The following is a 72,089-nucleotide window of genomic DNA, read 5'->3' as shown; positions in this document are numbered from 1 at the left end:
CCTGACTAGACAATGGTTGACTGTCATCAAGGCTTTCCTCCTCCTCCTCCGCTGCAGACGCCTGATCCTTAATATGCGTCAAACTTTGCATGAGCAGACGCATAAGTGGAATACTCATGCTTATGATGGTGTCGTCTGCGCTTACCAGCCATGTGCATTCCTCAAAACACTGAAGGACTTTACAGAGGTCTTTCAGCTTTGACCACTGCACACCCGACAATTCCATGTCTTCCCTCAAACTGCCTGCCCGTGTATCCTCCCACAAATGCATTACAGCCTGCCTCTGCTTGCACAGCCTCTCAACCATGTGCAGGGTGGAGTTCCACCTTGTTGCAACGTCTATGATTAGGCGGTGCTAGGGGAGGTGGAGCAATCGCTGCAGCTTCTGCACACGAGTGGAGTGGACGTTTGAGCGACGGATGTGCGAGCACAGTCTTCGCACCTTATGCAGCAGGGATGTTAACTCTGGATAATTATTAAGGAAGCACTGCACCACCAGGTTCAAAGTGTGAGCCAGGCAAGGTATGTGTGAGTTTTGCACGGGCTATGGCTGCCACAAAATTATGGCCATTATCACTGACTACCTTGCCTGCCTCAAGATGTAGACTGCCCAGCCATGACTCAGGTTGTCGCTGCAAGTAGTCGGCCAGTACCTCCACGGTGTGTCTGTTGTCGACCAAAGACATCATCTTTAACACAGCCTGCTGACGCTTACTACTAGCTGTTCGATAGTGGGACACCTCGTGTGCAACACTGCCAGCTGCGGATGGAGTGCTCGTGCGACTGCGCTCTGTGGACGAGCTTTCGCTGATGGAGGAGGAGGGTCGAAAGCCTACAGCCAACTGTTTCCTATACCGTGGGCTAGGCAGCACTGTTCCATCACCGCTGTCCCCTGTGGAGCCTGCATCCACCACATTAACTCAGTGCGCAGTGATGGACACGTAACGGCCCTGGCCATGCCTACTGGTCCATGCATCTGTTGTGAGGTGCACCTTTCCTCTCACTGACTGTTTTAGTGCATGTACAATGCGGTCTTTCACATGCCGGTGGAGGGCAGGGATGGCTTTTCGAGAAAAGAAGTGCCGACTGGATAGGTCATAGCGTGGGACAGCGTAGGCCATGAGCTCATAGAAAGCTTCGCTTTCAACCAAACGGTAGGGCATCATCTCTAATGAGATTAGTTTGGCAATGTAGGCATTCAGACACAGTGTACGCGGATGAGAGGATGAGTACTTTCTTGTCCTACTCAGAGTGTCTGGTATGGTGAGCTGGACTGGAGAGCTGCATATGGGGGAAGTAGCGGTGGACCGGACGAAGTGAGAGGGGGCTGGTGATGGTATTGGTGGTGATGGCCTAGATTCAGTGTTGTGTTGCAAAACCATTGTGATTCCCTGAGTGCTTTGGCCTTGCGACGACACCTCCACATTTAGTGCTGGTGGTGTGCTTAACGGTGGCGGTGGTCTTACAGTGGGGGAAGCGATGGAGCATTGCTGGCTACCTTCGGAGCAAGAGAACATGTGCTACCTGAGGTTTTGCAGTCCGTCCACGCTTGCAAGTGCATGTTGATTAAATGTCTAAGCATGCAACTGGTATTCAAATTTCTGAGTTGTTTACCTCGGCTAAAGGTCCTTCCGCACTTCTTACAGGTAACCTTTGCCTCATCAGTAGGATTTTGGACAAAGAAGTGCCACACTGCACTCTTCCTACTATGGTATACATTTTCTGGCCTTGCACACTGTGCTAAGTTGACCGTCTGGCCAAGCTGTCCTGCAACTCTTTTAGTTTTTGATCCACGTTTTTGGACAGCTACGGGCCTGCCAGATAACCGCTGCTGCAATGTCAATGTCTGCTGTGGATCCTTCTCCTTATCTGAACTATTGCCAGCGCCACCCTCCTCCCCCAATGGATGGCAATCCGGGTCAAGAACTGGGTCATCCATCACGTCCTCTTCAAAGTCATCTGCACCTTCCTCTTTACCTTCCTCTGTGTCACCGTGTAAGGTGGCATGGTATGCGGGAAGGGGCACCTGAGTTTCATCAGGGTCAGATTCTGGTTCAATAGACTGCGAGGGCAATGTAGTGCTCTGGGTCAATGTACCAGCAGAATCATCTAGCAGTGGCTGTGCATCAGTGCACTCCATGTCAGATTCATCTTGGACTGGGGAATTCAGGATTTGACTGGATAACCCAGGCATGGTATGTGAAAACAGCTCCATAGAGTAATCTGAAGTGTGGGCTGCCGCATCCTTAACTTTTGGTGGAGGTGAAGGACATAAGAAAAGGTGTTTTTCCTGACCAGTACCCTGCACAGATGACTCCGTGCTTGCAGGTTTCGAACGTTCAGAAGAGAGGAGGCAATAGAGCTGGTGGCTGTTTTGGCAATGTACGCCAAAACCTATTCCTGATGCTATGGCTTTAAAAGCGGTTTTCCTACTCCAAGAAAAGGCAACCTTACAGGCCTTCTTGGGCCAGTCGATGACGCAGGCTCAACACCTCCTGCCTTAGCTGCTTTTGTGCTTTTGCCAGAACCAGCCGATGCACCACCACCATCAGTACCAGCTGCGCCCCCCTGCCCACGTCCGCGGCCTCTTCCACCATACTTCCTCATGTTTGGGAAAATGTACCAAAAATACCAGCAGAGAGATGGTACTGTATGAGGAGCGTCCACCTGTGTAAGGTGTATTAAAAAAATTAAATCTACGTATATATTTTGTTAGTCACAGACGCTCTCACAGTATGTATTTGACCGTAATCCAACAAGCAGATATATGGAACTGTATCAGAAGTGTACAGCTGTATATGTTTTTTGTGTAACTAAAAATCTCCGTATATGTATTTACGGAGTGTCACACACACACGCTGACTCTGTATAGATGTGACTGTAATGCGAATTGCAGATATACAATACTGTTTGAGAATCGGACAGCTCTATACAGTGTGTGTATGGAAAATTGTCAATCTCTGTCTGTTTGTATACGGACTGACACACGCTGTCTCTGTCTAGTTTTGACCATAATCAAACAGCAGATATATGAAACTGTTTGAAAAGCGGACAGCTGTCTAAGGTGTAGGTCTGGAAAAATGAAAAATCTCCTCGGCTTGTTTTTCCAGAGTAACACACAGATAGTGGGTCGCCCTCCCAGGGCTGTGGGGTACTCGGTACCGGGCCGGTCCTTCAGAGGGGAATGTCACAGCAGCGGTGACCCGGTCCGTGGCCCTGGGCGCCCATGTAAAAGGGGTTGAGTTGGGAATAAAGTTTATAAGTGATTCATGACGCCACCTGTGGTATTCGGCAAGGGAGGTGTTAAGCCGACGCAGCAAACAGATCCTCTGGGAAAGATGGTGTAGTGCAGCAATGATGTTGTAGCCCTCCACAGGCAGGGCTGTAGTCCCAGGGCAGTGTAGAATAAGGGTTAGGAAGAAGGTGCAGTGTTTGGCACAGAGATGTAGCAGTGCTGAGGATGTTGCAGGAAGGAGGCAAGGACACAATAGGGTGCAGTTTCTTTACCTTTACTTGGCAAACGCAGTCCAGGGTCCTGATTACAGATGGCACAGGAGCAGGCTAGCCTGGAAGCAACTCAGGAATCTCTCTATCAGATGGGTTGTGTAGTCTTCCTAGCGCTGGCTTGAGGTACATGCAATACAGTGTTACACTGAAGTTCCTCCTTCTTATCTTCACTTAGAACTACCTCGTATGGCAGACAGCTGTAGCCCTCTATCTCTCTTGGCTCACCAGTCACTGTTGTGCCTCCAAGTCTTAGGTGGGAATAGAGCATTTACAGCTTCCTATTCCTCTGGTTTCTGTTGCAGGACCTTCAGTATCCATACAACCGTGGAGACCAGGCTCCAGATCATGCGCTATCACAAGGAGGGAGCTCTCCGTCCTCAGCTCAACCTCCAGCTTCTCTCCTCACGTCTACACACGTTGCCCTCATGACACTAACTGCTCACTCCCCTTCCTGGCCCTCAGAGAGCACTCCTCCCCCAATTCTGGTTCAGAGCTCCCTCTGCTGGCCTGGAGTGAGAACTGTGTTGCATGACATGGTTAACTGTTAGAGAGACCCTTCATTGCTTCCAAGCCTGGCATCACCCTCCCTGGAGGAAGGCAATGCTACTGTGGCGGCCATACTCCTGTGGGCGCCACAATAGCTTCAATTTGTCCGTGATACAAGGCGGTACACGGTAGTGTGTGAGGAGCGTACACCGCTATACAGTGTGTGTATGGAAAATTGTCAATCTCCATCTATTTTTACACGGACTGACACACGCTGTCTAGTTTTGACCATAATCAAACAGCAGATATACAAAACTGTTTGAAAAGCGGACAGCTCTATAAGGTGTAGGTCTGGAAAAATGGAAAAACTCCTCAGCTTGTTTTTCCAATCCCACCCAGATAGCTTCTATTTGTCCGTGATACCAGCCGGTACACGGTAGTGTGTGAGGAGCGTACACTGCTATACGGTGTCTGTATGTAAAATTATCAATCTCTGTCTATTTTTATACGGACTGACACACGTTGTCTCTGTCTAGTTTTGACCATAATCAAACAGCAGATATACGAAACTGTTTGAAAAGCAGACAGCTCTATAAGATGTAGGTCTGGAAAAATGGAAAAACTCCTCGGCTTGTTTTTCCAGAGTCACACCCAGATAGCTTTTAGTTGTCCGTGATACCAGCCGGTACACGGTAGTGTGTGAGGAGCGTACACCGCTATACGGTGTGTGAAAAAATGAACGTTCAGTAACTCACCAGAACAAAATAATAAAAGTTGGAGTGTTTTGTAAAAAGCAGTTTGAACAGCAGTGTGCACACAGCAATGCAGCTAGCAGGTAGCCTTAAAAGGCAGCCTAATCACCACCAGCGCTGCTGCACAGAACAAAAATCCTCCCCTTTCACTGCACACTAACTGTACAGTGAAAAGCGCTAGCAGCAGAGGCAATTTTTTTCTTTTTCCCTGCCTAACGTTCTCCCTATTTAGAATCGTCATCATCAGCAGCAGCACCTCTCCCTATTGTAAGATCGGCAGAAGTAAGATGGAGGTCGGCGGTCACGGCCTTTTATACCCACTGTGATGCCACACAAAGCCAGTCAATCACTTCAATACCCTTCTCTAAGATGGTGGTGGCCGCTGCGCATGTCATCGCGTTGCCCACAGTGTGAGTCCTCCATCATTGGCTGAGAAAAGGCTCTGGAAGCATTACTTGAAGCGCGGCTTTGGCGCTCTGATCGGCAACCTCATGGCCGACCTCACACTATTGTCGGGTTTCGATCGGCGAAACCCGACTTTAGCTAAAGTCGGCTATTTTTTAATTTGACCGACCCGTTGCGCTCAACTCTAATTATTACTTTTCTCAGATTCAAGTTATTTCTGTCACCATTGTTGGTTTTTCTGTCATTAAATGAGGCATACGAACAATTTTGACCACGTGTGTAAATGTGACATCCGTGTGCACCATCCGTATCGCAACAGAATGCAGAATAGAAATTAAAGATGTTTAGGTGTTAAAGATGTGTAAAGAGATAGATAGATAGATAGATAGATAGATAGATAGATAGATAGATAGATAGATAGATGATAGATAAATATAGGGTAGATAGATGTCCGTGAGATATATAATGAGTGCCACACATGTGTGGTTTACTGTAAATGTATTAACCTAATAAATAATTGGAAAACATGATATTGGGTCCCCCCTATTTTTGATAACCAGAAAAGGTAAATCAGACAGCTGGGTGCTGATATTATCAGGCTGCGAAGGTCCATGGTTATTCAACCCTTCTCAGTCTAAAAATACCAGAAGTGGCGCATTACATTACATTACACTGTCCCTCGTTCACCAATTTATTAGAAAAAAAAGTTCTCATGCAGGTCAACATAGTCCAGCGCTTCCCGCGACAATCCAGGAATCCAGTTCAAGCTGCGCAGGGCGGCGCTCATAGTAATGTGCCTGCAACAACCATAGAGGTCTCTACGAGACCTCTGGTTATCAAAGTAACGCATCGCTGATCCCTGATCACGTGACGGGGTTGGCGATGTGCTCACTTCCGGCCCAGCGGCCCGAAGTGGTAGCTAAATGCCCGCTGTCAGCATTTGACAGTGGGATTTAACTAGTTAATAGGTGCAAGCGGATCGCGATTCCGCTCGCGCCTATTGCGGACACATGTCAACTGTTTATAACAGTTGACATGTCGTGGCTTTGAGGTGGGCTCACCTCAAAGCAGGGGACTCTGACCGCTGACGTACTATCGAAGGGGTTAAATTGCTGAAGTTTGTATGTAGCTAACATACACAGTGTATGGAGTAAGATCAATTCTTGTACATGAACAAAAGATGTCACTAAGTGGTTTAAACGCACACTATTTGGAGATGTCGTTCCTGCCTCTCTGCCACCAAAATAGATGGCACACTGAGTACAATGACAGCACATCAATGGAAACATGCACATGGTGAACATTAAAAAATATGTTCAAAAGCATGTCAGGTAGTTTAAAAAATGTACGTTTCACTATATTTATAAAAACTAAAAAGCATTTTTTAACTTTTGCTCGTATGTATTTAGTAGGATGCGAGCAAATCATTATAAACAGCCACAGGCTGCACATTCACAAAAGTGTTGTAAAACACATCAGCTAGATAATGACACTTTTTCAAGGCTATGTGCGCACGTTGCGTATTTGCTTGCAGAAATTTCTGCAAGTTTTCTGCATTTCTTGATGGAAAAACGCAGGAAAAAATATGTGCTTTTTTATGCGTTTTTGTAAATCCATAGAGCTAAACAAAGATATATTTAAAAAAAAGAGTTTTGATGTTATTTCTTTCTTTAACCTCTTCTTTTTCATTCTCACTATATATACATGTATTACCAAGCCAGAGGTTTAGCAATGAACAAGTGTCAGCCAGATACCCTCATTAATAAAATGGTACATAAAGAGTTAAATAAAGACACACAGACACACACACAAAGTCACCAGCCTATGTAGGAGCATTAACATAATTAACCTACATATGCTGTAACAAAACAGCAACTTTCAGAAACCTGCGTGAAATGCAATATCTGTTTATTTTAAAAAAGAAAAATTAAAAAAATTGCGTGGGCTCCCGCATAATTTTCTTAACCAGCAGAGGGAAAGCCGACGGCTGAGGATAATATTCTGGGAAGGAGCCAATAACCATAAATGTTCCCAGGCTATTAATATCAGCTCACAGATGTTTGCTTAGCCTTTACTGGCTAGTTTTCAGGGGAACCCCTGAAAAAAATTGACATGGGGTCCCTCTATATAAATCGAACCAGCCAAGGCTAGGCAGACAGGTGTGGGCTGATATCAATAGCCTGGGAAGGGGCCATGGATATTGGCACCCCCAGGCTAAAAACATCAGCTCTCAGCCACCCCAGAAATGGAACATCTTATAGATGCGCCAATTCTGGCGCTTAGCCTTGCTTTTCCCACTTACCCTGTAGCGGTGGCAAGTGGGGTTCATAATTGTGGGGTTGATGTCACCTTTATATTGTCAGGTGACATCAAGCCCATAGGATAGTACTGGAGAGGCGTCTATAAGACACCTATCAATTAGTAACCCCATAGTGATATTGTATAAAACACAGACAACCTAGAATAAAATCCTTTATTTGAAATAATCACACATACTCCTTTATTGAATCTAAATTTACCATACTTACTGAAGGCCTAATCTCTGACACCCTTGTCTCCTGCAATCAAAAAATAATAAACCAACATATAATACTATCCTGTGCGACATAGTCCATTTAATAACGAGTGTCCTACGGCGATCTCACATGTAGAACAGTCACATCGGGACACCACTGCGTGAGAACCGGAGTTGATCAGCTGATGAACTCTGGTGAACTCTCACGGCAGCTCCATGATACACTGACAGGAGGTAATCGCTCCCGCAGTGTATCGCCGGCGGCCAGGTAGAGCGACTGTTCTACACGCGAGATCACTGTGGGACACTCAGCTGCTTCTTTATAGCAGAAGAAGACTTGAACTCCAGTGACTCCTGTTGGAAGTAGCAATCCTAAAGATTAATATCGACCCCTTAACGAACCTTGCCACATGACTTAGCATAAATGTTTATCCTAACTCATATGACAAGGCTCCTTAAAGGGTCGATATTAATCTTTAGGATTGCTACTTACAACAGGTGTCACTAGAGTTCAAGCCTTCTTCCACTGTGAAGGGGTAATTTGCATACGTCATGGACAAACTATTCTGGTAACGGCTTAAATCTGAGAACAAAAGGTTCAGTTTTCGGAAATTGGATAAATGGCATACTTCTCTCCCCTGAAATTATGTCGCAGGAAACTTGGGAGCTCCTAAATACTGTACATTAAACTGTTGGAGGATCCTGCCAATATCAGTGGGTTCAGCCTATGTTAGCCCAATGTGTTTGGGAGCCTTCAGTCATCAATAAACTAACAACTATCCCACAAGATCTTCACTCCATGTTCCAAGAGGTCACTGATGTCAGGATTTTGTCTGCTGTGCTGCCAAAAAGTGGCGAGAAGTCCAGGATCAGGGAAAGGCTACGATGTGGGGCAATCAGTAGACCTGTCAGCAATTCTGTGCGTCTCCTGAGTATTCCATTAGAATTGGCAATTAATTTTTAAAATTATGGAAATTTGCATTTCAGAAAACAGTGAAAGAAAATGGCAGTGGTAACTTACATGAGAAACTATTTTTACGACAAATAACATCTGCAGGTTAAGAACAGGATGTGTAGTCATATTGTTAGTTGCTTGATTTAGCTCAGAAACAAATAGTAAAACAGTTACTGGTATTACTCGGACAAGACGAGATCCCAAGGATGTAAGCAGGAGTTCACCAACTTGAATATGAGGAAGCTACTTGGATAAGAAACACTGAGAGCATACTACTTACTACTTCATATTAAATGTTTCCATGCAGTTTTCTAAAATCAGAAAATACTAAAAACCAAACGTACATTTCCAAATAAGCAGAAATAAAAAAAAAAAAATAACTTCACGTACTGTAAAAGGGAATCTGTCACGACATTTGACTTATCTAATTTATTAATATGGGCATACAGGTTATAGACTGCTGATAAAAGTCCTACCTGTGTGTCTCATATCAGATGCCTTGTTGAGAAATCATCTTTTATCACTTTATATAAATGACCTCTTCCAGGCTGTGGGGAGGATGGTACCTTGAAGTAGTGTCGAACTGGGACTGAAATTCAGCCCTGGCATTTGAGAGCACACAGGCCCATTTGCTATGGAGTGAATGTGATGTTTACTGATCGATTTTGCATTTATCGATTGCTCAAGATACAGTTGTGTGCAAAAGTTTTTGCCCTCATCCTCATTTCCTATTCTTTTGCATATTTGTCACACTTAAAAGTTTCAGATCACCAAACAAACTTAAATGTTAGACAAAGACAACACAAGTAAACATAAAATGCAGTTTTTAAATGAAGGTCTTTACTATTAGAGGGAAAAAGAAATCCAAACCTACAGGGCCCAGTAACTAGGTAGTTAAAGGGCATATAATCTGTAGCCCTCACCTGAGCAGAATTGTCCCATGCTGTCACCATACTGCTGAAATGGAGGTCCCGTCACCACTGCAGTTAATCCCTGGCAGAGCACGAATCTAAATAGAACAAATAGTACATCTCTGGAGTGAAGGAGAGGCCCACAGCTGGCACAAGCCCAACTGGCATTTGCCAGAATTGTCAGATGGCCAGTCTGGCCATGCCTGGAAGATAGCTTTGCCTCTAGATATTACTGCACATGAATGTGATGTGTAATGGCCGCTCTCTGATTTCCTGATCACACTGCAGAGCTGTGTTTGATTATACCTGACACACAATCAGGTTCCTCTCAGCTTCAACTTCCAGCTCACAGGGTTGTAATATTGTTACAATACAGCAGAATTCAGCTAGAAGCAAAAAAGACAAATTTAATTTCTCCTGTTTTGTGTTAGATACTTGTCTCATACTGGTAAATCCCCTTTTATTTAAAGTAAGCTCTGGAGGCAGAGTTATCTTCCTGGCAGAGTCCGCCCCATAAACAGAAAACGAAGAAAAAAGGACGATCAGATGTCGCCAATAGTCAGTGTACAAAATTTTATACACATATAGGAGAGCAGGGACTGCAATTTGTACAGGATATATGGGGGTACTCATGATTGATAATGTTTCTGTACATATAATGATGATGTAAATAGCAGTGAAAGTGACATAATAGATTACCAGGTACACATACCAAATAAATGCACGAAGTCCTGGATGGATGTGTATCCAACCCGACACCCATTTCAGGCCAGCCTTTGTCAGGGGGCAAGAACATATCAGTGATTGTGAAGTTTAAAGAAAGAACTCTATCCAATCAAGATGCAGCACGGACCGGAAGTGACATATGCGCAACCATGGCAACTGCCATCAGAAACACATGACTGAGTAAGTGATCAGTAGGCACATAGAGGCACAGAAGGCCAACGGAAATACCGGGAACAGGGTTTGCGTGCGTTCTAGTCCGTGGCAACTAAAGGCATGCATCTGAAAGGACGTGCATACATCTGAGACTGTCACAGTATGAGCTAATCAACAGGGATGGGGGAATAGTAGGAATATATGAGCATGTAAATCACATTATATACTTGATTAACCAAAGATGATCAACATATTCTGTCATTTAGAACCGATGGCCATAATAACTATACATACAGAGGGAAATATATAATTCAATGTGCGCAATTACATCATATAATCAATTATAAAGAGTATACTAAGATTCCATCTGCAAGAAAGGGCATACATGTAAGTGGGAGATGCACCTATTAAGTATAAGCCTTGAAAACAAACAAAGAAATGTAAGCAATAAAAAATAAAGAAGTATAAAAATAAAAAAATAAAAATATATACATTAAATGCAAATTATATACAAAACACAATATCAGGTGGTTAATGCATAATGAGAACCAGTGTGTAACACACCATAAATAGTGATGAGCGAGTATGCTCCTTACTCGAGATTTACCAAGCATGCTCGGGTGATTTCCGAGTATTTGGATGTACTCGAAGATTTAGTTTGTGTTGCCGTAGCTGCATGATTTGCAGCTGCTAGACAGCCTGAATACATGTGGGAATTCCCTAACAAACTGGCAATCCCCACATGTATTGAGGCTGTCAAGTAGCTGCAAATCACGACGCTGCGGTGACAGAAACTAAATCTCCAAGCACGCCAAAATACTCAGAGGACACCCGAACATGCTCGCGAAAACCCGAGCAACAAGTATACTCGCTCATCACTATTATGTGGTCCATATACATATGTGGTCATATATACAGTATGGTCCATAAACACACACATGTATATCCATGTATACATATAGAGACAGCACTCATAGTGCACGCTCACGATAGACATATAACATGGCCGAGCGTATTATATAAATATCAGCAGATAGTGCTCCAGTCCGCTTATTATTATTACGTCTACATAGAAAAAAGCTAAATACGTGTTATTGGCCATAAGCCTATGAAATTCGTTATAACTGTACACATGATGCATGACCGCTGCATAGGTTCACATCATAATAAAATACAGTAAATATAATTGATCATAGGGTCTGAATACAAGGAAAGGATGTATAGGGCTTGCGATGTTGTAGTTCACAATATATAGGTGCTTCTCACAAAATTAGAATATCATCATCAACATCATATTTCCATTCTTTATTCAGCAGATTGGTAAATTAAAACTTAACATTTATTCTAATTATTTAAAAACTCATTAAAGTGCCAAAAAAGTGCTCGTGCAATAATTGTGCAAATAAAATAGCAGCCTGTGCTATACCACCTCTTTATCTTGAAGGACCAATGATTCTCATATATTAAATAAAGCCGTTGTATAAAATGACTTAATAATGACACACTTGTAAACTGTAGATACCGTATAACGGCTCAGTATCCAAAGAAATATGCATTCATAAATATTTCCACAATAGTGTGATTATGTATCCACTACAGGCATACTGGCCCCACATACATCCACTTAAGGATCATGTTATAATGCATGTCCTTCATACTTTTTAAATGGCGGAGTAATCTGATGTCTTAGTGGACAATCTAAGAACATTATAATAATAGTCTCAATATTTCAATAATCACCCCACCTATGGAGTCTTTGGGTCCAGAAAGCTGGATTATATACCAAAGTCTACATGTAAATGACTCATGGTGAGCTCTTATTGCATAGTTATACTCATCTGAGGTATCGTGATACTGGACAACGATGCCTGTAGCTACCGCTCTCATATAGGGGACCCAAACTCAGCCTCTGTCATGGCGCCTCTGCCTTACTGAGTGGCCTCTATCCAAAATGATGTCTCCCAACGCGTTTTATCATGCCATGATTCATCAGGGGAGATATGACATCTTTCATGTGGTATGAGACATAGCGCGCAAATTATCAATTCAGCTTGCCTTATATGTTTTCAAACACCCAGCGGCAGTCCGCTTATTTCCGGACGCCGAGTATTCAACTTCCGGCTTCTGGAGCGCATCAGTTCACCTGTGAACCGCACGCATCATTTCCTTTGTTCCTCACCAAACCGGCAACGTTATTTCCGGTTTATGGAACGCAGCGTTGTTACCATGAAACGCTCACGTGATATAGCTCTGCCCATGGCAACTCCATGCTACACACAGCTGCCACATAGACAGCGGTCATACCGTGATGCCATGGAATAATTAAAGGTGACAAAACGATGTTGGTCCCCGTATACTGGTGCATGTTAGTTGCTGTACACCTTTCAGGGAACCCATTCAAATATTTCAAAAGAGCAAGCCATGTGTTGCTAAAGAAAGCCCTTTATGAGGACATTTTCAGAGATTCTAGAATCCAAATTAGCTATACACATTTTCATGGAACTAAAGCTACCATTATTAACAGACGTATCTCAAGGAGAATCAAATATTGAAATGTCAAGGGAGATATGATTATTCTCATGTATGCTGATTGCAGGACACGACAGACCTTCTTTATATTTTTTGGGAAAGATAGAAAGAGTGCTCTCTAAATCTATCCCTATTTATCCCTAACTGGATATTCCCTACCTAACGTGGAGGTTGGCACCCTAGGACCTGCGCAGTGGCGCCCTCACTCGACGGCGGCTATCCCTAGTTTATTTGACCCTATTAGAACCCTCCCTATAAGAAGGAAGAAAAGGTTAGATGTTTGTTGAGTCCCTTAGGGTTCACTGTCTGCAGGCAGAAAATCCAGAAGGTTTCTCTTTGGAGGATGTGTTTGTCCCAATCCCCTCCTCTTTGATTTTTAGAATTTTTTTCAATTCCCATGAACCTGACAGCCTTCAAATCACCATTGTGGGCATTGTTCAAGTGGTTTGCCACTGGGGTATCCCTTTTATTGATGGTATCTCTATGATATTCTCCTACTCTATTTCTCAGCTCTCTTCTAGTCTTGCCCTCATACTCCAGGCCACACTCACATGTCATCTTATAAACAACTTCTACTGATCTACAATTAATGAATTGATTGATGGAATAGGTCTTTTCTGTGACATTACTTGTGAATTCTTTGCCTTGTAGGATTGCTATACAGTATTTGCAATTACCACATTTGTAGCATCCTTTGGGTTGGTTACCCAACCATGTGGTATTGGTTGAAGCAATAGGGGTATAATGGCTGCGTACCAACCTGTCTTTGATGGAACGACCTTTTCTGGATGTTATTTGTGGTGTCATAGATAAGACCTCTGTGAGGTCCTGGTCCATGTGAAGTATTGGCCAGTGTCGTTTAATGATCTCTCTTAGATCATTAGCCCCGTTCAAGTATTTTGTTATGAATCTGATGGTACTTTCATCTGTTGCTTTTTTAGCTGGAGTGATAAGGTCTTTTCTATCCTTGGATAATGATGTTTTATACGCATCTTTTAGGATCACATCAGGATACCCCCCGTTCTAAATAGCGAGTCCTCAGATCATCTGCTTGCGTTTTGAAGATGCTTTGGTTAGAGCAATTTCTCCTTACTCAGAGGTATTGCCCTTTGGGAATGCCTTTTTTGAGGGAGACCGGATGATTAGATTCCCACCTCAAAAGAGAATTAGAGGATGTGGGTTTCCTATATATCCTTGTCATCAAATGGCCATTCTCCCCTCGGTCTATCAGAACATCCAAAAAAGGTAATTTGCATGAATTGGCCTCAAAAGTGAAACATAGGCCAATATCATTCCCATTTAGGCCCTTGAAGAAGTTACCAAAGCTTTCCTCATTACTAGAGTTGAGCGACTTTGGTCGGATCGGGTTTCGTGAAACCCGAATGAAACAAAATAAGTTTCAGATGAAACTCGTCCGACTAGAGCAAAACAAAGTCGGAGTTTCGTCCGACTTTTATTTCCCATTGACTTGCATTGGGGTTGGGTTTCGGACGAAACTCCGACTTTGTTTTGCTCTAGTCGGACGAGTTTCATCTGAAACTTATTTTGTTTCATTCGGGTTTCACGAAACCCGATCCGACCAAAGTCGCTCAACTCTACTCATTACCCCTCCAAATAACAAAAACATCACTGATGTAGCGGAGCCAAAGGACAATGTTATCCTCCGTACATCTGTGAATTCTCCAAAGATGACATTCTCCTCCCACCAGCCCAGGAGCAGATTAGCATATGATGGTGCACAAGGGTTGCCCATTGCGGTGCCCCTGAGCTGGTGGAAGTATTTACCATCAAACAGAAAATAATTTTTGGTCAAAAAAACTCTAGGGCTTTGATTACAAATCTGTTATGTTTATTAAATTGTCATCCCCTAGTTTTTAGGTAATAGTCAGCAGCCATAATACCCCTTTCATGGGGAATAGACGAATATAAGGCTTCTACATCGATTGAACCCAATATTATATTGGCATCCAATTGGATGTTGTCAAGTTTCAAGAGAAAGTCAGTCGTGTCACGGGTATATGAACTAAGAAGTTACGAATGGCCTCAAAATTTTGTCCACATACAGCCCCAAATTTAGAGTTAAACTCCCAATTCCGGAAACAATGGGTCTCCCCTTTAATGGGTTTAGGCCCTTGTGCACCTTCGGTAAACAGTAGAAGGTTGCAACAGTCGGATGGGGGGTACCTAAAAATCTCTTTCATCATTGTCAATAAGCTTTTTGTGAAAAGCTTCATTTACCAGCATTTTCAGCTCATTGAGATACGTATCTGTAGGATTACTGTCAAGCCTCTCATATCCCATATTTCCTTGTAAAAGGGAGTAACAAAGCATCTTGTACTGGGTTACATCCATTATAACTATGTTACCCCCTTTATCTGAAGGTTTTATTATCCTCCTGTTATCGCGCTCAAGTTCAACTAGGCCATCCATATCAGCCTTGGTAAGGCTATATCACGTGAGCTTTTCAAGGTAACGCTGTGTTCCATAAACCGGAAATGATGTTGCCGGTTTGGGGACGAACAAAGGAAATGATGTGTGCAGTTCACAGGTGAACTAATGCGCTCCAGAAGCCGGAAGTGGAATAACCGGTGTCAGGAAATAAGCGGACTGCCGCGGGGTGTTTGAACACATATAAGGCAATTTGAATTGATAATCTGCGCGCTATGTCTCATACCACATGAAAGATGTCATATCTTCCCTGATGAATTAAGGCATGATGAAACGCATTGGGAGACATCATTTGTGATAGAGTCCACTCAGTAAGGCAGAGGCGCCATGACAGAGGCTGAGTTTGGGTCCTCTATATGAGAGCGTGGCTACAGGCATCGTTGTCCAGTATCACGATACCTTAGATGAGTATAACTATGCAATAAGAGCTCACCATGAGAGTCATTTACATGTAGATTTTGGTAAATAATCCAGCTTTCTGGACCCAAAGACTCCATAGGTGGGGTGATTATTGAAATATTAACTAATGAGACTATTGTTATAATGTTCTTAGATTGTCCACAAAGACATCAGATTACTCCGCCATTTAAAAAGTATGAAGGACATGCATTATAATATTATCCTTAAGTGGATGTATGTGGGGCCAATTATGCCTGTACAGTACTTGATACATAATCACACAATTGTGGACATATTTATGAATGCATATTTCTTTGTATACGGTATCTACAGTTTACAAGTGTGTCGTTATTAAGTCATTTTATACAACGGCTAAATTTAATATATGAGAATCATTGATCCTTCAATATAAAGAGGTGGTATAGCACAGGTTGCTATTTTTTTTTTTGCACATTTATTGCACAAGCACTTTTTTGGCACTTTTTGGCACATTAACAAGTTTTTAAATAATTAGAATAAATGTTAAGTTTTAATTTACCAATCTGCTGAACACGGAATTGAAAATTGATTTGGTATATTGGCCCCTGCTTGATATTATTATTTCCAGTAGACATTTGGAGCTGCTGTTTGTCTTCATCAGTGGGATGGTAGCGTATCACGTTCTGATGTTGGCAAACGTAATCCTTTAACCCCTTCCCGACATTTGACAGCGTATGCGTCCTGAAAGTCAGTGCCAATCCGACCAATGATGCATATGCTGTGTCATGAATTGATCGCCCTCCTGCGGATCGGATGACCGGGTCAATGAAAGGTCACCCGACCCGCAGGTACAGGGGGCCTTGTAATTTTCCCCGGGGGGTGGCTTTGCCCCCCTGTGGCTACGATCGCTCTGATTGGCTGTTGAAAGTGAAACAGCCAATCAGAGCAATTGTAATATTTGGTGAAATATTACAATCCAGCCATGGCAGATGCTGCAATATCATCGGCCATGGCCGGAGACCGAGATCCGACCCCCCCACGACTAACGGGGGCGATCTGCCACCGCCATCAGTATTTGCTCCCCCTCCCCTGCCTTCCGCTACCCCCCCGGTACCTCCTGAGTTCCGGTATAATAAAATAAAGAAAATATATTTATTTTTATTTTTCCATTAAGGTTAGGATTAGGGTTGGGGTTGGAATTAGGGTTAAGATTAGGGTTAGGGATGTGTTGAAGTTAGGCTTCTGATTAGGGTTGGAATTAGGGGTGTGTTGGGGCTAGGGTTGTGGTTAGGGCTAGGGGTGTGTTGGGGTTAGGGGTGAGTTAGAATTGAGCGGTTTCCACTATTTAGGCACATCAGGGGGCCACCAAATGCGACATTGCGCCACCATTGATTCCAGCCAATTTTGCGTTCAAAAAGTCAAACGATGCTCCCTCCCTTCCAAGCCCCATGTGCCCAAACAGTGGTTTACCCCCACATATGGGGTATCAGCGTACTCAGGAAAAACTGCACAACAACTTTGGAGGTCTAATTTCTCCTGTTACCCTTGGGAAAACAAAAAATTGGAGACTAAAAAAATTTTTGTGGAAAAAGATTTTTTATTTTCACGGCTCTGGACAACAACTTTAGGGGTCCAATTTCTCCTGTTACCCTTGTGAAAATAAAAAATTGCGGGCTAAAAAAAAATCATTTTTTTTAAGAAATAAATGATTTTTTATTTTCATGGCTCTGCGCATTAAACTTCTGTGAAGCACTTGGGGTTTCAAAGTGCTCACCACACATCTAGATAAGTTCCTTGGGGGTCTAGTTTCCAAAATGGGGTCACTTGTGGCGGGTTTCTACTGTTTAAGCACATCAGGGGCTCTGCAAACGTAATATGACACCCGCAGACCAATCCATCAAGTCGGCATTTCAAAACGTCACTACTTCCCTTCCGAGCCCTGATGTGTGCCCAAACAGTGGTTCCCCGCCAAATATGGGGTACCAGCGTAATTAGGACAAACTGGACAACAACTTTTGGGGTACAATTTCTCCTGCTACCCTTGTGAAAATAAAAAATTGCGGGATAAAAAAATCATTCAAGAAAAAAATGATTTTTTATTTTCACGGCTCTGAGTTATAAACCTCTGTGAAGCACTTGGGGTTCAGAGTGATCACCACAAATGGGGTCATTTGTGGGGGATCTCCAATGTTTAGGCACACAGGGGCTCTCCATACGCGACATGGTGTCCGCTAACGATTGGAGCTAATTTTCCATTCAAAAAGTCAAATGGCGCTCCTTCCCTTCTGAGCCCTGCCGTGCGCCCAAACAGTGGTTTATGACTACATATTAGGTGTCGGTGTACTCAGGAGAAATTGCCCAACAAATTTTAGGATCCATTTTATCCTGTTGCCCATGTGAAAATGAAAAAATTGAGGCTAAAAGAAAATTTTTGTGAAAAAAAGTACTTTAATTTTTGCGGATCAATTTGTGAAGCACCTGGGGGTTCAAAGTGATCACGGTGCATCTAGATAAGCTCCTTAGGGGGACTACTTTCCAAAAAGGGGTAATTTGTGGGGAAGTTCCAAAGTTTAGGCACACAGCGGCTCTCCAAACACGACATGGTGTCTACTAACGATTGGAGCTAATTTTCCATTCAAAAAGTCAAATGGCGCTCCTTCTCTTCCGAGTCCTGCCGTGCGCCCAAACAGTGGTTCCCCCCCACATATGGGGTTTCAGCGTACTCAGGACAAATTGGACAACTTTTGGGGTCCACTTTCTCCAGTTATGCTTGGGAAAATAAAAAAATTGTTGCTAAAAATCATTTATGCGACTAAAAAGTTAAATATTAATTTTTTCCTTCCATGTTGCTTCTGCTGCTGTGAAACACCTGAAGGGTTAATAAACTTCTTGGATGTGGTTTTGATCAGCTTGAGGGGTGCAGTTTTCAGAATGGTGTCACTTTTGGGTATTTTCAGCTATATAGACCCCTCAAACTGACTTCAAATGTGAGGTGGTCCCTAAAAAAATTGGTTTTGTAAATTTTGTTTTAAAAATGAGAAATTGCTGGACAGCTTTTAACCCTTAAAATTGTGCTGATGTAAAGTAGGCATGTGGGAAATGCTATTTATTAACTATTTTGTGTCACATAACTCTCTGGTTTAACAGAATAAAAATTAAAAATTTGAAAATTGCGAAATTTTCAAAATTTTCGCCAAATTTCCAATTATTTCACAAAGAAACGCGTAAATTATTGACCTAAATTTACCACTCACATGAAGCCCAATATGTCCCCAAAAAACATTCTCAGAATCGCTAGGATCCGTTGAAGCGTTCCAGAGTTATTACCTCATAAAGGGACACTGGTCAGAATTAAAAAAAATGGCCTGGTCATTAAGGTCAAAATAGGCTTGGTCAAGAAGGGGTTAATACATGAGCGCAGTGTTCAGTACTAAACGCTGCCTGCGCATGCTTGCAGTCCAAAAAGCTATTAATGCAGAGGACCCCCGGGATTCTGCCTAAGGGCCACAGAAAGGGCCTTTGCGGTCAGCAAGCGGCCAGTGGGCTGGAGGTTTCCCACCCTGCCTTAGGGATATATTGCCACGGTGAGTTTTTGGTGAGCTTTCAACTCTGCAAATTTTTGCTAACGCAAAAATGCATGGTCTTACAGTTCCAGCAAAGTGGATAGGATTTATGAAAATCTCATGCCCACTACTTTTTTTTTTTTTTCTCCACTCAGCATAAACTGATCTGTGGTGCATGTTGCAAATCTGCAACATGTCAATCTCTCTTGCGGATACACTGAGTTTTCTGTGCAGATTTTTCCCACAGACTTGCATTAGATATGGAACATACGCAGGTAAAGAACACAATAACTAATAGTGCAGTTCCGTAGCTTAAACACATGTAATACGCACTTTATTATATACAGTGGACACTGAAAGTATTCAGACCCCTTTAAATTTTTCACTGCAGCCATTTGGTAAATTCAAAAAAATCTCATTTTTTCTCTCAATGTACACCCCATCTTGACTGAAAAAAACAGAAATGTAGTAATTTTTGCAAATTTATTAAAAAAAACTGAAATATCACATGGTCATAAGTATTCAGACCCTTTGCTCAGACACTCATATTTAAGTCACATGCTGTCTATTTCCTTGTTATCCTGCTTGAGATGGTTCTACTCCTTCATTGGAGTCAAGCTGTGTTTAAATAAACTGATTAGACTTGATTTGTAAAGGCACACACCTGGCTATATAAGACCTCATAACTCACAGTGCATGTCAGACCAAATGATAATCATGAGGTCAAAGGAACTAACCAAGGAGCTCAGAGACAGAATTGTGGCAAGGCACACATCTGGCCAAGGTTACAAAATAATTTCTGCAGTACTGTTAGTGTGGGTGGTCAGGAGCCGGAAACTCCAGGACTGGACCCTCTGGACCGTGGCACCGAGGGGCTCAAGGCAAGCTGCCAGGTGGAACCGACCCCTATACAGGGACCGTTAGGAGCAAGCCCAGGGTTCAAGTACCACGGTAGCCGGTACCGAGAGGGGTGGCTCAGGATGGACTGGAGAAGGAGTGCGGGACTGAAGTGTAGACTGTAAGGCTGGAACGTGGAGAGATGGCAGGAGCAGAACACAGGAGACAGGACTGGAGTAGGACTGTAGAAGTGTGGATAGCTGGATGGAGCAGGAACTCCGAAGGCAGGACTGGAGTAGGATGGAACAGAAACCCAGGAACAGGACTGGAGTAGGATGGAGCAGGAACACCGGAACCGCTGGAGCAGAGCAAGAGGAAAGGAACACTGGAGCAGGACTGAGAATACTGCAGGGAACACGGGTGACAGGGCTGCGAGGCTGCTGCAGGAAACACCGAGGACGGAACCGAGAGGCTTCAGAGAGCATAGGAGGAAGCAGGGCCCAGTGTGCAAGGTAGCACAACGATCAGACACCTCCCTCAGGGGGAAGCGGCCTGATATGGTCCCGTCTGGTATGCCATTGGTCCGAAGGTGTTTCCCGGTCAGGGCACAGCCGGAGCAAAAGAAGCAGAAGGGAGGCGCAGCTGCGGCCTATGGCGCATGCGCATTGCATGCAGGGATGGCGTCGGCCGCGAGCCCATCAGAGGTGACCGCCGTGGCCGTCGGGTGGAGAGCGGCTGCGGCGTGGGAGCGGAGGCCGGCTGCAGCGTGGGAGCGGAGGACGGGTATGACGGAGCGGTGTAACAAGTTCTCAAGGTTCCTAAGAGCACAGTGGCCTCCATAATCCTTAAATGGAAGAAGTTTGGGACCACCAGAAGCCTTCCTAGACCTGGCCTCCCAGCCAAAGTGAGCAATCGTGGGAAAAGAGCCTTGGTGAGCGGTAAAGAAGAACCTCAAGATCACTGTGGCTGAGCTCCACAGATGCTTTAACCCCTTCCTGACATCCGACGTACTATCCCGTCCACGGTACCCGGGCCCGTATGACCGTGGACGGGATAGTACGTCTACCGCGATCAGCGGCGCCCACGTGGTGAGCGCCGCTGGTCGCGGCCGGGTGTCAGCTGATTATCACCGCTGACACCCGGCACAATGTGTCAGGGGCGGTCACGGACCGCCCCCGACACGTTAACCCCTTGCACACCGCGATCAAACACGATCGCGGTGTACCGGGGGTTAAAGGGAAGCATCGGCAGGGAGGGGGCTCCCTCCGTGCTTCCCTGAGCCCCCCACGGCAGCGTAATGTGCAGCGCTGCTGCGGGGGGCTCCTTTCCTCCAGGCCCCCGAATCCAAGATGGCGATGGGGGCCTTCGGGGGGCCTGAGGAAGCTGGCTTCCTCAGTGCCTGCAAAGCGCAGGCATGAGGAAGTCTTCTTCAATGCCTGTGACAGATTGCTGATCTGTCACAGTGATCTGTGATGTGACAGATCAGCGATCTGTCACAGGACAGTGATGTCCCACCTGGGACTATTTAATAAAGTAAAAAAAAAAATAAAAAAAAGTGTAAAAATAATTTTAAAAAAATCGCCAAATATATTAGAAAAAAAAAAAAAAATATTCCCCCAATAAATCCATTTTTTGGAAATAATAAAAAAAAAAACAATAAAAGTACACATATTAGGTATCGCCGCGTCCGTAACGACCCGCCCTATAAAACTGTCCCATTAGTTAACCCCTTTAGCGAACCCCTTAAAAAATAAAAATAAAAAACGAAGCAAAAAATAATGATTTATTATACCGCCAAACAAAAAGTGTAATAACGCGCGATCAAAAAGACGCATATAAATATCCATGGTACCGCTGAAAACGTCATCTTGTCCCGCAAAAAACGAGCCGCCACACAGCATCATCAGTGAAAAAATAAAAAAAGTTATAGCTCGCTGAATAAAGCGATGCAAAAATTATTTTTTATATAAAATAGTTTTCATTGCATAAAACCGACAAAAACATAAAAAAACGACCTAAATGAGGTATCACTGTAACCGTACTGACGTGAAGAATAAAACCTCTTTATCAATTTTACCGCACGCGGAACGGTGTAAACGCACCCCCCCAAAAGAAATTCATGATACGCTGGTTTTTGTTCATTCTGCGTCCCAAAAATCGGAATAAACAGCGATCAAAAAATTCCACGTGCCCGAAAATGGTACCAATAAAAACGTCAACTCGTCCCGCAAAAAATAAGACCTGACATGACTCGGTGGGTCAAAATACGGAAAAATTATAGCTCTCAATATGTGGTGATGCAAAAACTATTTTTACAATAAAAAGCGTCTTTTAGCGTGCGACAGCCGCCAAACATAAAAACCGCCATAAATAGTAAATCAAACCCCCCGTTATCACCCCCTTAGTTAGGGAAAAATAATAAAATAAAAAAAAGAATTTATTTCCATTTTTCCATTAGGGTTAGGGTTAGGGCTAGGGGTGTGTTGGGGTAGGGTTAGGGCTAGGGCTAGGGTTAGGGCTAGGGTTAGGGTTAGGGTTAGCGCTAGGGTTAGGGCTAGGGCTAGGGTTAGGGCTAGGGTTAGGGGCGTGTTGGGGTTCGGGTTGGAGTTAGAATTGGGGGTTTCCACTGTTTGGGCACATCAGGGGCTCTCCAAATGCAACATGGCGTCTGATCTCAATTCCAGCCAATTCTGAGTTGAAAAAGTCAAATGGTGCTCCTTCCCTTCCAAGCTCTGCTATGCGCCCAAACAGTGTTTTACCCCCACATGTAGGGTATCAGCCTACTCAGGACAAATTGCAAAACAATTTTTGGGGTCCAATTTCTCCTGTTACCCTTAGGAAAATAAAAAATTGGGGGCAAAAATATCATTTTTGTGGAAAAAAATGATTTTTTTATTTTCACGTCCGAGTGTTATAAACTTCTGTGAAGCCATTGGGGGTTCAAAGTGCTCACCACACATCTAGATAAGTTCCTTGGGGGGTCTAGTTTACAAAATGGTGTCATTTGTGGGGGGTTTCCACTGTTTAGGTACATTAGGGGCTCTCCAAAGGCAACATGACACCCGCAGACCATTCCATCAAAGTCTGCATTCCAAAACGTCACTACTTCCCTTCCGAGCCCCGACGTGTGCCCATACAGTAGTTTTCTCCCACGTATGGGGTATCAGCATACTCAGGACAAATTGGACAACAACTTTTGGGGTCCAATTTCTCCTGGTACCCTTGGGAAAATAAAAAAATGGTGACTAAAAGATCATGTTTGTGGAAAAAATACGAATTTTTTATTTTCACGCCCGGGCGTTGTAAACTTCTGTGAAGCACTGGGGGGGTCAAAGTGCTCACCACACATCTAGATAAGTTCCTTGGGGGGTCTAGTTTCCAAAATGGTGTCATTTGTGGGGGGGTTCCACTGTTTTGGTACATCAGGAGTTTTCCAAACGCGACATGGTGTCCGATCTCAATTCCAGCCAAAAACGTCAAATGGCGCTGCTTCCCTTCCGAGCTCTGCCATGCGCCCAAATAGTGGTTTACCCCCACATGTGGGGTATCAGCGTACTCAGGACAAATTGCACAATAACTTTTAGGGTCCTGTTACCCTTGGAAAAATAAGAATTGAGGGTGAAAAGATCATTTTTGTGGAAAAAATATGATTTTTTAATTGTATGGCTTTATGTTATAAACTTCTGTGAAGCCCATGGGGGTTCAAAGTTCTCACCACACATCTAGATCAGTTCCTTAGGGGGTCTAGTTTCCAAAATGGTGTCATTTGTGGGGGGTTTCCACTGTTTTGGTACATCAGGAGTTTTCCAAACGCGACATGGTGTCCGATCTCAATTCCAGCCAAAAACATCAAATGGCGCTGCTTCCCTTCCGAGCTCTGCCATGCGCCCAAATAGTGGTTTACCCCCACATGTGGGGTATCAGCGTACTCAGGACAAATTGCACAATAACTTTTAGGGTCCTGTTACCCTTGGGAAAATAAAAATTGGGGTGAAAAGATCATTTTTGTGGAAAAAATGATTTTTTAATTGTACCGCTGTACGTTATAAACTTCTGTAAAGCCCTTGTGGGTTCAAAGTTCTCACCACATATCTAGATAAGTTCCTTGGGGGGTCTAGTTTCCAAAATGGGGTCACTTGTAGGGGGTTTCCAATGTTTAGGTACATCAGGGACTCTCCAAACGTGACATGGCGTCCAATCTGAATTCCAGCCAATTTTGCATTGAAAAAGTCAAACGGCGCTCCTTACATTCTAAGCTCTGCCATGCGCCGAAACAGTCGTTCCCCACCACATATCAGGTATCTGCGTACTCAGGACAAATTGCACAATAACTTTTGCAGTTCAATTTCTCCTGTTACCCTTGGTAAAATAAAAAAAATTGAACCTGAAGTATTTTTTTTATGAAAAAAAGTTAGATGTTCATTTTTTTTTAAATATTCAAAAAAATTCCTGTGACGCACCTAAAGGGTTAATAAACTTCTTGAATGTGGTTTTGAGCACCTTAAGGGGTGCAGTTTTTAGAATGGTGTCACTTTTGGGTATTTTCTATCATATAGACCCCTCAAAGTGGCTTCAAATGTGATGTGGTCCTAAAAATAAAATGGTGTTGTAAAAATGAGAAATCGCTGGTTAACTTTTAACCCTTATAACTTCCTAACAGAAAAAAATTTTGGTTACAAAATTGTGCTGATGTAAAGTAAACATGTGGGAAATGTTAGTTATCAAGTTTTTTGTGTGCCGTATCTCTGTGATTTAAGGGCAAAAAAATTCAAAGTTGGAAAATTGCGAAATTTTCAAAATTTTCGCCAAATTTCCGTTTTTCTCACAAATAAACGCAAGTTATTTGAATGAAATTTTACCCCAACATGAAGTACAATATGTCACGAGAAAACAATGTCAGAATCACCGGGATCCATGGAAGCGTTCCAGAGTTATGACCTCATAAAGGTACAGTGGTCAGAATTGTAAAAATTGGCCCGGTCATGATCGTGCAAACCACCCTTGGGGGTGAAGGGGTTAAGGAGATGGGAGAAAGCTCCACAAAGTCAATTATCACTGCAGCCCTCCACCAGTCGGGCCTTTATGGCAAAGTGGCCTGATGGAAGCCTCTCCTCAGTGCAAGACATTTGAAAGCCCGCATAGTTTGCTTAAAAACACATGAAGGACTTCCAGACTATTTGAAATAAGATTCTCTGGTCTGATGAGACGAAGATAGAACTTTTTGGTGATAATTCTAAGCGGTATGTGTGGAGAAAACCAGGCTCTGCTCATCACCTGCCCAATACAATCCCACCAGTGAAACATGGTGATGGCAGCATCATGTTATGGAGGTGTTTTTCAGCTGCAGGGACAGGACAACTGGTTACAATTGAAGGAAACATGAATGCGGCCAAGTACAGAGATATCCTGGATGAAAACCTCTTCCAGAGTGCTCTGGACCTCAGACTTGGCCAAAGGTTCACCTTCCAACAAGACAATGACCCGAAGCACACAGCTAAAATAACAATGGAGTGGCTTCAGAACAACTCTGTGACCATTCTTGACTGGCCCAGCCAGAGCCCTGACCTATATCCAACTGAGCATCTCTGGAGAGACCTGAAAATGGCTGTCCACCAATGTTCACCATCAGACCTGATGGAACTGGAGAGGATCTGCAAGGAAGAATGGCAGATCCCCAAATCCAGGTGTGAAAAACTTGTTGCATCATTTCCAAGAAGATTCATGGCTGTACTAGCTTAAAAGGGTGCTTCTACTCAATACTGAGCAAAGGGTCTGAATTTTTATGACCATGTGATTTTTCAGTTTTTCTTTTTTAGTAAATTTGCAAAAATTTCTACATTTGTCTTTTTTTCAGTCAAGATGGGGTGCAGAGTGTACATTAATGAGAAAAAAAAAGAACTTTTTTGAATTTACCAAATGGCTGCAATGAAACAGAGTGAAAAATTTAAAGGGGTCTGAATACTTTCCGTACCCACTGTAAATTGTCAAAACCAAAACCAGGCATTATCAATAAATAATAAATAAAATTTATTTAAAACATGACATACCAATGAGATAAAAACACCACTGCATCAAAGAAGATAAAAACGCATGTAAAAAAATGCACTCAAAAATGCAATGAAAAAAAAAAAAAAAAAAAAAATCACAAAAGGTTTGTAAATTTCCTTGAAAAAAATGAAGAATTGCTGCTTCAATTTTAAACCTTCTAACATCCTAAAAAATAAAAGGATATTTTAAAAATGGTGCTGATGTAAAGCAGACATGAGGTAAATGTTATTTAATGACTACTTTGTGTGGTATGACACGAGTCTCGTATCTCTATACCCGACACTGCCGCTGACACTCGGGACCGGAGTGTGCGGTTGCATATATGTCTATGTAGCTGAGTGCTCCGGTGCTGAGTGCTGGCGGTAGTGCCGGGTATTGAGGTGCGAGACTCATGCGAGTTTCTCGCAAGTGTGACCCCAGCCCTAAAGGGATAATCATTCAGAGTTTGAAAATTGCATTTTTTTTTTTACAAATGTCTGATATTTTAAAAAATAAAAATGCAGAAGATATTTACAAATTTACCACTAACATAATGGACAATGTGTCACAAAAACACTCTCAAAATCAATGAGATCTGTTGAAGTGTTCCAGAGTTATTACCATATAAAGTGACACTGGTCAGATTTGAAACATTTTGCCCGGTCAGTAAGGGGTTGAAAACAGTAATAATAACAAGGATGTCAGTATAATATAGGCATTACTGTTTTCTTTCCTGTTAAGTTGTACCCATAATTCCACAATGGCATCACAGTAACATGACAGGAAAGTAATGTGTGAAAAGAGTGAACTAAAAAAAATGTCAATGCACTCATCAACCATAGCGGTGAAATATTCATCGGGAGCCAGTATTTTATATTTTTATTAAAGCCATCATAATATTATACATTCATGACGATCCAGAGATTTTAGGTCACTAACATTAATTAGTACATGCCAACAATATTTATAGGACGAAAAACCCCAGGAAAGGAAAGTGCAACTTCTAATGGCTATACCAAGATAGATGGGGTCTGTGCAACCAATAGCATTAATACATACTATACAAGAAATGTAACTCTAAACTACTGAAAGCACATTTAGTCAGGAATGACTTGCCGAGTCTTGGAATAAGGGCGCAGTCAGACGACCGTATAACGCGGACAACAATCCCATCACAATGCTTGGACATCTTGTCGGCGTTCCTGACCCGAGCATAACAACTTCATAGAAATACAAGCTGTCACGCTCGGGAAGGAGAGCTGCCAGCCAGGCTGAGCTTTGAGATGGGATGGTTGTCCATGTTATATGGCCAGCTGACTGTGCCCTAAAGGTAGTAAAACTATCTGCTCTACATGAGAAAGTGCAGCTTTGACAGCAAAAGTCTAGTTTCCTCAGTAGCAGGTGTTGGTGAACACTAAACTTCCCAAACTGTATTCTCCTAGAGAAATAAATTAAAAAGAATTCAGAATCACAGAAACACATTTTAGGATTATTTTCACAGGAAAGTGCAGTTATATCGTGTAATAAAATGACCGAAGAAATGGCGGTAGTCCAATATTCTGTCCCAACTTCTTTTTTAAAATCGAATTGTGGGGTTAAAAAAAAAAAAAAAAATGTTTAGAAAGCATATGTGCACACAATGGCCCCGATTCATCAAAGTTTTTATGCCACAACTCTGGCATAAAAAGGTTTAAAAAGTTACATTTTTGCACAATGCGGAATTGTGTATACAAGTTTGTCTTTTGGTATTCTCAAGCCAGTTTTACCCAGCTTCACCAAAATGGGCAGAGGCCGAGTGGGGCAACGGCACAGCTTTGCGACCCCTGCTTGTCAAATCCATGGTGACAGATTGGGTTGACTACGTAACAAAGCTTACTCCTGTCCCCAACCTGAGTAAGACTTACATGTGCACACGGAGGTGCACGCCACTTTGCCCCCTCATCTAATTCATAGAGGAATTCGCCTTTTAATGAATCAGGAGCCTTGGACTCCATTCTGCCCCCATCATCACATCTGGCACAAAAAAAAATGGTCTTGATGAATCGGGACCAATGTCCTAATTCAGATGGCAGTGCTGCCAAAGTTTTTAAAAAAAAAAAAAAAAAACCAGAACATATGTACAGCAATGTAGTTTTTACTTAGCTGTTTGTTATATTCCCTTGCTGCAGCAGGTTTTCAGGATTCCATGCGTTATGTGCACATACCCTAAAGTAATCTCGTACTTAGTAATGCATCGAATGCAATGATTCGCTACAAATAATTCATCCCAAAGAGTGTGTGGGTATGTGCTCACTTTAGCCGGCTTTAAATAAAGCGAACCTGTCAGCTGTTTTGGTCGCTTATAAAATGCAGCCACCGCCTTTCAGGGCTTAAGCCCCCGATCCACCGTGCAAGTTAAGAAAAATAAGTTTTATTTTACTAGCCCACTTTAGGGGGGTGGGGGGGGGGGGACGGTTCGGTCCGACGGGTGTCGCAGGTCCGGGGCCGCCCTCCTGCTTGATTCATAGCTCCCCGGCATCGCGCTCCTGTGCAGGCATACTTCTCTGCCCTGTTGTGGACAGAGCAAAGTACTGCAGTGCGCAGGCGCCGGTAAAGGTCAGAGAGACCCAGCACCGGCTCACAGAAAGAATCTACTCTGCCCTCAACAGGGCAGAGAAGTACGCCTGTGAAGGAGCGTGAGGTCGGGGAGCTATGAAGCAAGCAGGAGGGCGTCGTTGCAATTAGATGGGAGGCGCCAGACCCGGACCTGTGACACCCATCGGACCAGACTGCCCCCCGGGTGAGTATAATAAAACTTATTTTTCTTATCTTGCAGGTTGGATCGGGGGCTTATCTACAGCATTATAGAATGCTGTAGGTAAACCATGAAAGGCAGAGGCAGCGGCCAAAACAGCTGACAGGTTCCATTTAACTGCCCCACATCACAACTTATGAAATGGAGATTAAACAACTGTGACTGTAATCAATTTTATCCAATATTGTTGTAGTGCAGATTAGGAAAGCAGACAATTGTGTGACAAACAAATTTTACAGCAGCCCTCCACCCTTGCACTGAAAATTATTCATACAACCATACCAACCTGGTGCCTTCGCTTTTCATTGTGTGATGAGACCAGTGTCCAGCTTCTCCTGCATCCAAGCCTGAGCCATACTTTCAATGCCTTACCCATGTTATCAAAGCGTGGCTCAGGCTTATCACTGCATCAGTCATCCTGGAGAATGAGCTGGATCGTAGATCTCAGCAGAGGAGGCAGTGAGATGCCTTCAAAGAGCACCAGGTGGACTGACTGCACATGACAAGAGCCTGGGTGGAGGGTAACTTTAAAGTTATTCTATATAAAAGAAATACAGGCTCGATTTGTCTTCCAGACAATGTTTATACTGTTTTAATGCGTCCCAATTGAAAAAGGAAGTAATTTTTTCCAAACTATCAAATAGTTTTGTGTCTACACCTATTACTCAGGGTTTTTTGTCCCCAGATAATAAACAAAGCCGGTGTGCTCCAATTCTAGTTACGGTACCTTCTATCTGTTCCCAGCTATTGGAACCTACCAAATACATGGCCAGGATACATGCTGCCCACTGTTTGGACAGGTTCCCTTTACGGTAATTTGGAACGTTGCTTCATTTGACATGCATCAGAACAATAAGAAATATCAAGATGGCACTTTTGTTTATAGAAGAACTTTAACTAGTTTTGGCATGTTAAACTGGCTACCTCACAATAAAGGGGCTGATGAGCTCAATAAAACGCTACAGCTGCTTACATGCCAATTTCCCCTTCATCCAAGGAGAAGATTCTCCTCTGAGGGCATTTATGTTTTTGGTATAATGTTGCCCAATCATAAGAAGGCAGTATTAGGAAAAAAGCAATTGTCCCAAAGGTCAGAACTGAATTTTTCACTGTGATCTGGTAAGACTGATGAGTCTAACCTTATCACACCAAGATCTCTGTACTCCCGGAGCATACTGACATTACACTGCTGGGATAGGTGGACATAAAATGCACTGGATCTATCCCAGGTATCAGTGAATAATGCTCAGTACCTGGACAGATCCAGAGCATGGTATGTTATTACAGCCCGGCTCTCCTCTGCCAGCGCCCTTATGCGATTCATCATACAATGACCTGACAAACTCTCCTTTCCTCCTGTCCCAGTGCTTGTAAGGTCAGTAGGAACCAGGAGTGAGAAGACCTCAGTGTGATGAGGCTAGTCATCACGTAACCAGGTTCTGACCTCCTATGCGGGCGTTTGGCTTATTTTCTGCCTGTTTGATGCTGCCTTCTTATGACTGGAAAATATTATACGGGGAAAAGTAAACTCCCCCAAGGTAGAATCTCTGCTTGGTTACAGGGGAAATTAGCATATGAGGCTCCTTAAAGTTAAGAAGCCAATGTCTCCACCGTGGAGCGGCGAAATAAAAAAAAGATGTTAAATTCAGCTCTTCAGTCCCTCTATGACAGGGTAGCCAGTAAAGTGGTAAAAGGTCTTTTTCAAAGAGCAAATCTAGTACTTTAGATGTCTGCAGAGCGGTGTGGGGGCACTGTCCATTTATAGTGTTTCCATATAAAAAGGGATATGTTCATAGATACTTACTGAGAAGTTAATACTTCTCATAGGGAACCTTACTCCAATCTTTGGGATTATATTACAACACAAAGTGCATTGTCAACTATGTGATCTGCTACTTTAGCAACACATATAAAACAAAAAAAAACCCCTATAAAACCCCATTAAATATATGTCAAGCAGCAACGTCTCTAATTCACTAGACACAATTTCTTAAATACAAAGCAAACATGAATATGGGCAAAAGTTTTAGAACATGAATTCAAAATTATTGCAGTGTCAGATCTAACTAGTCAATGCCATGCACAAAATACACATCCCTACAGATTAGGATTGGGAAGCAGAGGCAAATCTCTGATGTTACAGCAATTATGGTTTCCACAGACATCACTAAAAGACCACTGAACTTTATTTACAAGTGTCCTTCTTTTCCAAGGCTTGTATAGATCTCCTGAACTGCAAATGTCCATAAAACATGAATGTGTTATCTCTAATGGAGACTTCCGTCAGACTTGTGATCCGATTTGTTTTTTTCATTCTTGACTGAGCAGATGAAATATGTCAGTGTGTCCTTTTCATTCACTGGGAGCGTTCGGAAATGACCACCAATGATCTAAGGAGGATAAAATCAAGAATCATTAGCATTATAGGTTTATCAAGACTTTGTACTGAAGGAAAAAGTGACAGCTGGATGTATTTAACCCCATGACAGTGATTTTTATGTTTTGCTATTTCGTTTTTACTTTTGTCTTAATTTTTTTTCCATTGACATAACCATACAAAGACATGTTACCATATTATGAATTGAAAAATAAAAATTTACAAAAGGGGTAAAATAATAAAACGCAATTTTGCAAGCGTTTTATAGATTTTAATTTTATCTGTGTAAAATTTGTAGTAAAAATGTACTACCGGCATATATAATTTTCCAGTATGATTACAGTAATACCAAATTTGAATAGTTTGTAATTACATTTTGGTGCTTGAAAAAAAAATTATATATATATATATATATATATATATATATATATATATATATATATATATATATATATATATATATTTATTTAGGAGCTGACCAAGAAACAGCAATTCTGGCATTTCAATTTGTTTCTTCTTTACAGCATTTACATTATAGAATAACTTTATATCTTGATAGATGGGATTTTGGTAATACCAGTGTTTAATTTTGAAATGGGATTTTTTTTCGCATTGATTTTAAAAACATTTGATAGCTTGTACAATATATTGCAATACTGTAGCATCTAGTAGAAATGGCAACTCCCTATTAAGTCCAGCCAGTTTAACCCCTTTACCCCCAAGGGTGGTTTGCACGCTCATGACCGGGCCAATTTTTACAATTCTGACCACTGTCCCTTTATGAGGCCATAACTCTAGAAGGCTTCCATGGATCACGGTGATTCTGACTCAGTTTTCTTGTGACATATTGTACTTCATGTTAGTGGTAAAATTTCATTCATATAACTTGCGTTTACTTGTGGAAAAAAAACTGAAATTTGGCGAAAAATTTTGAAAATTTCGCAATTTTCCAACTTTGAATTTTTATGTTCTTAACCCCTTCACCCCCAAGGGTGGTTTGCACGTTCATGACCGGGCCAATTTTTACAATTCTGACCACTGTACCTTTATGAGGTCATAACTCTGGAACGCTTCCATGGATCCCGGTGATTCTGACAATGTTTTCTCGTGACATATTGTACTTCATGTTAGTGGTAAAATTTCATTCAAATAACTTGCGTTTATTTGTGAGAAAAACGGAAATTTGGCGAAAATTTTGAAAATTTCGCAATTTTCCAACTTTGAATTTTTATGCCCTTAAATCACAGAGATACGGCACACAAAAAAACTTGATAACTAACATTTCCCACATGTTTACTTTACATCAGCACAATTTTGGAACCAAAATTTTTTTTTGTTAGGAAGTTATAAGGGTTAAAAGTTGACCAGCGATTTCTCATTTTTACAACACCATTTTATTTTTAGGACCACATCACATTTGAAGCCACTTTGAGGGGTCTATATGATAGAAAATACCCAAAAGTGACACCATTCTAAAAACTGCACCCCTTAAGGTGCTCAAAACCACAGTCAAGAAGTTTATTAACCCTTTAGGTGCGTCACAGGAATTTTTTTGAATATTTAAAAAAAAAATGAACATCCAACTTTTTTTCACAAAAAAAATACTTCAGGTTCAATTTTTTTTTATTTTACCAAGGGTAACAGGAGAAATTGGACAGCAAAAGTTATTGTGCAATTTGTCCTGAGTACGCTGATACCTGATATGTGGGGGGAACGACTGTTTCGGCGCATGGCAGAGCTCAGAATGGAAGGAGCTCCGTTTAACTTTTTCAATGCAAAATTGGCTGGAATTCAGATCGGACGCCATGTCACGTTTGGAGAGTCCCTGATGTACCTAAACAGTGGAAACCCCCTACAAGTGACCCCATTTTGGAAACTAGACCCCCCAAGGAACTTATCTATATATGTGGTGAGAACTTTGAACCCACAAGGGCTTTACAGAAGTTTATAACGTACAGCGGTACAATTAAAAAATCATATTTTTTCCACAAAAATGATCTTTTCACCCATAATTCTTATTTTTCCAAGGGTAACAGGACGCTAAAAGTTATTGTGCGATTTGTCCTGAGTACGCTGATACCCCACATGTGGGGGTAAACCACTATTTGGGCGCATGGCAGAGCTCGGAAGGGAAGCAGCGCCATTTGACGTTTTTGGCTGGAATTGAGATCGGACACCATGTCGCGATTGGAAAACCCCTGATGTACTTAAACAGTGGAAACCCCCCACAAATGACATCATTTTGTAAACTAGACCCCCCAAGGAACTAATCTAGATGTGTGGTGAGCACTTTGAACCCCCCAGTGCTTCACAGAAGTTTATAACGCCCGGGCGTGAAAATAAAAAATTCGTATTTTTTCCACAAACATGATATTTTAGTCACCATTTTTTTAATTTTCCCAAGGGTACCAGGAGAAATTGGACCCCAAAAGTTGTTGTCCAATTTGTCCTGAGTATGCTGATACCCCATATGTAGGAGAAAACTACTGTATGGGTACACGTCGGGGCTCGGAAGAGAAGTAGTGACGTTTTGGAATGCAGACTTTTATGGAATGGTCTGCGGGTGTCATGTTGCCTTTGGAGAGCCCCTAATGTACCTAAACAGTGGAAACCCCCCACAAATGACCCCACTTTGAAAACTAGACCCCCCAATGAACTTATCTAGATGTGCGGTGAGCACTTTGAACCCCCCAGTGCTTCACAGAAGTTTATAACGCTCGGGCGGGAAAATAAAAAATTTGTATTGTTTCCACAAACATGATCAATTAGTCCCCAATTTTTTTATTTTCCCAAGGGTAACAGGAGAAATTGAACCCCAAAAGTTGTTGTCCAACTTGTCCTGAGTACGCTGACACCCCATATGTGGGAGAAAACTACTGTATGGACACACGTCGCGGCTCGGAAGGGAAGTAGTCACGTTTTGGAATACAGACTTTGAGGGAATGTTCTGCGGGTGTCATGCTGCCTTTGGAGAGCCCCTAATGTACCTAAACAGTGGAAACCCCCCACAAATGACCCCATTTTGGAAACGAGACCCCCTAAGGAACTTATCCAGATGTGTGGTGAGCAATTTGAACCCCCAAGGGCTTCACAGAAGTTTATAATGCCCGGGCATGAAAATAAAAAAATCGTATTTTTTCCCACAAACATGATCAATTAGTCCCCAATTTTTTCATTTTCCCAAGGGTAACAGGATAAATTGGACACCAAAAGTTGTTGTCCAATTTGTCATGAGTACGCTGACACCCCATATGTGGGAGAAAACTACTGTATGGACACACGTCGGGGCTCGGAAGGGAAGCAGTGACGTTTTGGAATGCAGACGTTGATGGAATGGTCTGCGGGTGTCATGTGCGTTTGGAGAGCCCCTGATGTACCTAAACTATTGAAACTCCCCACAAGTGACACCATTTTGGACACTAGACCCCCCACGGAACTTATCTAGATGTGTCGTGAGCACTTTGAACCCCCAAGTGCTTCACAGAAGTTTATAACGCTCGGACGTGAAAATAAAAAAATCATTTTTTTTCCACAAAAATTATTTTTTGCCCCCAATTTTTTATTTTCCCAAGGGTAACAGGAGAAATTGGACCCCAAAAGTTGTTGCACAATTTGTCCTGAGTAGGCTGATACCCCATATGTGGGGGTAAACCACTGTTTGGGCGCATGGCAGAGCTTGGAAGGGAAGGAGCACCGTTTAACTTTTTCAATGCAGTATTGGCTGGAATTGAGATCAGACGCCATGTTGTGTTTGGAGAGCCCCTGATGTGCCTAAACAGTGGAAACACCCCAGTTCTAACTCCAACCCTAATCCCAACACACCCCTAACCCTAATCTCAGCCCTAACCCTAATGGGAAAATGGAAATAAAAACATTTTTTTAAAAATTGTATTATTTTTCCCTAACTAAGGGGGTGATAAAGGGGGTTTGATTTACTATTTATGGCAGGTTTTTATGTTTGGCAGCTGTCACACGCTAAAAGACGCTTTTTATTGCAAAAATAGTTTTTGCATAACCACATTTGAAAGCTGTAATTTTTCCATATTTTGACCCACCGAGTCATGTGAGGTCTTATTTTTTGCGGGACGAGTTGACGTTTTTATTGGTACCATTTTCGGGCACGTGACATTTTTTGATCGCTTTTTATTCTGATTTTTGGGACGCAGAATGAACAAAAAACAGCATTTCATCAATTTCTTTTGGGGGGGTGCGTTTACACGGTTCCGCGTGTGGTAAAATTGATAAGGCGGTTTTATTCTTCGGGTCAGTATGATTACAGCGATACCTCATTTATGTCTTTTTTTATGTTTTGGCGCTTTTATGCAATGAAAACAATTTTATATAAAAAAATAATTATATTTGCATCGCTTTATTCTGCGAGCTATAACTTTTTTTTTCGCTGATGACGCTGTGTGGCGGCTCGTCTTTTGCGGGACAAGATGACGTTTTCAGCGGTACCATGGTTATTAATATCCATCTTTTTGATTACGCGTTATTGCACTTTTTGTTCAGCGGTATGATGATAAAACATTATTTTTTGCTTTGTTCTTTATTTTTATTTTTTAAGGGGTTCCATAAAGGGGTTAACTAGTGGGACAATTTTATAGGGCAGGTCGTTACGGACGCGGCGATACCAAATATATGCACTTTTATTGTTTTTTTTTTTTTTTATTTCCAAAAAATGAATTTATTAGGGAATAATTTTTTTTTATTTAGCGATTTTTTTTATAAATTATTTTTACACTTTTTTCTCTGCAGGCACTGAGAAAGACGCCTCCATGCAGGGCCCCGCGGCCATACTGGATCTGGGGACCTGCAGGGAAGGAGACCCCCAGAGCAGCGCAGCACATCGCGCTGCGCTGGGGGTCGCAGGGAAGCACGGAGGGAGCCCCCTCCCTAACGATGCTTCCCTGATCCTCTGGTACACTGCGATCAGGTTTGATTGCAGTTTGCCAGGGGTTAATGTGCCGGGGGCGGTCCGTGACAGCCCCTAACACATAGCGCCGGGTGTCAGCTGTGATAATCAGCTGACATCCGGCCGCAAACAGCGGCGCTCCCCCCATGAGCGCCGCTGATCGCTATGACGTACTATCCCGTCCTTGGGAATTAAGTCCCAGGGCACATGGACGGGATAGTACGTCATATGTCAGAAAGGAGTTAAGCACAAAGTGACGGCACCAGATAATTGCGCTTTGGAGTGTTGGGGAATCAGAAAAAGCTGGCTCCATAGGAGTTGTGTCATGTATGTATAACACAGCCAGCACCTCCGTGTTTGGGTGGGCTCAGCTCCTGAGCCTGATCCATACACCCTTCACCGTATGAGTAACGATTATGCATGTCACAAGTCAGAGTTCATACAATATGGTACATCGTGGCATGCTACATAAATCTAGACCCATTATGGGAATTAATTCTCTGGTTTCGACAATAACTCGACTTCTTACCTCAACGAGCTGTGCTTTATTTAAACCAGGCCTTGCTTGCAGTTTGAAGTGCCTCTTATACCTTCTCAGGGTGTTAACTTGCAACTGGAAAAGGTCCACCTAGGAGAGGGAGGCAAAAAGGAAAATCAGAAAGACATCAGAAAAACCAAGGTTACTGCAAAGATTGTTTTTATATCACTTATGTTATCCTGAAAGCTAATGCTGGAAGTGGCCTTCAGAACAGTGCACAGGAAATGTGTTTCCTTTACCCTAGACACTTGTATAAAAGTCGTTTGATTTATTAGTCTTTCAGCACAATATTTCGTTTTTTCTTAATATACAGCTTTAGGGTACATCGACATGGATAGAAATGCTGCAGATTAGCCATGTGATGTTAAGCAAATCTTAGCCACACGCTGCAGAATTCTTTAGCAAAAAAATTTATTTATATTTCACATGTTAATATCCCCAGCAAGTCAACTTCCATTACAGATTTTCAACAGATTTCATCCTGCATAAAGCCATCAGAAATCTGTAGCAAAATCTTTACGTTACACACGGAGATGAATTTCTAGAAAATAAAAAATGATCTGTGTGGACGCACCCAGCCATCAACTTCTTATGGCTGGAAACTCATGGTGAATAATAATTATAAATAATAATCTTTATTTTTACATAGAGCTAATATATTCCGCAGCACTTTACAGTTTGCACACATTATCATCGCTGTCCCCGATGGGGCTCACAATCTAAATTCCCTATCAGTATGTCTATGGAATGTGGGAGGAAACTCATGCAAACACAGGGAGAACATATAAACTCCTTGCAGATGTTGTCCTTGGTGGGATTCGAACCCAGGACTCCAGTGCTGCAAGGCTGCAGTGCTATCCACTGAGCCACCGTGAACGGAGCTTATGGACAAACACTGTCAGAGGGGTTGTCCAGGATTTTTATGATGGCTTATACTTAGGAAAGGTCATCAATATCAGATTGGTGGGGGTGCAAAACCTAGCAACCCCAGCGATCAGGTCTTCCGTGCCGGCAGGAAGTGATTAGTTGAGGAGCAGAAGAGCACAGCTCCATGAACTGTATGGTAGCTGCAGGAGGGTACTGCAGATCCAGCCCTATTCAAATAAACAGGCGTGGAGCTGCAATACCCCGCTGCGGCCACTATAGAGTTCACGGAGCTGTGTAGTTCCACTCCACAACTGAGCACATTCGGCCTCCGCTGGTACCTGGAACAGCTGATTGACGAAGTTACAGGTGTCGCAACCCCATGAACTGATATTGATGGCTTATCCTAAGGATGGTTGATGCTGTGTGGATTGGTGCAGTTTTGCTGGAAAGGAGACTGAACAGGGATGTCTGTATGTAACATTCTGCAGAGAGGAGTTGCTGAAAAGAAAGTTGTCATGACAGTCTGGACCGGACCAAATGCACAACTATGATTAAAGAAAACATTACTGATTAGACACTGGGTTTTACCTGCATTGTACACACATATACGTCTGCAAAATGCCTGTGCAGAACTGGTTTCTGCCACTACAGTGAGGAAAATAAGAATTTGACACGCTGACTATTTTGCAAGTTTTTCCATCTACAAAGAATGGAGAGGTCTGTAATTTTATCGTAGGTTGTCATGTCTCCTTGCAGAAAAGCTCCCCCAAAGTATGATGATTCCAAGTCCATGCTTCATGGTTGGGACAGTGTTCTTGGGGTTGTGCTCATCCTTCTTCTTCCTCCAAATATGGCAAGTGGAGCTGATAGCAAATGTTCTACTTCGGTCTCTTCTGATCACATGACCTACTCCCATGTCTCCTCTGGATCATCCAGATGGTCAATGGTGAACTTCAAACCGTCCTGGACATGTGCTGGTGTGAGCAGGGGTTACCTCTGTGCCCTGCAGGATTTTAATGGTGTTGCGTGCTACTAACTGCAATGTTTGAGACTGTGGTCCCAGCTCTCTTCAGGCCATTGACCCGGTCCTCTCGTGTAGTTCTGGACTAATTCCTAACCGTTCTCAGAATCATCCTTACCCCACAAGGAGAGATCTTGCATGGAGCCCCAGACAAAGGAAGATTGACAGTCATATACGGTTTCTTCCATTTTCTAATAATTTAATAATTGTGCCAACAGTTGTTGCCTTCTCAGCAGGTTGCTTGCCTATTGTCCTGTAGCCCATCCCAGCCTTGTTCAGGTCTACAATTTTGTCCCTTGTGTCCCTAGACAGCTCTTTGGTCTTGGCTATGGTGGAGAGGTTGGAGTGTAACTGATTGTGTGGACAGGTGTTTCATACAAGTAACGAGTTCAAACAGGTGCGATTAATACAGGTAATGAGTGCAGAGTAGGATGGCTTCCTAACAAAAAACTAACAGTTCTGTGAGAGCCAGAATTCTTGCTGGTTGGCAGGTGATGAAATACTTATTTCATGCAATTAAATGCAATTTTATTATTTAAAAATTATACAATGTGATTTTCTGGTTTTTATTTTTAGATTCTGTGTCTCACAGTTGAAGTGTACCTACAAGAAAAATTACATACCTCTCCATTCTTGGTAGGTGGGAAAACTCTCAAAATCGTCAGTCTAAGGCTGGTTTCACATTAGCGGTTTTGTGCGCAGCACATCCGTGCGCATGCGTACCTATGTTTAATATGGCGTACGCATGGTCTCGCGTTTGCATGCGTTCGTCTGCATTTTCGTGCGTGCGCATGCGTTTTTTTCCAGGTGTGCCTCTAGGCGCGCCGGACGCAACATGTGGCATTTTTGGGTCTGTTCAAAGTCGTCAAAAAACGCATGCGTACGCTTGCGCACGAAATGTGTCAAAACAACGCATTACAGTCTATGGGAACGCAGGCGTGCGTATGGACATGTGTACAGCAAAAAAAGAAGAAATATGCAGCACTCACCAATGTAGTTGAAAAACTGTGAGTCTTTATTTCACATAATTTCCATCAAATGTGTGGACATGCAGGACGTGGAGGAATGCTAGGGGAGGGAGGACATGTGTACGCCTGCATTTGCCTACGCATGCGCTTTAAGAGTAAACATGTCTAGACACTGGTCTAAACCACCCCCTTCCCATGACACACGCCCACTGTTGTCCCATTGGTGGAATGTGTTTCAAGGATTTTTCAAGGTTTTTCCTCCTGTGAAATGTGACACCTAGGAAACGCATGCGCATAAAAAACGCAAACGCATGCAAAAACGCATTTCTACTTGCGCACGATGTGCTGCGCACAAAGACGCAAATGTGAAACTAGCCTATCAAAAACTTATTTTCCCCACTGTATATGGTACTCCATGGTGGTACTACTAGCCCTATATAGGACTACTTAGAGCATCTACCACATTATCTGTAATCAAAGCTATCTTTGCGTCATGTAGGACTGCAGGAGGCAGGGTGCCAATTCATTTTGGTTACCATTGCTTATATATTATGAGTGAGGAAAAGACATGTAAATGGGTGATGCCAACAAAAGGCTCCCTGAAGTTGCGAGCCATTAACAGGGCAGCTCTTCAAACTAAAAGAGGTCTTTAAAGTTAAAACACACAACACTTTCACTTTTTAAGGTATGGAGTGTTTGAGTGTTTGGTATTTTATGACATCACACAACCCCCACACATATCCCCAGCCAAAAAAAAACAAAACAAGAAACATAGACTTTATTGTCCATAACAACAGTTTTAATTTTGTATTCTGCTTTTGAAAAATAAAAAAAAAACTGTGCTGTGATTTGTTGCTACTTGCAAAAAGAGTGTCTTTTTAGACAGTTTTGGAAATCTACCCCGTATGCTGAGATATTATGACATTACAGTGGGTACGGAAAGTATTCAGACCCCTTTAAATTTTCACTCTTTGTTTCATTGCAGCCATTTTGTAAATTTAAAAACGTTAATTTTTTTCTCATTGATGTATACTCTGCGCCCCATCTTGACTGAAAAAAACATAAATGTAGAAATTTTTGCAAATTTATTAAAAAAAGAAAAACTGAAATATCACATGGTCATAAGTATTCAGACCCTTTGCTCGGTATTGAGTAGAAGCATCCTTTTGAGCTAGTACAGCCATGAGTCTCCATGGGAATGATGCCACAAGTTTTTCACACCTGGATTTGGAGATCCTCTGTCATTGCTCCTTGCAGATTCTCTCTAGTTCCGTCAGGTTGGATGGTGAACGTTGGTGGACAGCCATTTTCAGGTCTCTCCAGAGATGCTCAATTGGGTTTAGATCAGGGCTCTGGCTGGACTGTGTGCTTAGGGTCATTGTCTTGTTGGAAGGTGAACCTTCGTCCAAGTCTGAGGTCAAGAGCACTCTGGAAGAGGTTTTTATCCAGGATATCTCTGTACTTGGCTGCATTCATGTTTCCTTCAATTGCAACCAGTCGTCCTGTCCCTGCAGCTGAAAAACACCCCCATAGCATGATGCTGCCACCACCATGTTTCACTGTTGGGATTGTATTGGGCAGGTGATGAGCAGTGTTTCTCCACACACACCACTTAGAACTTTTTGGTAATAATTCTATCTTCATCTCATAAGACGAGAGAATCTTATTTCTCATAGTCTGGGAGTCTTTCATGTGTTTTTTTTTTAAGTAAACTTTATGTGGCCTTTCATATGTCTTGCACTGAGGAGAGGCTTCCGTCGGGCCACTCTGCCATAAAGGCATCTGTGAAGCTCAGCCACAGTGATCTTGGGGTTCTTCTTTACCTCTCTCACCAAGGCTCTTCTTCCACGATTGCTCACTTTGGCTGGATGGCCAGGTCTAGGAAGACTTCTGGTGGTCTCAAACTTCTTCCATTTAAGGATCATGGAGGCCACTGAGCTGTGAGGTCCTAAATAGACTGGTGTGTGCCTTTACAAATCAAGTCTAGTCAGTTTAATTAACCCCTTAATCCCATATGACGTACTATCCCGTCCATGTGCCCTGGTACTTAATTCCCAGGGACGAGAATTCACGTGGTGAGTGCCGCTGATCGCGGCCGGGTGTCAGCTGATTATCACAGCGATCAGCGATCTGTCACAGGACAGTGATGTCCCACCTGGGACAATGTAATAAAGTTAAAAAAGTGTTAAAATAATTAAAAAAAAAAAAAAAAATCGCTAAATAAATTAGAAAAAAAAAAAAAATATTCCCCCAATAAATTCATTTTTTGGAAATAAAAAAAATAAAAGTATATGTATTTGGTATTGCCGTGTCCGTAACGACCTGCCCTATAAAACTGTCCCATTAGTTAACCCCTTTAGCGAACCCCTTAAAAAATAAAAATAAAAAACGAAGCAAAAAATAATGATTTATTATCATACCGCCGAACAAAAAGTGCAATAACGCGCGATCAAAAAGACGCATATAAATATCCATGGTACCGCTGAAAACGTCATCTTGTCCCGCAAAAAACGAGCCTCCATACAGCATCATCAGCGAAAAAATAAAAAAGTTATAGCTCGCAGAATAAAGTGATGCAAAAATAATTATTTTTTATATAATAAAACCGACAAAACATAAAAAAACGACCTAAATGAGGTATCGCTGTAACCGTACTGACCCGAAGAATAAAAGGGCTTTATCAATTTTATCCCACGCGGAACGGTGTAAACGCACCCCCCCAAAAGAAATTCATGAAACGCTGTTTTTTGTTCATTCTGCGTCCCAAAAATCGGAATAAAAAACGATCAAAAAATGTCACGTGCCCGAAAATGGTACCAATAAAAACGTCAACTCGTCCCACAAAAAATAAGACCTCACGTGACTCTGTGGGTCAAAATACGGAAAAATTATAGCTCTCAATATGTGGTGATGCAAAAACTATTTTTACAATAAAAAGCGTCTTTTAGTGTGTGACAGCTGCCAAACATAAAAACCCGCCATAAATAGTAAATCAAACCCCCCCGTTATCACTCCCTTAGTTAGGGAAAAATAATAAAATTAAAAGAAAATGTATTTATTTCCATTTTCCCATTAGGGTTAGGGCTAGGGTTAGGGCCAGGGATAGGGCTGAGATTAGGGTTAGGGGTGTGTTGGGGTTAGGGTTAGGGCTGATATTAGGGTTAGGGGTGTGTTGGGGTTAGGGTTGGAGTTAGAATTGGGGGTTTCCACTGTTTGGGCACATCAGGTGCTCTCCAAATGCAACATGGCGTCTGATCTCAATTCCAGCTAATTCTGAGTTGAAAAAGTCAAATGGTGGTCCTTCCCTTCCATGCTCTGCCATGCACCCAAACAGTGTTTTACCCCCACATATAGGGTATCAGCGTACTCAAAACAACTTTTGGGATCCTATTTCCCGTTACCCTTAGGAAAATAAAAAATTGGGGGCAAAAATATCATTTTTGTGGAAAAAAATGATTTTTTTATTTTCACACCCGGGCATATAAACTTCTGTGAAGTACTTGGGGGTTCAAAGTGCTCACCACACATCTAGATAAGTTCCGTGGGGGGTCTAGCTTCCAAAATGGGGTCACTTGTGGGGAGTTTCAATAGTTTAGGTACATCAGGGGCTCTCCAAACGCACATGACACCCGCAAACCATTCCATCAAAGTCTGCATTCCAAAATGTCACTACTTCCCTTCTGAGACCTGACGTGTGCCCATACAGTAGTTTTCTCCCACATATGGGGTATCAGCGTACTCAGGACAAATTGAACGACAACTTTTGAGGTCCAATTTCTCCTGGGACCCTTGGGAAAATAAAAAAATTGGTGACTAAAAGATCATGTTTGTGGAAAAAATACGATTTTTTTATTTTCACGCCCGGGCGTTATAAACTTCTGTGAAGCACTGGAGGGGTCAAAGTGCTCACCACACATCTAGATAAGTTCCTTGGGGGGTCTAGTTTCCAAAATGGTGTCATTTGTGGGGGGTTTCCACTGTTTTGGTACATCAGGGGCTCTCCAAACGTGACATGGTGTCCGATCTCAATTCCAGCCAAAAACGTCAAATGACGCCACTTCCCTTCCGAGCTCTGCCATGCGCCCAAATAGTGGTTTACCCCCACATGTGGGGTATCAGCGTACTCAGGACAAATTGCACAATAACTTTTAGGGTCCTAATACCCTTGAGAAAATAAAAATTGGGGGTGAAAAGACCATTTTTGTGGAAAAAATATTTTTTAATTGTACTGCTGTATGTTATAAACTTCTGTGAAGCCCTTATGGGTTCAAAGTTCTCACCACATATCTAGATAAGTTCCTTGAGGGGTCTAGTTTCCAAAATGGGGTCACTTGGGGGGGGGGGTTTCCACTGTTTAGGTACATCAGGGGCTCTCCAAACGTGACATGGCGTCCGATCTGTATTCCAGCCAATTTTGGATTGAAAAAGTCAAACGGCGCTCCTTCCCTTCTGAGCTCAGCCATGCGCCGAAACAGTGGTTTCCCCCCCACATATCAGGTATCAGCGTACTCAGGACAAATTGCACAATAAATTTTGCAGTCCAATTTCTCCTGTTACCCTTGGTAAAATAAAAAAAATTGAACCTGAATTATTTTTTTTGTGAAAAAAAAGTTAAATGTTCATTTTTTTTTTTTTAAATATTCAAAAAATTCCTGTGACGCACCTAAAGGGTTAATAAACTTCTTGAATGTGGTTTTGAGCACCTTAAGGGGTGTAGTTTTTAGAATGGTGTCACTTTTGGGTATTTTCTATCATATAGACCCCTCAAAGTCGCTTCAAATGTGATGTGGTCCCTAAAAATAAAATGGTGCTGCAAAAATGAGAAATCGCTGGTCAATTTTTAACCCTTATAACTTCCTAACAAACAAAAATGTTGGTTCCAAAATTGTGCTGATGTAAAGTAAACATGTGGGAAATGTTATTTATTAAGTTTTTTGTGTGCCGTATCTCTGTGATTGAAGGACATAAAAATTCAATGTTGGAAAATTGCAAAATTTCCAAAATTTTCGCCAACTTTCCGTTTTTTTCACAAATAAACGCAAGTTATTTAAATGAAATTTTACAACTAAAATAAAGTACAATATGTCACGAGAAAACAGTGTCAGAATCACCGGGATCCATGGAAGTGTTTCAGAGTTATTACCTCATAAAAGGACAGTGGTCAGAATTGTAAAAATTGGCCCGGTCATGAACGTGCAAACCACCCTTGGGGCTTAAGGAGTTAAACACGGCTGGACTCCAGTGAAGGAGCAGAACCATATCAAGGAGGATCTCAAGGAAATGGATAGCATGTGACTTAAATATTCAGTATTTCTTTTTTATAAATTTGCAAAAATGTCTACATTTCTTGTTTTTTTTTCAGTCAAGATGGGGTGCAGAGTGTACATTAATGGGAACAAAAATGAACTTTTTTGAAGTTACTAAATGGCTGCAATGAGACAAAGAGTGAAAAAATTAAAGAGGTCTGAATACTTTCCGTACCCACTGTACATAACACATAGTAGCTGTCAGTCACTGGCGTGGTGTTTTTCAGGATCCCGAATCCTCTGGTCAGTCGTCAGTATAAATATAAAGCAACAGCTTTTCAGCTATCTATATTTCAGCTAAGGCACCCATTCTTCCATCTTCATCACCTACTAATTACTTGCTTAGACCATGTTCACACTTTCAGTATTTGGTCAGTATTTCACATCAGTATCTGTAAGCCAAAACCAGGAGTGGAACAATCAAAGGAAAAATAATAGAAACAGGTCACCACATCTGTATTTTTCACCCACTCCTGATTCTGGCTTACACATACTGAGATACAAAACTCAAGAATCAATGTGTGCACGTGGCCTTAGTAGAAATTTACTTTTCTACATCCGTAAGGGAAAGCTGCCAACCACCCAGAAATTCTTCAGCAGTCTGTAAAAGACATTTTTTAACTGTTGGTTATAAAAAAAAATGTGAAGTGTCGGTGATATCTTTGAAGCTGGAGAAACTTGTACAGATTAATTTGACTAAAAGATATCAGGATTATGAGCTCATGGTCATAAGAATTGTAATGCTATATTACGGTTTTTCAATAGGTCAGTAAAAATGTTGGCTTTCCCTGATTTTTTCACAAGCTTTCCATAAAAATGTAAAAAAATCATCAACAAGTAAAAAAAAAAACAAACATCTACTGAGATGTATGTTCCTTATTCTGGTTTCTTCTGAACATAAATCGGACCACATAAACAAAGGCTTTTCTCCTATTCTGAAACAATTTACAGTGGGGAAATAAGTATTTGATCCCTTGCTGATTTTGTAACTCATCATCAACTACAAAAAACATCTGACTGCTGTGCTTGCCAACAAGGGTTTTGCTACCAAGTATTAAGTCTTGTTTGCCAGAGGGATCAAATACTTATTTCTCACTGCAAAATGCAAATACATTTATATAATTTATACAATGTGATTTTCTGGGTTTTATTTTTGATATTCTCTCTCTCAATGTTACAATTAAGCTATCCTTATAATTATAGACTGTTCATGTCTTTGTCAGTGGGCAAAACTTACAAAATCAGCAAGGGATCAAATAATTGTTTCCTTCATTACCCCAAGATTATTTCTGAACAGGTACCGGGGTGGATAACACTGCCATGAAACACTTCTTCGAACACAGGAAATGATGGCAGTCTCTAAGGAGGCTTTTTCATCTATCGATGGGTGAAGTGATGAATTATCCACCGTATCCAATCACAATATTGAAAAATCGATTTGATTTCTATCATTTAGAGACGATAGTTTTGTTTCTCAGTTGTATTATTAGTAAAACTGAAACCGGCTGCTGACTTGGTACTAACGTTACGTATATTCACACATAAAAGGTCTTCTCCAGACTCCTTTCTACAGGCAGTGCCTCAGAAGTCACACTTCAAACACCGTCTTTATAAGTCTTTCTTTACAAGAAAGACATTTTCATCCTAGTCCCAGAGTTTTAAAGTAAAGACAGATAAAGGGCATCCTTCACAGACGAAAAAATGAAGGCCATGGGGCAGTGTCATTAAATCTTACTCTACAAACAGCTAAAGAGAAGTGACACTATACATTCAACTGAAACTCTTAAGGAACAACAGACTGATAGCTAATAAAGTTTAACGGCAACTGGTACCTTAATAAAAACATGTTCATCAGAACATTTACCTCTGGGGTATCGGCGTCGTGAGCCGGAGAATCTGCATCATCATCGTCACTACCTTTTCTTTTCCGTCGGTTTCTCACACTCTGAATTAGGTTCTTGTGGAAGTCACAGATATAAAGGTGTCTTGCCTAAGTATAGAAAACAGAAAAAATAGACGTAGAAGAGGAAAATCCACAGCATTCAGTAAAATACATCACAAATGCTCTCTGGTTAGAAGGTTTTTTTAACCTCTGCTAGGGTCACATTTAGGCCTCACTCAGATGTCCATTTTTTCACAAACGTGTTGCTAGGATTTGGGTTCCTGTCGCTGCACAGCGGGAATCCCGAGCCTTGCTTCCGGCGGTCTCCCATTCCTTTTCAGCAGCAGAGGAGGCTGCTCAGCAGACTCGTCGATCCCGGCGCTCTGCTCAGACCAGCTCTGTGGGTTTGGTTACTGCTGCCACCTCTGGTCCAGCTATAGCAACACATGCTGGTCAGCAGCAAGCTACTCGAGGGACTAAGTCCTCTTTTCGGTCCACTGAGCATGCCCGTGGGACGATCTCTCATTGGAGATCGGAGGTCCCATACTCAGGTCCTTCTCCAGCTCTGATTGGACCATCAGGAAGGTCCCAGAAGGACGCTGCTATAAAAGGTTTGCATGGCCGCTCAGCCATGTGCTAGTATAGACTGCATTTCCAGACTATGAGTAGTGAGTGTTGTATGCATGTATGAATGTCTCTGGTGAATGACTCATTAAGAAACCCCTACCCTTGGTACGCATGTGTTGTGCAGCCTAGCCTGTTAAGCACCCAGGCTTAGGTGTAGGTAGAGGCAGAGTCTGAGATGGCGCCAGTGTCCACTGGTGGCTCTGCACGCCACGGTGCACATGCTCAACACTCCACCATAATCAGCGTCTACAGTGGCGTCCACAGGTGCAACGCCGCGCACTCAGAAGATCTAGAGGGACTCTGACCCCGTGTCCTTGGGGCAGAGTTCTGTGACCGCATTCTGTGCGCTCTGTTGCCAAGCTCTGTGAGCTAAACAGGCTCCGGCATTTATGTTCTGCGGTAGTGCGGCTCTGTGAGATAACAGAGTTCGCTTCTGTTCACACTGGGTGACGTAAACCCACGTGTGAACTTTTATATACCGCTTTATACTTCTGCCATTTCTAAGCAGCAGTTTACCACCCCTGCACGGTGGACCCCGGGCTGTGAACGCACCTTACTATTATTTTATTATTTGGTGCGTTCCGCCAGCCCTAACACGTGTTCTAGGCTTGTTTTACACTTATGGAACACGTAACGATTATAAACTATGGAGCAGTTCACACATGTGACACTATTAATTGGGACAAATCTCCTTGGTCCCACATGTTCAACTTGTTACACCTGGTGAAAAATGGCTGCAGACTGAGACTGGCTCTCCAGCACATACTGAGCAAAGAGTGGCAGTGGACCGATTTAGCTACTCGCTACCAAAATCCGAACAAAGCTGGGTTGCCCAAGGAGATCCCCAAAATGCAGAGGACTTTGTGAGCCTTGTGGAAAGATACTTGGCTATAAAGCCCTGGGCAACCAAGGGAGCCTGAGGTCACCTTTCTGGGAGACCCAAAGAAGGGGTCCAAGTCCATATCTGAGGGAAGCACAAAGACTCAGGAAGGGTCAGAGCCAGGTTCGAAGTGTACATGACGTACCATTGTCTTTTGGAGGTGTTGTGTCCCGGGTCATATATGAGCCATTTATCCCTTGAATTCTGAGACAATAGACTGCAAGGTAGGCCGGCCCTACTCTTACTTAGACGACCTTGCCTGCAGTGCTGTTCCTCATCTTGACGAAGGGCGTCAGGAATGCCACCTGACTGAAAGGTGTCCCCAAGGGAAGTGACTTCGGGCCAGTCACGGCAATCAAATGCAAAGCTGTGGTTGTGCTTAATTTCAAACGTTCACTGACTGATATACTGAAAATATAAAGTCACCGCCCATATGACTGAAAGAAAACGTATGTGAGGGAATCCTTTAAAGATATAAAGTGTTTTTTTTAAACCTAATACTTGGAGCTTTTCTTTGACAAAAACATGTTAGTGATGCACAATGCCTCACTGACAACACACTGCAACCAGTTTAATAGCCTGCTGAATCGGCAGTGTACCAAATACTTATTTTCCCCACTGTATGTACACTCACTGGCCACTTTATTAGGTACACCATGCTAGTAAGGGGTTGGACCCCCTTTTGCCTTCAGAACTGCCTCAATTCTTCGTGGCAGAGATTCAACAAGGTGCTAGAAGCATTCCTCAGAGATTTTGGACCATATTGACATGATGGCATCACACAGTTGGCGCAGATTTGTCGGCTGCACATCCCTGATGCGAATCTCCCGTTCCACCACATCCCAAAGATGCTCTATTGGATTGAGATCTGGTGACTGAGGAGGCCATTTGAGTACAGTAAACTCATTGTCATGTTCAAGAAACCAATCTGAGATGATTCGAGCTTTATGACATGGCGCATTATCCTGCTGAAAGTAGCCATCAGATGTTGGGTACATTGTGGTCATAAAGGGATGGACATGGTCAGCAACAATACTCAGGTAGGCTGTGGCGTTGCAACGATGCTCAATTGGTACCAAGGGGCCCAAAGAGTGCCCAGAAAAAATTCCCCACACCATGACACCACCACCACCAGCCTGAACCGTTGATACAAGGCAGGATGGATCCATGCTTTCATGTTGTTTACGCCAAATTCTGACCCTACCATCCGAATGTCGCAGCAGAAATCGAGACTCATCAGACCAGGCAACGTTTTTCCAATCTTCTACTGTCCAATTTCGATGAGCTTGTGCAAATTGTAGCCTCAGTTTCCTGTTCTTAGCTGAGAGGAGTGGTACCCAGTGTGGTCTTCTGCTGCTGTAGCCCATCTGCCTCAAAGTTCGACGCACTGTGCGTTCAGAGACGCTCTTCTGCCTACCTTGGTTGTAACGGGTGGCAATTTGAGTCACTGTTGCCTTTCTATCAGCTCGAACCAGTCTGCCCATTCTCCTCTGACCTCTGGCATCAACATGGCATTTCCGGCCACAGAACTGCCGCTCACTGGATTTTTTTTCTTTTTCGGACCATTCTCTGTAAACCCTAGAGATGGTTGTGCGTGAAAATCCCAGTAGATCAGCAGTTTCTGAAATTCTCAGACCAGCCCTTCTGGCACCAACAATCATGCCACGTTCAAAGGCACTCAAATCACCTTTCTTCCCCATACTGATGCTCGGTTTGAACTGCAGGAGATTGTCTTGACCATGTCTACATGCCTAAATGCACTGAGTTGCCGCCATGTGATTGGCTGATTAGAAATTAAGTCTTACACACAGTTGGACAGGTGTACCTAATAAAGTGGCCAGTGAGTGTATATATACACGCATATGCATGCGCGCGTGCACACACACACACACACACACACACACGTCCAGTGGGCGGTCCTATCCAGTGATTGCGCATGATGAAATAGCTATCAATCACTGAGTAGGACCACCTACTGGACTCATACATACAAACACCAGGGATTTCAGTGACTAAAATGACAGGTTTACTGAGACTTTTCCTATAAAAATGCACATCAATCTGCTCAGCTCCTCCTGCTCTATGCCATCCCGCCTGCAGATCACATACCATTTTCAACATGACCGATTCCCTTTAAAGTGATCGTGAGCTTAATCAATTCAAGACCCCAATTAAAGTAATAAACAATGGATACTTGCCTCCAATGCCAGTGATGTTGGCGCTGTTGTTCCCAAAGGTTGACATGACATTGTTGGGTTACAAGCTTCATCCAAACAGCGGCCACTCATTGGCTGTAGCGGGCATGTGACAAAGTCACCCTCTGGGAACAGAGGCGCTGACATCTCTGTGACGATGCAAGTATCCCTTATCCTTATTTTTATGTGAATTGGGGTCCTGAACTGATTAAGAATGGGTTGTCCACTAAAGGGAATGAGTCATTAAATATTTGCCTTTTAATCCGAGATCAGCAAAACGTAGGGGCAGAGACCCTGATTCCAGGGATATGTCAATTGCTCAACAGCTTGCTGTAATATCAATACAATCAGTGTTTTATCAGCAGGAAATCATCATTGCAGGCCAGTCAGGCTAATCTGTATAACCTTGCCCCCCCCCCCCACTAATGATGGGCAGCTTGCTGACAATGCACAATGTACACAGGAAGCGGCCAAACATTGGGGCACAGTTATACACAGCTCAGCATTCTGACCACTGCTACATCTACAGCAGTGAGAGAGCGCCCTTATCTACACTTCTGGTCTTTCCCACAGGCATTGCCATACAATCCCAGTCACAAAAGGCATACCGCATGAGGTTTCCTGCGCATTTCTCATTCTACGGAGAAAGACTACAAACTACCTTGGTTTTAGGAACAGTCCCTGCTGACACAGTGGCCTCCTGCAAGCAGCCACAGGAACTGTCTGAACAGAAGCCAGGATCTGTCACATATATCAACACTGTTGTCAAAGCAATTTATCTACCACTAGGTGTATAAATGCAGCTACGCTGAGTGTGTAATAAGGACGGGTGTCAAATGGTTACATAATGGATTTTATAAGTCCACTGATTAATACAATTTTTTCATTCATTTAAATTTGTTAAGTTTTCCTGCCTACATTTCTTAGTATATATTTATGGGGATCAGATATCTTTATAGAAAATACTCGGTTTTCAGATAAAGAGATTGATATCCTCCTGCATCTACATCTTCCCAGCCTAGTGCTGAGCATACACGTGGTCAAGATTGTTGGTACCCCTCGGTTAATGACAAAAAAACCCACAATGGTCACAGAAATAACTTGAATCTGACAAAAGTAATAATAAATCAAAAATCTATGAAAATGAACAAAAGAAAGTCAGACATTGCTTTTCAACCATGCTTCCATAGAATTTAAAAAAAAATAAAACTCAAAAAATATGCCTGGACAGAAATGATGGTACCCCTGAAAATAAGGGACAAGTTAAATTAAGGTGTGTCCACTAATTAGCATCACAGGTGTCTACAATCTTGGAATCAGTGAGTGGGCCTGTATAGAGGGCGACAGATACTCACTGTGCTGTTTGGTGACATGGTGTGTATCACACTCAACATGGACCAGAGGAAGCAAAGGAAAGAGTTGTCTCAGGAGATTAGAAAGAAAATGATAGACAAACATTTTAAAGTTATAAGACCATCTCCAAGCAGCTTGAGGTTCCTGTAACTACAGTAGCACATATTATACAGAAATGTAAGCTTTATGGGACTGTAGCCAACCTCCCTGGACGTGGCCGCAGGAGGAAAACTGATGACAAATCAAAGAGACGGATAATACGAATGGTAAAAAAAAAAAAAGAGCCCAGAAAAACTTCTAAACAGATTAAAAGTGAACTTTAAGCTCAAGTAACATCAGTGTCAGATCGCACCATCCATCATTGTATGAGCCAAAGTGGACTTCATGGGAAACAACCAACAAGGACACCAATGTTGAAAAAAATAGTCAGACTGGAATTTGCCAAACTACATATTGACAAGCCATAAAGCTTCTGGGATGGGAGAATGTCCTATGGACATATTAGACAAAAATGGAACTTTTTTGGCACGGCACATCAGCTCTATGTTCACAGACGGAAAAATGAAGCTTATCAAGAAAAGAACACTGTTCCTACTGTGAAACATGGAGGAAGCTCTGTTATGTTCTGTGACTGCTTTGCTGCATCTGGCACAGGGTGTCTAGAATCTGTGCAGGGTACAATGAAATCTCAAGACTATCAAGGGATTCTAGAGAGAAATGTGCTGCCCAGTGTCAGAAAGTTTGGTCTCAGTCGCAGGTCATTGGTCTTGCAACAGGATAATGACCCAAAACACACAGCTAAAAACACCCAAGAATGGCTAAGAGGAAAACATTATTCTGAAGTGACCTTCTATGAGCCCTGACCTAAATCCTATTGAGCATCTTTGGAAAAAGAGCTGAAACATGCCGTCTGGAAAAGGCAACCTTCAAACACTAGACAACTGGAGTAGTTTGCTCTTGAGGAGTGGGCCAAAATACCTGTCGAGAGGTACAGAAGTCTCATTGACAGTTAAAGGAATCGTTTGATTGCAATGATTGCCTCAAAAGGTTGTGCAACAAAATATTAAGTTAAGGGTACCATCATTTTGGTCCAGGCCTATTTCATGAGTTTTATTTTTTTTTTAATTCTGTGGAAGCATGGTTGAAAAGCAATGTCTGTGGTATAAGTATATTGTATACTTATTAAGGTATGCTTTCTTACAAGGGTTCTCTAGTTTTTTTTATGACCCTCACCCATCCTATGTACATATACCCTTCTCCCTCCCCCTTCCCTTTCCTGCTCTGTTCCCCCTCCTCCCAGTTTTATGAAAAAACGTCAATAAAAATATTTAAAAAGAAAAGCAATGTCTGACTTTCTTTTGTTCATTTTTGATTTATTATTACTTTTGTCAGATTCAAGTTATTTATGTCACCATTGTGGGTTTTTCTGTCATTAAACGAGGGGTACCAACAATTTTGACCACATGTGTAGACTGTTGCACAATATACAGTTTAAAGGGGTTCTCTGGTAAAAACAAGTTACCACCTATCCAAAGGTAATAATGTGCTGACTGTGGGAGTTTATATTCTCAACAGGGAATATAATAATAGTTACAAAAATGAGGGGCAATTGGAATGCAAGACCACCGCTCCATTCAATCTCTCCCCCCCTATAAGGAATGAATGGAGCGATGACCAAGCATGTGCATGGCTGCTCCATTCTAATGGGTATAACAGTGCCGATCAGTGCGGGTCCCAACAGCCAGACCCCAACAGATTACAAAGTTATCACCTATCCTGCAAAGAATCCATAATTTGCTTTCACCGAAAGACCCCTTTAATGACTACCTGTCATCAGGTCAGAAGTAGGAAGTTTTTGCTCATATTTTACTGCCACTATTACCCTGAGTATTCGTTTTTATTTGTTTTTTATTCGCCATGCGCCCCTGCTACTATACATCGCCATCCTGCTAGCATTAATGCATGGCAAGCTATAATGTGTAGATACTAACAAGAAGGTGCCACCTACATGTGCTCCGTTTTTAGCTGTATTTAAATTTAAGATTTTCCCAACTGCGATCCTAAAAGAAAAAAATAAATTAAGAGACACGTTACCCAAATTATGTACAAGGTCTCTTTTATTGTTTTTAAAATATTCCAATAAACGTTTATTTTACCTGGACAGCTGTGCGGGATCAAATCCTTCCTTCCTCTAAATTATGTTATATTAGAATTCATGGAATAGAAAAAATGGAGCACAAAAACAGATACATAAAAGTATAAAAGTAGAGCTACCTGACGCCAGTGAGGCGGGTAGCCAGAGCCCCTGCTTACTTAGCATTTTACTTTATACCCAATCCTCTTCCTTTTGTTGCATCATTTTTTAGAATAAGACTTTTTCCTTCTTATTAGGCCCCATTCAGACAACTGTTCTTTGCATACACTCTCCATCCCCTTTTTTCATGGAGAGAACTTGTACCTGTTATGGTTTATGGGGCTGTTCCAATGTAAGTCTTTGAATTTGTAAAAAAAAAAAAAAAAAAAAAGATCGGCCAACACCTGAATATGATCTATGTGCTGCCCATTTTGATTTTTTGATAAAATCTTGATACAGGAAAGATTTATATCTTTGTACCGTGTTAGCCAGTAGATAGAAAAATATTCAGAATTGAGAGTCCTCAGTGGTTGATACCTTTTAATGGCTAACTGAAAAGATGGTAACACATTGCAAGCTTTCGAGACTACTCAGGTCTCTTCATCAGGCTAGACTAATACAAAATCTGAAGTCACATATTTATGCACAATACAGCCTAGAAAAAATGCAATAGATAAGACAAGTGACGTGAAGCAGAACTATCAATATGGGAGAGGGAGAAACATAAATATAAACATTGGACCAGTTCATAGATAAGGAGTCCGGATGTTTTATGGTCCTCTGATTGGGGTCTAGTTCTGTGTTGTGATGCCTCCACACAGTTTTAAAAGGAAATTCCTTAATTGATGTAAAAAGACATAAATCCATGCGACACATTCATTCCAGCACTGAGAGTGTCAAAGTTCGTCATAAATTTGTACTCCCAAACTCGTCTCTCTCTCTGAGAATTGAAGTTACCTTTCAATACCAGTAATTTCATATCCACGCTGCTGTGATCAGGGATACAGAAATGTTTTGCCACAGGTAGATCCATTCTTTTTTCTCTTATTGTGTGACGATGAGCATTCATCCTTGTTCTAAGCTTTTGCCCTGTCTCCCCCACATACAGACCCCCAGTTGGACATTTAGTACAAATAATTAAGTACACCACATTAGATGTAATGCAGCTGAAAGTACCTGGGATCTTGTAGTCCTGATGTGAGTTGGGGATCTTTATCTTGTCCGTGGTCATTATAAATGGACAGGTTTTACATTTTTTCTGGTTGCAAGGAAAGGTTCCTGCAGCTGTTGGAGAGGACAGGGAGCTTCTGACAATGATGCTTCTTAAATTTGGGGGCTGCCTAAAACACAGCAGTGTGGGGTCTGGAAAAATGGATTTTAATCGGGCATCTTTTTGTAGTAAAGGTTGTAATTTCCGTGCAGCTCCCCTTAGCACCTCCAGATTTGGAGTGTAGGTGACTACTAGAGGCACTCGGTTATTTTCTTCTTTAGCTTTGTAATTTAGCAGGTGATTCCTTGACAATCTGGTGGCTCTTGTAATTTGGTTTTCAATTGTTCTTGGATGGTAACCCTGATTCAAAAAGGTCTTTTTGAGGCGACCAAGGTGTTCATCTCTATCCATGGGGTTGGAACATATACGATTGTATCTGATGGCTTGGCTATAGATAATAGAGTTCTTTATGTGTTTTGGATGGAAACTGTCCCATTTAAGGTATGTTGGACGGTCGATTGGCTTCTGATACAGGGATGTCTCTATTTCATTGTTTTTTAGCTTAATGATGGTGTCCAAAAAATTAATCTCAGTACTGGAGTAGTTGAGTGTTAAATTGATGGTGGGATGAAATTGATTAAACTGTTCGTGGAACGTCTTTAGCTGTTGCTCAGACTCCGTCCAGATGATTAAAATATCATCAATGAAGCGGTAGTAGGCCAGGGGCCTGATGGGGCATGAGGACATAAAGTCGCTTTCAAGCTTTGCCATGAAAAGATTTGCATACTGTGGAGCCATTTTACTTCCCATAGCTGTGCCAGTCTCCACGATTCCACGTTCCACGAACAGTTTAATCAATTTCATCCCACCATCAATTTAACACTCAACTACTCCAGTACTGAGATTCATTTTTTGGACACCATCATTAAGCTAAAAAACAATGAAATAGAGACATCCCTGTATCAGAAGCCAATCGACCGTCCAACATACCTTAAATGGGACAGTTTCCATCCAAAACACATAAAGAACTCTATTATCTATAGCCAAGCCATCAGATACAATCGTATATGTTCCAACCCCATGGATAGAGACAAACACCTTGGTCGCCTCAAAAAGACCTTTTTGAATCAGGATTACCATCCAAGAACAATTGAAAACCAAATTACAAGAGCCACCAGATTGTCAAGGAATCACCTGCTAAATTACAAAGCTAAAGAAGAAAATAACCGAGTGCCTCTAGTAGTCACCTACAATCCAAATCTGGAGGTGCTAAGGGGAGCTGCACGGAAATTACAACCTTTACTACAAAAAGATGCCCGATTAAAATCCATTTTTCCAGACCCCCCACTGCTGTGTTTTAGGCAGCCCCCAAATTTAAGAAGCATCATTGTCAGAAGCTCCCTGTCCTCTCCAACAGCTGCAGGAACCTTTCCTTGCAACCAGAAAAAATGTAAAATCTGTCCATTTATAATGACCACGGACAAGATAAAGATCCCCAACTCACATCAGGACTACAAGATCCCAGGTACTTTCAGCTGCATTACATCTAATGTGGTATACTTAATTATTTGTACTAAATGTCCAACTGGGGGTCTGTATGTGGGGGAGACAGGGCAAAAGCTTAGAACAAGGATGAATGCTCATCGTCACACAATAAGAGAAAAAAGAATGGATCTACCTGTGGCAAAACATTTCTGTATCCCTGATCACAGCAGCGTGGATATGAAATTACTGGTATTGAAAGGTAACTTCAATTCTCAGAGAGAGAGACGAGTTTGGGAGTACAAATTTATGACGAACTTTGACACTCTCAGTGCTGGAATGAATGTGTCGCATGGATTTATGTCTTTTTACATCAATTAAGGAATTTCCTTTTAAAACTGTGTGGAGGCATCACAACACAGAACTAGACCCCAATCAGAGGACCATAAAACATCCGGACTCCTTATCTATGAACTGGTCCAATGTTTATATTTATGTTTCTCCCTCTCCCATATTGATAGTTCTGCTTCACGTCACTTGTCTTATCTATTGCATTTTTTCTAGGCTGTATTGTGCATAAATATGTGACTTCAGATTTTGTATTAGTCTAGCCTGATGAAGAGACCTGAGTAGTCTCGAAAGCTTGCAATGTGTTACCATCTTTTCAGTTAGCCATTAAAAGGTATCAACCACTGAGGATTCTCAATTCTGAATATTTTGATAAAATCTTGAGATTCCTCCAACAGTTTTTCTCTGCATGCTAGAAAATCTGATGATAAAAACCGACACACTGACCAAACAACGGTCAATTGGTCAATTGCTTGGCAAAATCCATAGAGCCTGAATGACGAATTAGGCCGGGGTCACACTAGAGAGGAATACGGACGAGTGAGGGGCGTTAAAAGCACGCATTACACACTGACAAGTGATTCTCTATGGGGCAGCTCCCAACAGCCGTATATTTCTCCTCCGTATTCTACGCTCCGTGCCAATCGCAGCATGCTGCGATTGTCAGCGTACTACGCCCGTAATACGCCAATGCAAGTCTATGGGTGCGCAAAAAATACGCATTACACACGGACCACACATGTGACTTGCGAGAAATACGCACCAGGTGACTTTTACAAAATCCGGCAATTCAGTGCGCTATACAGTAAACTCACACTGACAGGTTTAGTAAAGAAACGAAAGAATAGATAGATAAACATAGAATATATATATATACACACAGTATATGTCATTGAGACACACACACACACATATATATATATATATATATATATATATATATATATATATATATATATATTTTAACCCCTTAAAATAACACCTACACCTCCCAAATTTTGCACACAAACCCTCATCTAATTATTAGTCTGGGACATATAAAAAAAAATGAAATGAAATGGTTTACTGTATGTAAACCATGTGTCATTTCATGTCGGGTTAGGGAATGATTTGACAGAAGCCGGCAATTGAATTGGTGGCTATTCTGCTATGAAAAACTCAATATAAATATATATATATATATGTTTGTCTCAATGACTTGTGTGTGTGTGTGTGTATATATATATATATATATATATATATATATATATACATATATATATATATATATACACAGTGCCTACAAGTAGTATTCAACCCCCTGCAGATTTAGCAGGTTTGATAAGATGCAAATAAGTTAGAGCCTTCAAACTTCACACAAGAGCAGGATTTATTAACAGATGCATAAATCTTACAAACCAAAAAGTTATGTTGCTCAGTTAAATTTTAATAAATTTTAAACATACAAGTGTGGGTCAATTATTATTCAACCCCTAGGTTTAAAATTTTGTGGAATAACCCTTGTTTGCAATTACAGCTAATAATCGTCTTTTATAAGACCTGATCAGGCCGGCACAGGTCTCTGGAGTTATCTTGGCCCACTCCTCCATGCAGATCTTCTCCAAGTTATCTAGGTTCTTTGGGTGTCTCATGTGGACTTTAATCTTGAGCTCCTTCCACAAGTTTTCAATTGGGTTAAGGTCAGGAGACTGACTAGGCCACTCCAACACCTTGATTTTTTGCCTCTTGAACCAGGCCTTGATTTTCTTGGCTGTGTGCTTTGGGTCGTTGTCTTGTTGAAAGATGAAATGACGACCCATCTTAAGATCCTTGATGGAGGAGCGGAGGTTCTTGGCCAAAATCTCCAGGTAGGCCGTGCTATCCATCTTCCCATGGATGCGGACCAGATGGCCAGGCCCCTTGGCTGAGAAACAGCCCCACAGCATGATGCTGCCACCACCATGCTTGACTGTAGGGATGGTATTCTTGGGGTCGTATGCAGTGCCATCCAGTCTCCAAACGTCACGTGTGTGGTTGGCACCAAAGATCTCGATCTTGGTCTCATCAGACCAGAGAACCTTGAATCAGTCTGTCTCAGAGTCCTCCAAGTGATCATGAGCAAACTGTAGACGTGCCTTGACATGACGCTTTGAAAGTAAAGGTACCTTACGGGCTCGTCTGGAACGGAGACCATTGCGGTGGAGTACGTTACTTATGGTATTGACTGAAACCAATGTCCCCACTGCCATGAGATCTTCCCGGAGCTCCTTCCTTGTTGTCCTTGGGTTAGCCTTGACTCTTCGGACAAGCCTGGCCTCGACACGGGAGGAAACTTTCAAAGGCTGTCCAGGCCGTGGAAGGCTAACAGTAGTTCCATAAGCCTTCCACTTCCGGATGATGCTCCCAACAGTGGAGACAGGTAGGCCCAACTCCTTGGAAAGGGTTTTGTACCCCTTGCCAACCTTGTGACCCTCCACGATCTTGTCTCTGATGGCCTTGGAATGCTCCTTTGTCTTTCCCATGTATGAGTGCTGTTCACAAGTTTGGGGAGGGTCTTAAATAGTCAGAAAAGGCTGGAAAAAGAGATAATTAATCCAAACATGTGAAGCTCATTGTTCTTTGTGCCTGAAATACTTCTTAATACTTTAGGGGAACCAAACAGAATTCTGGTGGTTTGAGGGGTTGAATAATAAATGACCCTCTGAATAAACTTTTCACAATTTAAAAAAAAATTAAACAAAGAAATAACATTCTTTTTTGCTGCAGTGCATTTCACACTTCCAGGCTGATCTACAGTCCAAGTGTCACAATGCCAAGTTAATTCTGAATGTGTAAACCTGCTAAATCTGCAGGGGGTTGAATACTACTTGTAGGCACTGTATATATGCATTCTATGTGTCTATATCTATTCTTTGGTTTCTGTTAGAAACCCTGTCATAGGGCTCCATTATATGTCCATTTTGCAAGCCTGCGAGAAAATCTCGGCATACGGATGCCATACGGATTACATACGGATGCTTACATGCGCAAAATACGCGACCACACCTTGATTGCGGATGACATACGGAGCACTATTTAGGGGCCATTCATCTGTATTACGCATGTAAACTACAGACCGTATTTTGCGTCGGTTAGGCCGGGGTCACACTAGCGATTATATCGGATGAATGCAATGCGATAAAAAAAAAAAAAAAAAAAAAAAAAAAATCGCATTGCATTCATCCCAATGTTATTCTATGGGGCAGCTCACATCATGCGATTTTTTATCGGATCCGATCCTCGGACCGAGACAATCGCAGCATGCTGCGATTGTCAGATTTTCGGATCGGATTCGACAATACAAGTCTATGGGGGCGATAAAAAATTGGATTGCAAACGGACCCGATGTGTGAGTTGCGGTAAAATCGCACCAAAAGCCGGCAATTTTTTTTTTTCAAATACAGTACAATCACAGTGACCGGTTAAATAAAGAAAGGAATTAATAGATCTAGACACATTAAATATATATATATTTCATACATGTCATAGAGACACATTTATATATATATTTCTAATTCATACAGTTCTTCATTGCAGAATAGCCGCAGAAACATTTGCCGGCTTCTGTATAATTATTCTCCTGCCCGACATGAAATGACACATGGTTTACATATAGTTAACCATTTCATTTCATGTTTTTTTTGTTATGTCTATCACTATTAATTATATGAGGGTTTGTGGGTAAAATTTTGTAGTTGTAGGGGTTCGTTTAAGGGGATAATTCGTTGTATTAAATTGCTGGGACTCCTGCTGACGTCACTGAAGCTGCAGGGAGTCCCAGCAATTTAATGCAACGAATTAACCCCTTAAATGAACCCCTACAACTACAAAATTTTACCCACAAACCCTCATATAATTACTAGTGATAGACATAACAAAAAAAACATGAAATGAAATGGTTAACTATATGTAAACCATGTGTCATTTCATGTCGGGCAGGAGAATGATTATACAAAAGCTGGCAAATGTGTCAGCGGCTATTCTGCAATGAAGAACTGTATGAATTAGAAATATATATATAAATGTGTCTCTATGACATGTCTAAAATATATATATATGTATTTAATGTGTCTAGATCTATTAATTCGTTTGTGTGCGGAAACCTGTCATTGGGCTCCATTATTTGTCCATTTAGCTATCCTGCGAGAAAATCTCGCCAGACGGATGTCAAACGGATCCTTACATGCGATTAAAATCGCATCGATGAAGAAAAATCGCATCAAAAACGGATCACTGGTTAAGATACCTTTGTGAGATTTCGGACCGTTAAAATCGGACCTTTTTTTTAATCGTTGTGACTCCAGCCTTAGTGTGACCCCGGCCTTAGGTGCACGTTCGGGTCACCTTTTGCCTGCACGCCTATGTCACAAGCCTACTAGGAATAAGGCTTTATTTGTACCTGCAGTGCTGTCTTATGATTATATAGGCACCAGCAATCTGCACTGTGGGCTCATTCCAGCCGCTCCACCTTTCCTACCAAGTGGACTTATTTTATGCGTGTGGTTTTATACTCTGAATTCTAAGGAAGCGCTAAGGTTTATTACTTTTTCTGCTTGGTCATCTCTCCTGCTTCACGTATAGGTGTTGCATTTTGATTTTTGCATGTGACCATTATATAAATTGTGGACTTAAAAGAGGCCGTCCGGCCTAAATTGGTAAGTCTGCAGTCACGCTGAGTGATTGTAGACACATGAATCCCCCCAAGTGCACACACTGAGCGAGTATACGCCGAGCTGGGAATGGCGGGTATGTATGCGTCACGCATACTCCCGGGCACAGCACGTATGCGTCACGCATACTCCCGGGCACAGCACGTATGCGTCACGCATACTCCCGGGCACAGCACGTATGCGTCACGCATACTCCCGGGCACAGCACGTATGCGTCACGCATACTCCCGGGCACAGCACGTATGCGTCACGCATACTCCCGGGCACAGCACGTATGCGTCACGCATACTCCCGGGCACAGCACGTATGCGTCACGCATACTCCCGGGCACAGCACGTATGCGTCACGCATACTCCCGGGCACAGCACGTATGCGTCACGCATACTCCCGGGCACAGCACGTATGCGTCACGCATACTCCCGGGCACAGCACGTATATGTTATGCATACTCCCAGGTAGAGCCCGTCTAGATCGGATAACCCCGTTAATTGCAGTGTTTTACCAATCATGATTATACAGTGAATCGGAAACCATTAGTAGGACTCAAAAATAAATCTGGCCATGCTCTGATGCTAACCTGATAAGAAAAGGTTATCATTGAATTGGTCACCGCTTTGCAGTTATAACACTTCCACGCTTCCGGGGAGGATTTCTGCAAGAATCTGGAGTTTGGGAATTTTTGACCATTCATTGAGAAGGGGATTTGCGAGGTCAGATGCTGATGTTGGAGAAGAGGGGCCGGGCTGGTTGAAAGTAGAATAAGTAGTGGGTAGGAACGTTTCGTGGATTGACTTGTTCCAAAAGGTGGCCTCCTTTTACAGCAACACATTGAAATTCAGTGAGCTCCCCAGAAGCCATTCTCATACAAATGTCAGTAAAGGCAGATCGCACGTCAGGGGCTGGATTTTATGCATCTGTGACAATGGGGCTGAATGAAAACCCTGAATTTATTGGTTGGGTGTCCCAAATACTACTGTATAACCCAGCCCTGCGATCACACAACATACCAGGTAAAAGTATGTCTCTGGGGATTGTATTGTTACTACACAGCATGTTATTCACCATTATCAAACAAAGCAATTATTGTCAGGCTTGACTACACAGCAACATAGGGACCAAGTAAATGCAAAGCAAGTGCAGTCAAAATTTAGGGAAAAGACCGGTGCTTACAATAATGGGGAAAATATTCAGATCTTTCCATATAAATAGCATCATGCAGAGAACACACAAAGGATCAATATTCATCACGGCCACAGGACAAATTAAAGTCATTCTTGTGGCACCAGAGGCGTACTTGTAAGGGGCCCCAGCACTCGGCATTTAGACCTCAGAATAAGGCGGCCTTGTAAGTATAATGTGTATTATTAGCATTTAGGCAAGTGTGATTGTCACTGCTCCGCTGACATGGGAAAGGAAGGCCCTTACTGGAAGTAGAGCCCCCGCATAATAGTCTGGAAGCCTCTATACAAACACTTGAGAGAAAAAGAAATGTAATGGTGTGCCAACATAAACACAGAGTCAACACAGTTCACACTATGAAAAGAGGTTTTTGCAGCTGTTTTAAAAAACTTGGTAAAAATCCTCCCATTTTACCACCTTTTCGGAGAATCACGGCCAAATACATAATATGCCTATACATTGTGTGAACAGATTTTCTGCACTTATGTCAATTAGGGTCACCGTGCTTTTAGGCTGCAGTTTTTGTCTCAGTTTTTGTCTCTTTTTGTTACCTCATGTTTTAAATAACGCTGCTTTGTTTTTGATCCTTCCTGGTATTTGGCTTTGACAAAACTCCTTTGATACAGTCCTGTGTATGTTTGATATAGTACATGCTGAAACGCACTAAAAATACATTTGCGTTATTTACCTGCGGATTTTCTGCATCTAATGTAATCCTATGGAGGACATCTGCACATAAAACTCCGCGCACTCACAAGAGATACTGACAGGTTGCAGATTTCAAACACAGGTCAATTTACGCGGAGTAAAAAAAAAGCACCGAGGATATGAGATTTCTAGAAATCCTATCCATTTTGCTGGAACTGTAAGATGTTGCATTTTTGAGGCAGCGAAAATATGCAGCACCAAAAACCTACAGTGGGAACACAGGCTGAGGCTGTGTGCCCACGTAAGCGTTTTTTTCGTGCTTTTTTTTTTTTTTTTTAGAGTTTTTTCCATGCAAAAACGCTTAAAAAACGCATACATTAAGCATCCCATTCTTATAATGCATTCCGCAAATTTTGTGCACATGATGCGTTTTTTTTCCACAAAAAAAAATGCATTGCTGAAAAAAATGCACCATGTTCATAAATTTTGCGGGGGAAAAAAACGCATTTCCAACTATATTCAATGAGAATGTGGATGGTCCGAAAAAAAAAAAAGCAACAAAAATGCGGAAAAAAAAAAATGCGGATTTCCTGGGAAGGTGTCCGGTTTTGCTCAGGAAAAATTTTGCTTCCGTGGGCACATAGCCTTAAAGGCCAATCGTGTTGCTTGCTGCTTTGGAAGAACTGGGCCCCTCACCTATTGGGCCCCTGTGTGGCCGCACCAATAGTATGTCCACCCCTGGTCTTTTTCTATTATCTTTTCTTGTGTGAGAAAAAAAACACAGACATTTTCAGTCAGAGCGTTGGATCTAATTTTTAGGAATTTTTTGTCCACGTGGCGACTTTTTAACATCAGTATGGAATCTAATTTTAAAAAATAAATAAAATTCCAAGGTTATCCTATCCAATAAAGAACGAACAGCACTCAGACGGCACATGGCTGGAGTCCGAGCGGCATTCGTTTCTTTGCAAATCTCACTTGCCATCAGGTCAAAACCGAACATGACTTTTTTCAGGAGATAAAAGGAAAACACGACTTCTGATTTCTATAGACCCTAATGAGTTTGTCTATCAGATAAAAACACAGACATAACAATACAGACATCTGGGTGATCGATAGGCCCGGCGACAGTCTATGTGTATGGGCAATACAGACATCTGGGTGATCGATAGGCCCGGCGACAGTCTGTGTATGGGCAATATAGACATCTGCGTGATCGATAGGCCCGGCGACAGTCTGGGTATGGGCAATATAGACATCTGCGTGATCGATAGACTGTCAGCCGGGCCTATGTATAGGCAATACAGTCATCTGGTGATCGATAGGCCCGGCGACAGTCTATGTGTATGGGCAATACAGACATCTGGGTGATCGATAGGCCCGGCGACAGTCTGTGTATGGGCAATACAGACATCTGGGTGATCGATAGGCCCGGCGACAGTCTGTGTATGGGCAATATAGACATCTGGGTGATCGATAGACTGTCAGCCGGGCATATGTATAGGCAATACAGACATCTGGTGATCGATAGGCCCGGCGACAGTCTATGTGTATGGGCAATACAGACATCTGGGTGATCGATAGGCCCGGCGACAGTCTGTGTATGGGCAATACAGACATCTGGGTGATCGATAGGCCCGGCGACAGTCTGTGTATGGGCAATATAGACATCTGGGTGATCGATAGACTGTCAGCCGGGCATATGTATAGGCAATACAGACATCTGGTGATCGATAGGCCCGGCCGATAGTCTGTGTATGGGCAATACAGTCATCTGGTGATCGATAGGCCCGGCCGACAGTCTGTGTATGGGCAATACAGTCATCTGGTGATCGATAGGCCCGGCCGACAGTCTGTGTATGGGCAATACGGACATCTGGGTGATCGATAGGCCCGGCCGACAGTCTATGTATGGGCAATACGGACATCTGGGTGATCGATAGGCCCGGCCGACAGTCTATGTATGGGCAATAAAGACATCTGGTGATCGATAGGCCCGGCCGACAGTCTGTGTATGGGCAATACAGACATCTGGTGATCGATAGGCCCGGCCGACAGTCTGTGTATGGGCAATGCAGACATCTGGTGATCGATAGGCCCGGCCGACAGTCTGTGTATGGGCAATACAGTCATCTGGTGATCGATAGGCCCGGCCGACAGTCTATGTATGGGCAATATCACATTGGCATCTCGGATTTCAGACTGACGATCTTATTGTCCCCAGAAATAAGTCACCACCAGACATGTCAGCCAATGGCTTTCTCATGGAGAACACAGGAGTGATCGCCGAATGAGCGCACCCATGTAGGGGAGAGCTGTCAGCCGGCCATCAGATGAGCACTGTGGCCTTAGGGTACCGTTACACTAAGCGACACACCAGCGATCCTGACAACGATACGACCTGGTAAGGATCGCTAGTGCATCGCTAAATGGTCGCTAGGTAAACTGTCAAACAGTCAAATTTACCCAACGACGCAGCAACGATCTCGGCGGTCGTTGGGACCTTGTCACACAGCAGCGATTCTGACGACTCCTGCCTGCGTCCATGATTTCTGAGTCGCTAATGAGGTCGCTCGTCGGTGTCAAACGCAGCGATGCATTCTGGCCAGCGGGACACCAGTAATCAAAAAATGGCCCAGGACATTCGAGCACGATCATCGATATCGCAGTGGGGGCCTAGACACTGCTAAGTGTCACACGTAACGACATCGCTGGCAAGGTCGCTGTTGTGTCACAAAATCGGTGATGCTTCAGCGATCTCGCTAGCGATCTTGCTTAGTGTGAAGTACCCCTTAGTGGCTGCTAGAATCACCTGAGAGCGGCGTATCTCCCCAGAGAACAAAATGACTGGCTAAGTGATCTGTTGGCCCCATACACATCAGATGGTTTCGTATGTGTGGGGGCTTAGTTAGAAGGCTGGGTATTAATGTGGCATGTACCGTAGTGGGCAGGGGGCAGAGGACCATCCTGCACAACCGCTAGGGACTTCAGAGCGTATCCAGATAGAGCCCATAGAGTGCCAAAAATCAGCGGCCGTGGAGCGCAGTCTGGGAAGAAGCTGGGCTAGTGGGCAGCCCCCTGGGAACAGTGCAGGCTCTGCAGCTGGACATGAACTTCATTGTGTAGACTCCATAATACAGAGGCGACTAGAAACTAGTCCTTCAGCAGTCACAGCTGGAGCTGCAGCGGCCATGATCTTACAACAGCAGACTAAACAAGGGTCAGCTCTCTCAACTAACGTCTGCCACACTGAGCAAGGACTACAACTTCCAGGATTGTGTGCGGCGGGAATAATGCGACACACAGCCGTGCATGTCTGCCATGCTGAGCCCCAGCACACACTGTATGTGCCGCAGTGTCCGGGGCCATGTGCACAGACGGCACCTGCCAGTAATCCGCTGCACTGGTTGACAAGGCTGCTCACAGGAACAATAGGCTACAGTCACCTATGCAACGATGGGGCTGAGGCGGCCACACGTCACACCTCGGGGTCAGAGCCATTTCCCGGACACAACCCAACACATGTATAACTGTAGGGAGCAGAGACAGCGCTGCCTCCGGTGCCATCCACAGAGCCACGTAACAAGCACCTGCCCCCACCGCTGCTGGGTGAGATGGCACCGGGGCAGTGACAGAAAGTGACTACAATACAATGTGCAACAATGGTGTCTGCAGAAGTGTGTGTGTGTATACACTAATATGTATATATAGTGTATACAGGGGGTAGACCAATATACACCTAGCATGAGCACAGTGTGTATGTAACACTGTACTGGTCTAGTATGAGCACAATACATTGTGTGTACAAGAGGGCTATAGCAGTATATATGTATAGTGAAAATGTGTGCAAACTGTAAAGCGCTGCGGAATATGTTAGCGCTATATAAAAATAAAGATTATTATAGTATGAGCACAGCGTATATTATTTATATAAATATATATATACACACATACACTCAGGTGAACAATATACTGTATATGGTATGTAGTGTATATGGGGGCTCTACCAGCATGTAGTATGAGTACAGTGTATATATTATACATATGTCACATGTATGTACCAGTGTACAAGTGTAACATGCAGACAGGGGCCCCCGTCACTCCCGCACTGTGGGGGCCCCCCGTCACTCCCGCACTGTGGGGGCCCCCGTCACTCCCGCACTGTGGGGGCCCCCCGTCACTCCCGCACTGTGGGGGCCCCCCGTCACTCCCGCACTGCGGGGGCCCCCGTCACTCCCGCACTGCGGGGGCCCCCGTCACTCCCGCACTGTGGGGGCCCCCGTCACTCCCGCACTGTGGGGGCCCCCCGTCACTCCCGCACTGTGGGGGCCCCCGTCACTCCCGCACTGTGGGGGCCCCCGTCACTCCCGCACTGTGGGGGCCCCGTCACTCCCGCACTGTGGGGCCCCCGTCACTCCCGCACTGTGGGGGCCCCGTCACTCCCGCACTGTGGGGCCCCCCGTCACTCCCGCACTGTGGGGGCCCCGTCACTCCCGCACTGTGGGGGCCCCCCGTCACTCCCGCACTGTGGGGCCCCCGTCACTCCCGCACTGTGGGGCCCCCGTCACTCCCGCACCGTGGGGGCCCCGTCACTCCCGCACCGTGGGGCCCCCGTCACTCCCGCACTGTGGGGCCCCCGTCACTCCCGCACCGTGGGGCCCCCGTCACTCCCGCACTGCGGGGGCCCCGTCACTCCCGCACTGTGGGGGCCCCGTCACTCCCGCACTGTGGGGGCCCCGTCACTCCCGCAGTGCAGTGATAGTTGTTCCCCCCTCACTCCCAGCCTCGTGTCTCCATTGCAGGAGATGAGAACTGCACTAATCCCAAACTCCGGACTATAATCCCGCACAGGACACGGCTCTCCGCGCAGCGCCCCCATGCGGGCACACCATGGCCAGCCGGTGCCACCACACGTAAACAACCAGCAGCACTTACTGTCTTGTCCAGGTCGATCTTGACTTTCTTTTGGGAAATGCTCTTCTGGATCCTCTTGCTGAAGCTGGCATTGCCCGCGGACCGGGTGCACCTCTCGCCCTCGTCCCGCAGACAGCACAGCTGCCCGTTCAAGGGACCCAGCGCCACAGACGGGACCGGGGAGGTTGCGGCAGCTGTAGGGGAGGTCACCTCCGCCCCACTCTCCCGGTGTAAATCCTCGGAGGGGTAGCCGTTCATGGTGTGCACTGCGGCAGCGCTCACTCACCACGTACCTGGCATCTGTACATACGGTGCATTACATTCAGCGCAAGGTTACACAGGCCCCGCCCTCTATCCATTCAGGCCCCGCCCACTGACCGCCCCTTACAAACTGCAACACTGCTCGCGTGGAATAACAAACTTGTGCCCGGCTGACAGGAGGCTGTGGGCTCAGTGTGGGCTCAGTGTGGGCTCAGTGTCACAGGCTGCCCATGTCCACAGAAATGCGGGGTAATACAGGGCTCTTATCAACACAATGCACTGGTTGCTTTCATTACCTGTACTTTTCACAACATGGTGCCAGGGCCGGCCGAGAGATTACAGCGAAACTATTTTGTTGCGCCCCTACTATTCTTGGCAGTAGATGAAAACTTGGGATATAAATTTAGGAGCAAAATAAACCACAACAACAATGATTAATTAACTCTCTCCTAACTCTTTAATCGTCTGAGAAGTTGTATAGGACAAATATATACAAAGTAATCAATAACACAAAACAAAAACGACCATAGGTAATTAAAATTTTTGTTTCCATGCCTTTTTTTTTTTAAAAGGATGACACTAAGTCACCGAGATTAATTTGTACAGCAACTTCAGATTCTATCGAAATTGTTGCCAACCCAACCAACCTCTTGTGTCATATTTGCCCTTAAATATGTACACTTTTCTTTCCATCCCTAAAACTTTTTGCCTTTTGAAAAGATTTTTTATAATTTTTTCTACTTTTTCTCTGGCGCCCCCTTTGGGTCGGCGCCCTAGGCGGCCGCCTAGTTCGCCTATACGTTCGGGCCGGCCCTGCATGGTGCTGGAAGGGGGAAGGGAGGAAAACCAGGCTGCGGGTACCTGTACCAAGCTGGGTCTGGAACTGTCTCCCATGTTGCTCTGGGGGAAGAAATGAGGGACCGGGCCAACCTCATGCCCCGGGTAGGAGGGGCAAGCTAAAAGAAAAAGCGTGTGCGGTGGCAGGGAGTTTGGTGCGAACCGGCAGGGTGAGAGCAGTGTGCTCGGTCCTCTGCGCACCAGTGCTGCGACAGGCTGTGTTTGTCGGCTCTTGCCGTCTTCAGCGCGACCGTTGGAGAGAGAGGTGCCGGTTTCACATTAGCATCTGAGGGTGCAGCGTTTCATGCACACCTCAAAACGCATGAAAAAAATGCATGATAACGCACCCTTTTAATGCGCATGCGTTCGAAAAGGAAAAAAAAAAAATTCCACATGAAATAGCATGGTAACACCACCAATGGGACACAAGTGGTCGTGTCTCATGGGATTTCTGTGTATATAGCCTTGCAGAGATTAAGGGTATGTGCACACTTTGCGGTTTCCGCAGTGTTTTTGGCTCTGCAGAAACGCAGCAGATTCTGCTGCGTTGTACAGTACCTTTATTTCCTATGGAAATAAAGAAAAAGCTGTGCACATGTCAATTGTTTGGTGCAGAAACGCTGCAGTTTTACACCTCATCCATTATGAGGTGTAAAACCGCAGGGCAAAACCGCAGGACTTTGTCCTGCGGATTTACCTGCGGTTTTCACTACAAAATCCGCAGAGACAAAAAACTATGTGTGCACATAGCCTCAATCCATTTTGTTCCTGTATCTGCGTCAAGATGGATCTTCAAATGGACAGTTTGTTCCGCAATCTGGATTTGGATCTCGGCTTGTTTCTTGCTTTTGTTGTTGCTTGTGATGAAGAACGGAAGAGAGGAAGACGGCGTCGGTGATTTTGGCGACTCCCTATCGTGGAAGTCCGGGAGAGACGTGGAGCCTACCACTCTTTATTCACCGAGCTAAATGACAACCCGGACAAATATTACGACTATACGAGAATGTGTCAAGACAGTTTCCGGTATTTGCTTTGACGCGTTGAAGGAGCCCATCACCAGGCAGGACACCCAGCTCCGGAGAGCGATTCCTGCTGAGGAACGTCTGCTGGTGACACTAAGGTACGTAATATTTCCAACCAAACGCCTCTCATAATTATTATTGTTCCACAATGTACTTATTTTTCTTTTTTTTTTTTTTTTTAGAGAGACCTTAACATCGCTCCATTTTCAGTTCCAGATTGGAATTTCAACACTTTTTGGGATTGTTGCAGACACCTGCCGGGCTTTGTGGGACGTTCTTCGGGAGGAATTTTTACCCCTACCCACCACGGAATTATGGAAGGCCATAGCTGCAAAATTCCAGGAACTTTGTGATTTTCCCAGCTGTATTGGAGCAGTGGATGGCAAACATATCCAGATTACCAAACCGGCAAGAACTGGATCTGAGTACTTCAATTATAAAAATATTTTTCAACAGTGCTCATGGCCATTGCAGGTGCAGACTGCAGCTTTGTGGCCGTGGACATCGGATCATTTGGATGTGCTAATGATTCGAGAACATTTAAAGACTCGGACATGGGCCAACACTTATATCAGAATAATTTCAATTTCCCACAGCCACGACCGCTTCCCAACACTGACCTGCAAGGACAACAAGGACCTGCAATGCCATTTGTTGTGGTTGGGGATGAGGCCTTTCAGATGTGTGCCAACCTCCTTAAACCATACTCCAGTCGGGACTTGGACCACACTAAAAGGATTTTTAACTACAAACTGACCAGGGCACAAAGAACTGTGGAGTGCCCCTTTGGTATCCTGGTCTCAAAATGGCGCATTTTGCAAACATCAATTAATCTTAAAAATGAGACAGTGGATGAGGTGGTCAAGGCGTGTGTGGTTCTCCACAACTACATAATGGCTAAAGAGCGACCCAACGTTGAACTTGATGAACCTATTTCTAACCCATTGCCAGATTACCAGCAACACCCTCTGAGGACAACAGTGGAAATTGGACAAATGAGGGATAGATTTGCAGCCTATTTTGTTTCTGATGTTGGCCGTTTGTCATGGCAAGATTAAATGGTTTATTTTTTATGTAATGTGATGTAATTGTAATATTATAATTTCCTGTGCTTGGTTGTTAATTACTTTCCTGTGCTGTTAATAAAACACTAGTACCAGAGGCGTAGCTAGGGTTTTGGTTTAGGGGGGGGGGCGAAACTTCTGAGCAGGCCCCTAACCAGAGAACCTCAGCAGATGACCGCGCTGTTGCCAAAAATAATCTATATATATATATTCCATTATTGTGGCATCAGCGCGGCCCCCCAGTGCGCGCTGCAATAATGGAAGAGAGAGCATCACATGACGCTCCCTCTCAAATCATTACCCTCTTCCTCTGACACACAGCTGGTGCGCGATGACATCACTCCATCGCGTCCCCGCTGTGTGCTGGTCTGACTGCAGCACAGCTCC

General features: G+C 43.2%; 1 protein-coding gene across 1 annotated transcript; it reads right to left on the bottom strand.

Moving 5' to 3' along the window:
• Window positions 1-27,056: 27,056 nt before the first annotated feature.
• SAP30 (Sin3A associated protein 30) lies at window positions 27,057-68,876 on the bottom strand. The gene is made up of 4 exons (XM_073577438.1): window positions 68,540-68,876; window positions 46,843-46,968; window positions 36,808-36,906; window positions 27,057-31,376 (listed from the first exon to the last, which is right to left on the bottom strand). The coding sequence occupies exons 1-4, from the start codon at window positions 68,774-68,776 to the stop codon at window positions 31,254-31,256; spliced, it is 585 nt and encodes a 194-aa protein (XP_073433539.1). The 5' UTR covers window positions 68,777-68,876; the 3' UTR covers window positions 27,057-31,253.
• Window positions 68,877-72,089: the final 3,213 nt, after the last annotated feature.

This window comes from Dendrobates tinctorius, unplaced genomic scaffold (assembly GCF_039654945.1).
Source record: "Dendrobates tinctorius isolate UK_male_01 unplaced genomic scaffold, ASM3965494v1 ptg000008l, whole genome shotgun sequence".
Taxonomy (NCBI): Eukaryota; Metazoa; Chordata; class Amphibia; order Anura; family Dendrobatidae; genus Dendrobates; species Dendrobates tinctorius.
The sequence above is the reverse complement of the archived record's forward strand: the minus strand, read 5'-3'. Positions and strand labels throughout refer to the sequence as shown.

Coding starts and splice junctions, on each gene's coding strand:
- SAP30 (XM_073577438.1), bottom strand. CDS start 68,776: ATGAACGGCTACCCCTCCGAGGATTTACACCGGGAGAGTGGGGCGGAG. Junction 36,907..46,842: donor ACGACGCCGATACCCCAGAG/GTAAATGTTCTG, acceptor TCCCTCTCCTAG/GTGGACCTTTTCCAGTTGCA. Junction 31,377..36,807: donor ATAAAGCACAGCTCGTTGAG/GTAAGAAGTCGA, acceptor TATCCTCCTTAG/ATCATTGGTGGTCATTTCCG.